Below are 72,089 nucleotides of genomic sequence, written 5' to 3'. Positions count from 1 at the left end.
TAGCTAAGGGTGTCAAATAGCTAGAAAACCAAAATTGGGGGTCTTTAAAGGGAAAATAAACCCTTGGATAAGTAATGGCCGGCCATAGGAGACAAAAGATAGAGAAAGTCAAAGTTAGATGGTTTAACCAAAATGAAATAAAATAAAGTGGAAAAGATATAATCTTTTTCTCGCACTTTTCACCACTGAAAATACCAGCAAAAATAGGGTTTGGAAGATTGAAAAATTGCAGCCACTCTTTACCACCACAAGTAAGTGATCTTGATGGTTTTTCTTGATGATTTTTATACTTTTAGAACCCTTATAGCATAAGCTTTCAAATAAGGGGACTATTTTGCAAAATGGTTGAAAGTCTAGGGTTTTACCATGAGAGTGTTCATGTAGTTTTCTGAAATTTTATGGAAGAAAATGAATCATGGTTGTGAAATAAACAACTTTTGTGAAGTAGTTAAACCCTAACTAAGAACCATTTTGCATAAGTTGTAAAATAGTTGATAAATGTGTGAAATAATGAGAATTATGGGCTGCTCTTAGTATAAAAAGTATTCAAGTAGGCTTGTTTAATGAGAAAATGTGATAAAAAAAATCGACTTTCGGGTCTAGGGGCAAAATGGTCATTTTGTGAACGTCTAAGGGCAAAATGGTCATTTTGCCCAATTATGAATTGTTGAGTACCTAGATCAATAAAATGATTAAATTTGTGAATTTTTATCATTATAAATCAAGAATTACAAAATTCAGGCCTAGACCAGGGAAAAGCAAAACAGGTGGACTAAGTCGAACTAGTGTCTACATTTTGTAATCTGAGATAAGTTGCATGTAAATAATACAATTACGTTGTTTTATATGTGTTCAAATTGATATAGCATAATTTTCTTGTTTGTGGAAATAATTATGTGTGATGAATATTGAGATAGTAGAATTCCTGTTTGAACCATAGAAAATAAATCGGATATTCATGCCATGACATTCGAGTTATTTGTGTGCTAGTGTAAGACATGTCTGGGACATGCATCGGCCACATTATGAGAGCCAGTGTAAGACCATGTCTACAACATGGCATCAGAATTGAGACGAGTCCTAATGTAAGACATGTCTGGGACATGCATCGGCCTCGAGATGTAAGCCAGTGTAAGATATATCTGGGACATGCATCGGGTACGAGATGTGTCAGTGTAGGACCATGTCTGGGACATGGCATCGACGCGTATAGATGTGTCAGTGTAAGACCATGTCTGGGAAATGACATCGGCACGGATATGTGAGAGCTAGTGTAAGACCACGTCTGGGACATGGCATCGGCCTTGGTTTCGATAGTCAATGTAAGACCATGTTAGGGACATGGTATCGACTTGATGGATGAGCCAGTGTAAGACTATGTCTGGGACATGACATTAGCATTATACCTTATGTTTGAGACTTGGTGAATATCTGATAGCATCCCAAATGGTTCAACTGTGAGAGTTACAGTTTAAGTTAAACGAGAAAAGTATAACCATGTTGTGAGTGGTACAAGTACCTATTTGAAATGTATGAGATGTGAGCTCAATATATGCTATGTGAATTGTGTTGGATAGTGATGAGTAAGTTTTTCTTATGCCTACTTTTGTATTATGAGCATGATGATGAGTGATAAAGTTTTTATTATATTTATTTGCACGCAACTTACTAAGCTTTATGCTTACTCCCTTTCCTTTCTATTTTCTTATAGTGCCGCCTAATTAGCTCGAGGATCATCAGATGTCGGAGGCATTGATCACACTATCAACCGAAGCACTTAGTATAGTTGGTTTCATTATTTTGAATATGGCATGTATAGGGCTCAGACTTTTGAGTTTTGTGTCAATGTTAATTTTGCCAAATGCGTTGGCTTGGGATGAATCCCTTCATTTTGTATAAAGCCTTGGATAATGGCTAATGTTCGTTATTGATATATGCAAATGATGATATTTTCATGGATGAATAAATTGTATGAATGAGATAATGCCTTGTGTGGCTAATTAGACCTTGCATTGTTGTGTGGATTTGTCATGTTAGATGTTATGTAGGTTAGTGCAAGTAAAAGTGGCAAAAAGGCTTGGTAAATAGCCTTATTTTGTCCACACAGGTAACATATGGGCGTGTGTCTAGGCTGTATGTGACATACGGTCAGCCCCATGGGCGTGTTATCCGGCCGTGTATCTGCTGAACATAAAATTTGCAAGTCAGTATGCATGGTAGTAAACACACGGGTAGAGGCACAACCGCTTGCCTCAGTTGTGTGGAGGACATGGCCTCTGTCCACGGGTGTGTGCCTTGGCCTGTACCCCTTATTGGATGCTGATGTTCGAAATAGAGTGTCAAGGTTTTTACACACGGGCTAGGACAAGAGCGTGTCAAGGCTATGTGAGGGACACAAGCCATAGGCACGGGTGTGTGACAGGGCGTGTGAAAACCCTTATAGGATCAAATTTAGAATTTAATTCACACGGGCATGGGACACGGGCGTGTCCCTAGATTCTTAGGCTTTGTGTGCCACACGGGCCATCAGCATGACCGTGCCATAGTGGCCGCACGGGCATGTTTCCCTTCTAGACGGGCGTGTGCCTTGTTCCAAGGGTCATTTTTATAAAGTCAATGTAAGGACCTGAGTTGGTTCTGAATGGCTTCCAATGGATGTTTGAGGCCTCGTAGGCCCATATTGAGGAGTTTGAACAAAGTTCAAAAAAGTTTTTAATTTGACCGAGTCTTAATGACATCGAAATGATTTTATGTATGTGATTAAGTGTGGTAATGCCTCGTATCCCATTTCGATGTAGGGCTCGGGTGTAGGGTTTTATACACACGGCCTAGGCACACACCTGTGTGTCTACCCATGTGGACAAATTTGAGGTTATTTTCCAAGCCCTTTGTCACCCTTAAATGCTCATTTATTCATTCATCTTAGATGGCATGCAACATAATATATTTAGTCACTCAAAAACTCATAGGCATGATTAATCCATGCCTTTGTAAAGTCAACATATCACACATCCAAATCATCATATTTTCACATGGCATTCCACACCAATTTCATATTCATTCACCATGCTAAACCTACTTTCAATTTACTCAATTATACCATATCTTTGGTTATCCTTATTAGCCATGATTCATTCTCTTAGCACATGTGCCATTCATCATACATCTCATCCACAAACAATCACATCAAGCATAAAACATTGCATGCATGCATAATTGATTAGGGTTACAACCCAAATGATCAATATGAACCATATCACATGGCCATATACAAAATGAATCAAATATTACCATAAGCCAATACATTTGGCTAAACCAATATGACATATAACAAAAAGACCAAGCCCCTATACATGGCATACTCAAAATATTCAGACTAACTATACCCAAATGTCTAGCTGATAGTGTGATCGAGCCTCCGACGTCCTTCAATCCCCGAGCTAGCTTGGCAATACTATAAGAAAATAAGAAAGAGAGCGGAGTAAGCATAAAGCTTAGTAAGGTCACATGAAAATGAATAACAACATAATCATATGTATAAATACCATTAACCTAACATAGTTTACTTATGTGTTGTCAAATTTCATAGGTATAGCTTAATTTGTAGACATCACTTACACAATTTCAATCTTACCAAAAGTTCATCACATATCAAGCTCATTCGTATGAGTTTATCATACATATTTGTACCAACTCGTAACAAATTGTCATGTTTCCACGTCATTGACCTACTTATTGAATAACTTACAGGTTTACCTGTTGAACACTCAGAATACTATCGGATACACGGAAAACTTGCACGTAGTGCTTCAAACGTAGCCACATGCTACCTCACATCATAATCACACATTGCTCACTCTCGAGCTAATGATGGGCCTGCTCACACAAGCTAATAGTCAGAACGTAACTACTCGGGTTGCTCACACAAGCTGACAGGTACCGACAACACATGCTGGGCTACCCAGCCACTGGTAAAACGTATAAGAATAGCACCCGCATTCACATAGTCACATATACACATAATCTCATGAGCTCATAATCACATAATTCCTAGTGACATGTCATATTGTATCCTAAATTATTCCTAAAGTTCAAACGGGATTTTCTCTATATTACATATTCGTCAAACTCGTCCACAATGTCATGCTCATAGACTATAACATTGTTCATACACTTGTTATAATAATTAATCATAGAGACTCATATATTAATAAAATAATAAAACATGATATATTATTGCATTATTTACACATGAACTTAACTCGATACAAAATATGGACAATTAATTCGATTTAGTCCAAAATCTTGTTCTTTCCCCAATTTAGGTCCGAACTTCGTTTTTCTTAATCTATAATAGCAAATTCGGTCCATAAATCATACTTTCACAAAATTACTCTTTTGCCCCTAAACTTTCACATAATTACAAATTAGCCCCTAGGCTTGTAAAATGAAATGTGTTCATTTTCTTTGATACCTAAGCCTAACCGAACTTATATCATACTCATATCAGCCCACATTTTCTTTCAAATCAGATTTTTAACCACTTGTTTCACAACTTTTGGAAAAAAGGTCCTTTTTAGGTGTTTTCATGAAAAACCACTTAGTTAAAGATGTTTATCATGCATCAAACTTTCATATTCCTCCATTAAACATCAAAATACAAACATGTCATAATGGGTCAAATTTCATACATGAACCCTAGCTCAAAATATGGCTAAAAATGGCATGTTTCAAGGACTTAAAAAATGTGAAGAACATAAAAAACGGGGCTAGGATTGACTTACTTTCAAGCTTGAAAAGTTGAAAAACCCTAGCTATGGAGAGCTTGAGAATTTTGGCTATGGCATGGAGAAGATAAACACAATTTTAACCTATTTTTCTCTTTTTATTCTTTTATTAACCAAATGACAAAAATGCCCTTAAGGCCTTTCTTTCAAATTTTTCCTATTCATGCCCATTTTTTTACATATTATAGAACTTGGGAAAATTACTATTTAAAGACCTCTAATCAATAATCTATGACAATTTCATGCCTAAAGCTTCTAGAACTTACATTTTTCAACTTTTGCTATTTAGTCCTAAATGTCAAATTGGATACTTTATCAATAGAATTTCTTCATGAAACCTTCACACAAGCATGAAATCATATCATATACCCCATGAGAATCATGAAATAATTATTTCTATTTCAGACTTATGGTCTTGAAATCACTATTCTTATTAGACCCTAATTCGGGATATTACAATTCTCCCCCCTCAGGGATTTTTGTCCCTGAAAATCTTACCATTTAAAAGGTTCAAGTATTGGTTTCTCATGTTTTCCTCGGCTTCCCATGTAGCCTATTCAATGCCATGCCTTTGCTATAAAACTTTCACAAGGGCAAAACTTTTGTTTCTCAATTGCTTGACTTCCCGGGCCAACATCTTAATCAGCTCTTCGCCATAAGTCATATCCGGTCGGATCTCAACCTCTGTCGGTGAAATCACGTGAGAAGGATTGGATCGGTATCGGTGAAACATAGACATGTGGAACACATCATGAATCTTTTCCAATTTAGATGGTAAGGCTAACCGATAGGCAACTGGCCCTACTCTCTCAGTAATCTTATACGGTCCAATAAAGCGTGGACTTAATTTGCCTTTCCTACCAAATCTCAAAACCTTTTTCCATGGAGACACTTTCAAAAATGCTTTATCACCGACCTAAAACTCAATCTCTTTCTATTTCAAATCCGCGTACGATTTCTATCTATCCGAAGTGACTTTCAGGCAATCTCAAATCACTTTTACCTTTTCTTCGGTTTCTTTAACCAAATCAACTCCATGAACTTGATTCTCTTGGAGTTTGGTCCAATACAAAGGCGTTCGACACTTACACCCATACAACACCTCATAAGGCGCCGTTTTCAAACTCGACTAAAAACTGTTGTTGTAGGAAAATTCTACCAACTGTAAATATTTTTCCCAATTACCTTAGAACTCAAGAACACAACATATCTTCCAGAATTTGAATTACTCACTCAGACTGACCGTTGGTCTGCGGATGGAAAGCGATACTAAAATTCAATTTTATACCTAAAGCCTCCTGTAACTTCTTCCAAAATTGCAAAGTGAACCTCAGATCTTTATTCGATATAATCGATAAAGGCACTTCATGTAACCTTACTATTTTAGGAATTTACAACTCGACTAGCTTGTCAAGTGAATAGTCGATATGTATGGGTATAAAATGGGCCGACTTTGTTAATCGATCAACCACAACCCATACAACATCTTTCTTTCTCGGTGTCAAAGGCACACCCGTTACGAAATCTATAGTAATACGATCCTATTTCCACTCAGGAACCATCATAGGCTAAAGTAAGCATGAAGGTACTTGGTGTTCAGCTTTCACTTGTTGAAAAATCAAGCATCTTGAAACAAACTCAGAAATATCTCTTTTCATACTCGGCTACCAATACAGTTTCTTCAAGTCATTGTACATTTTCGTACTACCCGAATGCATAGACAGACGACCACTATAGGCCTCAAGTAAAATCTTCTAAATCAACTCGGTATTCTTAGTAATACAAATGCTATTTTGGAATATTAAGCAACCATCGAAACTAATCCAAAAATATGATTTAATGCCTGATTCACATTGAACTCTTTTGGCTTACAAATCACTGTCACTTTGCTGAACTTCATAAATCTCTTGAAGAAACATCGGTCTAGCTCTCAACTCAGCTAGAATCGAACCATCATCTACTAAGGCCAATTGAGTGTTCATAGCCCTCAAAGCAAATAACGACTTCCTACTTAAGCATCGGCAACCACGTTTGCCTTTCCTGGGTGGTAGTCAATCACTAGCTCGTAGGTTCAAGACCTTTTGAGTCATCATGTACTTCAGACTTTAATGATCGATATACACACAACATTTCTCACCATACAAATGAAGTCTCCAAATATTCAATGCAAACACTATGGCAGCCAATTCCAAATCGTCTATTGGATAATTCTTCCAATGCAGTTTCAGTTGCCTCAAGGCATAAGCGATCACCTTGCCTTCCTGCATAAGCACACAACCCAATCCGTTCAAAAACGCACAGTTCAATGATTTTCCTTCCATAGTTTACTACTACATCATGCATGGTCAACCAATCCATACCAAGTATTATATCAAATTCATCAAACAACAAAAGCATGAGATTTGCCGGAAAACAATGACCTCTAATCATTAAAGGGCAGCTCTTACATACTTTGTCAACTATTACATGCTTGCCTAGAAGGTTTGACATTTTTATCATAAATTCTGTAGACTCAATGGGCATATTCTTGCTAGACACCAATTTCACACAAACATACGAATGGGTAGACCCTAGATAATTCAAAGCAACAACAGAAGTATCATAGAGAGAAAAAGTACCCGTAATCACATCAGGGAATGAAGCCTCTTAGCGAGCGCGAATGGCGCAAGTCCTTGTAGGTGCTCTACTCTCGAGTCTTACAGGTGGTTCCCTAGGTGCACTCTTATTACTCGTTCCATTTCCTGGATTCTTCTGTGGTCTTCCTCTAAAAGTAGCATTGCCCGACCTTGCGCTTTGAAATTTTTCCTTTTCAACCGTCTCAAGACAATTCTTGATAAAATGATTGTGTGAACCACACTTGAAACATGCCTGGCTATTCATCCAGCATTCACTGGGGTGACATCTGTCACAATATTGGCATTCAGGTCTATTAGGTCAAACGTTACCCACACTCGCTATCGAAGTAGTTTGAGCCTTATGACCTGAATACTGTTTCCCATGGTTCCTGATAAAAAACCCAGCTGAAGCACTCAATCGAGTATTAAACTCTCTCAATTTCTTAGTTGAGGACTAAAATGATTTACCCATTTGTCTCTTCTTTAAATCTTGAGACTCTAGCTCATATTTTCTCTTCTCTTTAGCCAATTCCTCGGCTTTACAAGCTCTCTCTACAACCACAACAAATTATCTCAGTTCAAGGACACCCACTAACAATCGAATGACTTCATTCAATCCATCTTCAAATCTTTTGCACATGATGGCTTCAGTCGATACATATTCTTGAGCATATTTTCTTAGTCTCACGAATTCACGCTTATATTCCATTACTGTCATTCGGCCTTGTTTTAGCTTGAGGAATTCCTTCCTTTTCTGATCGATAAATCTTTGGCTAATGTACTTCTTATGGAATTTTTCTTGGAAGAATTCCCAATTAACTCTCTCCCTTGGTATCGCCGACATAAGGGTGTTCCACTATTGATAGGCTGAGTCCCTCAGAAGAGACACAACACACTTCATGCATTCCTCCGGTGTGCATGATAACTCATCAAACACCCTAATAGTATTCTCAAGCCAAAACTCTGCCCTTTCAGGGTCATCGACTTTACTAGCTCGAAACTCTTCGGCCCCTTGTTTTTGAATCTTATCAACTGGAGGTCTATTCAGTCTCACAAAGTCCATACCCTAGGGTGCTATAGGGTTAGGTAGAGGAATAGGTGGGGATGGAATGGGTTGAGCGTTCGGATTTGTTCGGAGAACTCCGTGTACCCGGCATCCATTATATGAAGAAAGGCTTCCCTGCCTCATTCTCCTCGACTAACTACAAGGAGGCTACTATCAGACAGCGCTGCCCTTCAGCGGGTGCAGGCGTGTTACTTTGAACATCATCCGCCGCTACTCTGTCGGGATACATTTACTTTTTGAAAACACATTTAAAATCGTCAGGAGTCGTCACACTATCATAATATATTTATGGCATGTATAGCTAGACTCGTACACATGCTACGTTAGTCTGAGAATCAACTAAATCGTAGCTCTGATACCACTAAATGCAACACGCTTTACCTGTATCTGACACCGGGACAAGGTTCGAGGCATTACCAGACTTAAACGTAAACAAACACACAAAATCGAGCATAAAATTTCACCCAAATTTTAAAACCTTTCAATCACATGCAATTTGTCCCTTTAAAGAGCCTACGAGACCCAAAACATACACCGGAAGCAGTTTGGGACTAAATCGAGAACTTTCAAAACCTTTTTGACACTTAGATTATTTTCTTGTTTTGGAGAGTCACCAGTCCGCGTGGATAGGCCGTGTGGCCAAACACGCCTGTGTGGCTTGGGACCCGCCCGTGTCCTCAGTCCATGTAACTCTCTGACTATGATGTCATCAACCAAATTACGGTCAGACGGCCAAGTCGTACGCCCATGTGGTTAGGCCATGTGGCGAATTAAATTCCAAAAGTTAAGTACAGACTTTACATGGCCTGGGCACACGCCCATTTCTAAGGCCGTGCCCTTTACATGGCTGAGACACACTGTCGTATCTCTACCCATGTGTTTACCATTGGAAAATCTATTTTGCATTAATTATGGTGCCAGGAACACACAGCTAGATCATGTGCCCATGGGGAAGGTTGTGTGTCACACACGGCCTAGACACACGCCCGTGTGTCAACCCGTATGAACAAATTTGAGGCTATTTTCCAAGCCCTTTGTCACCCTTAAATGCTCATTTATTCATTCATCTTAGATGGCATGCAACATAATATATTTAGTCACTTAAAAACTCATAGGCATGATTAATCCATGCCTTTCTAAAGTCAACATATCACACATCAAAATCATCATATTTTCACATGGCATTCCACACTAATTTCATATTCATTCACCATGCTAAACCTACTTTCAATTTACTCAATTATACCATAGCTTTGGTCATCCTCATTAGCCATGATTCATTCTCTTAGCACGTGTGCCATTCATCACATCTCATCCACAAGCAATCTCATCAAGCATAAAACATTGCGTGCATTCATAATTGATTAGGGTTACAACACAAATGATCAATATGAACCATATCACATGGCCATATACAAAATGAATCAAATATTACCATAAGCCAATACATTGGCTAAACCAATATGACATATAACAAAAATACCAAGCCCCTATACATGCCATACTCAAAATATTGAGTCTAACTATACCCAAATGTCAAGCTGATAGTGTGATCGAGCATCTGACGTCCTTCGATTCCTGAGCTAGCTTGGCAATACTATAAGAAACTAAGAAAGAGAGTGGAGTAAGCATAAAGCTTAGTAAGTTCACACACAAATAAATTGCAACATAACCATATGTATAAATACCATTGACCTAACATAGTTTACTTATGTGTTATCAAATTTCATAGGTATAGCTTAATTTTTAGACATAACTTACACAATTTCAATCTTACCAAAAGCTCATCACATATCGAGCTCATTCGTATGAGTTTATTGTACATACATGTACCAACTTAAAACACATTGTTATGTTTCCACGTCATTGACTTACTTATTGAATAACTCATAGGTTTACTCGTAGAACACTCGGAATACTATCAGATACACAAAAAACTTGCACATAGTGCTTCAAACGTAGTCACATGCTACCTCACATCATAATCACACATTGCTCACTCTCAAGCTAATTACAGGCCTGCTCACACAACCTGACAGTCAGGATGTAACTACTTGGGCTGCTCACACAAGCTAACACGTACCCGCAACACATGCCGGGCTACCCAGCCACCGGTAGAACGTACAAGACTAGTACCCAGATTCACATAGTCACATATACACATAATCTCATGAGCTCATAATCACATAGTTCCTAGTGACATGTCATATTGTATCCCAAATTATTCCAAAGGTTCAAACGAGATTTTCTCGATATTACATATTTGTCGAACTCATCCACAATGTCATGCTCATAGACTATAACATTGTTCATACACTTGTCATAATAATTAAACATAGAGACTCATATATTAATAAAATATTAAAACATGATATATCATTGCATTATTTACACATGAACTTACCTCGGTACAAAATATGGACAATTAATTCGATTTAGTCCAAAATCTTATTCTTTCCCCGGTCTTGGTCCGGACTCTGTTTTTCTTGATCTATAATAGCAAATTCAGCTCATTTAATCATCACATTGTTCAAAATAGTCCATAAATCATACTTTAGAAAAAGTACACTTTTGCCCGTAAACTTTCACGTAATTACAACTTAGCCCTTAGGCTCGTAAAATGAAAAGTGTTCATTTTCTTTGATACCCAAGCCTAGCCGAACTTATATCATACTCATATCAGCCCACATTTTCTTTGAAATTAAAATTTTAACCACTTATTTCACAACTTTTACAAAAAGGTCCTTTTTAGGTGTTTTCATGAAAAACCACTTAGTAAAAGATGTTTATCATGCATCAAACTTTCATATTCCTCCATTGAACATCAAAATACAAACATGTCACATATGGGTCAAATTTCATACATGAACCCTAGTTCAAAAATATGGCTAATAATGGATAGATCATGTTTCAAGGACTTCAAGAATGCAAAGAACATAAAAAAAGGGACTAGGATTGACTTACTTTCAAGCTTGAAAAGTTGAAAAACCATAGATATGGAGAGCTTGAGAATTTCGGCTATGGCATGGAGAAGATGAACACAATTTTGACTTATTTTTCCATTTTTATTCTTTAAGTAACCAAATGACAAAAATGCCCTTAAGGGCCTTTCTTTCAAATTTTTCTTATTCATGCCCATTTTTGTCCATAATTATAAAAATTAGGAAAATTACTATTTAAAGACCTCTAATTAATAATCCATGGCAATTTCATGCCTAAAGCTTCTAGAACTCACATTTTACATTGCAATTTAGTCCTAAATGTCAAATTGGACACTTTATCAATAGAATTTCTTCATGAAACCTTTCCCAAGCATGCAATCATATCATAGACCCCATGAGAATCATGAAATAATTATTTCTATTTCAGATTTGTGATCTCAAAACCACTGTTCCAACTAGACCTTAAATCAGGATGTTACATTGCTTGAGATTGGTTTGAATGCCTATTGATGCTATGTTGTATGCCATTTGACTTGTTTAGGTTGATGAAAATTTGGGTGAGAAAGATGGCTTGGAAAATAGCCTATTTTTGTCCACAAAGGTAGAGACACAGGCGTATGTCTCAGCCGTGTGTGACACATGGTCAGGTAACACCACCGTGTGTCCCATGATGTTGATTAGAAACCATGTCAGTATGCTCTACAAGGCCCAGTACACAGGCGTGTGACTTGGCTGTGTGGCATAAGTTAGTATACCCTATAGTTTTGGCATGACCGAGCACACGGCTTGGCACACGGGTGTGTGAGGCCATTTCAAAAGGTACACGGACGTGTGATTGGTCGTGTGACCCAAGTCAGGGAGTTACATAGGGTAGGACACGGGCTGGGAAACGGCCATGTTATACTTTTTCGAATGTCCACACGGGCGTGTCTTTGGCCGTGTGAGACACATAGCCGGGCCACACGTACGTATGTCCTCGTATTTGAAAATTTTCTATGTTTTTACAAAAATTTTCCTGAGTTCTCGGTTTAGTCTCGAACCACTTTTAATGCATGATTTGATCCTCGAGGGTTCGTATTAGGGACAAAATGATTGAATGTGAATGATTTTTATTTGGATATGAAAAATGTATGAGAAATGTATGTTTGTTTATGTAATAAGTCCGGTAATGCTCTGTAACCCTATTCTGATGATGAATACAGGTTAGGGGTGTTACATTTATTTGTATCAAAGTTATGATTTAGTCGATTCTCGGACTAACGTAGTGTATGTGAGTCTAGCTATACATGCCATATATAACCTGCGATAGTGTGATATCTCCTAACAATTTTAAATTATGTTTTCATATAGTAATGAATCCAAATCGAGCAGTTGCTGATGATGTAAAAATAATACTCCAGCCTCCATTCACAGAGCAGTGCCGTCTGAATCGAGACCTGTCTCTTAGAGTTAAGGAGGAGAGGCCAAGGAAGCTTTATTCCAAATGATGAACAAATGGTTCACTTAGTTTGTCTGAACTAATTTGGCTACTCAGCAACCTCCACCCCCATCTCTTCCCTAACTAGTTCTCATAGCTGCTCCAGATTTGGAACCTTTACGTTTAAGTGAGCTTCCAATGGATAAAAGTAAAAAATACGGGGCTGAAGAGTTTAAAGCTACAATTGATGATGATCCTAAGAGAGTTGAGTTTTGGCTTGAGATACGATTTGGGTATTTGATGAATTGTCTTGCATGGCAACTGAATATGTTAAATGTGTTGTATCACTTCTAAGAGATACTGCATATTAGTGGTGGAACATTTTGATATCTGTGGGGCTGAGGGAAAGAGTCACATAGGAATTCTTTCAAACAGAATTCAGAAAGAAATACATGGGCCAGCAATTTATCGATCAAATGTGTAAAGAATTTTTGGAGTTAAAACAAGGTTATATAACTTTGATTGAGTACGAAAGGGAATTCGTAAGACTAAGTAAATACACTCGAGAATGTGTCTCCATGAGGAAATTATGTGTAATCGATTCGAAGACGGGTTGAACGAAGACATTAAGCTTCTAGCTAGGATTCTTGAATTGAAAGAATTTGTTGTGTTAGTCGATAGAGCTTGCAAAGCCGAGGAACTTGGTAAAGAAAAGAGAAAAGCTAATTTTGAGGCTAGAGATTCAATAAATAGGCCAATGAGTAAACCTTATCATTCTTCTTCAAAGAAATCATAGGATTAGTATAACCATTCAAATGCTTCAGTGGGGTATTCTAATAGAGATTGTGGGAAGCAATACACGAGTCCAAAAGCTCAAGCTACTTCAGTATCGGGTGTTGGTAGTGTTAGAACCAAAAAACTTGAGTGTCAAAAGTGTGGAAGATGACATTTTGTAGACTGCTGGATGAATAACAAAGCCTATTTTAGATGTGGCGCGCAATATCATTTTATTTAGGATTCTCCTGAGTTACCTGAGAAAGACATATTTCTGAATACAACACCGAGCAATATAGCTACCAGAGGGAGACCACATAAAAATATGGGAAATGTGACTAGTAGCAAAGGTGTGGGAAAGGATTCCACTGTGAGATCCGAGGCTCGAGCACCAACCATGCAACAATCCGATTTAGGGCCTAGTAAGAACAGTGGTTTCGGGACCACGAATTTGACATAGTAAAACTTGTTTTTATTACATTTTTATGGTCTACAGTTCTATGGAATGATTTCGTGAAAATTTCGTTCGAAAATTTTGACGTTTGAGCACTCAATTCAGCAAAAAGGATTAAATTGTAAAAAATGCAAAAGTTGAGTTCTACATGCTAGAGGTGTCTAACTGTTATGAAATTGTAAATTGAAGGTCCTTAGATGGTAAGACTATTTTTTAAGTTAGTAGAAAAAAATGGACATGAAGTAAGAGAAATTTTATATTTTAAGTTAGGGGCATTTTGGTCATTTAGCTAATAAATGAATTAAAATTCAAATTAAAAGCCAATTTTTGTCCATCTTCTTCCATGGCCAAAATTCTCAAGGGGGGACCATAGCTAGGGTTTGTTCATCTTCCAAGCTCGATTGTAAGTCCGTTCTAGCCTCGTTTTTAATGATTTTTATGTTTTTGAGATCCTTGTAACCTAATGTAGCTATTTCAAGGACTAATTTGAAAGAAAATCAAATTCTAAAATTTTACCCATGAAGAATATTTGTGCATTTTGATGTCTAATGGTAGAAAATGTATGTTAGATGTAAGATAAACAACTTTTGCTATGTGATTTTTGATGAAAATGTCAAAAGGACCAATTTGTAAAAAGGTTATAAAATGTGTGTAAAAGTGTGATTAAATGAAAAAGGTGGGCTTTTATAAGCATAAAAGAGGTTCATCTAGGCTTGGGAATCAAAGAAATTGAATCTATTTCAATTTACGAGCCTAGAGTCCAAAGTGTAAAAATGTTAAAGTTTAGGGGCAAAAATGTAATTTTTCCATAATATGATTTTTGAACTAATTTGAGTAATGTGAATAATAAGTCAGTTAAATTTACTATTATAGATCAATAGAAATGAGGTTCAAACCTAGATCGAGGGAAAAATAAGGTGTTTGACGAGTAGGTCCTATTTCTACTATTTTTGTTCCTAGGTAAGTTCTTATGTAAATAATGGATTGTTTTAATTATGTTTTAAATGGTTTTTTATTGTATGAATTGTGATTGACTCATGGACGTATTCGATAAAATTACGACAAGAGTGAAATTCCAGTTAAACCTTAGGAATAGATAGGATACAAATGTCATGACATTAGGGCTACTGAGACTATATGTAAGACCATATCTGGGATATGGCATCAATATGAGACTTCATGTAAGACCATATCTGGGATATGGCATTGATGTGAGATTTCGTGTAAGACCATAGCTAGGCTAATGGCATCAATACTAGATTACATGTATGACCATATTTGGGATATGGCATTGGTATGGTACCGTGTCTACAAAACTCCCGAGTATCCTTTAGTGTCCTGAGTGTTTCAACGGGTAATTTAATGAGTATGTCAAAGATGAATTGTGTGTAAATCCAATTCGAGATGACTCAAGTATGTACAAAAAACTCATACGTGATGAGCTCGTTATGTGATAAACCCTCGGTAAGGTTATGATTGAGTAAGCTACGATTATAAGATCATAATAATATTTATGCCAATTATCACCATGGTAATTGTATGTTAAATGTTGGTTTATGATACCTATTATTTGCATGGCAACTTACTAAGCTATATAGCTTACTCCCATTTCTTTCCCTTGTCTTATAGTGTCACTAAGCTAGTTCGGGGATCGGAGACTATCGGAGATCCATTCACACTATCAACTGATTATTTTGGGTACCAATGAATTTGACATTTTAAGTTATTGCATGTATAGCGACTTGGTTATTTTGTTATGTATCATAATTGAATTGGCCTAATGTATTGTAACACCCCGTACCTGAGACCGTTGCCGGAGTCGAACACGAGGTGTTAACAGACTTAATTCATTAATTAAACAGCTCATACAATTCATTTTAAAATTTCCAGACAAGCTGGCAAACTGCATCACAGTCGCTTTAAAAATCATATCTCGAGTTACGAAACTCGAAATCCAATTCGTAAATTTTTCCTGAAACTAGACTCATATATATATCTACTAATTTTTTCTAGAATTTTGGTTGGGCCAATTAGTACAGTTTATTAGTTAAAGTCTCCCTGTTTCAGGGTTCAACTACTCGACCTCGGTGTATTAAGAATCAGATATCTCCTGTACAGAGCTTCAATGACTATGCCGTTTATCTCTAATAAAACTATACTCAATAAGGAATCTGTAAATATAAAGCATGACTTCTAATTATCTTTGTAAAATTTATGGTGAATTTCCAAAGTCAGAACAGGGGATCCAGAAATCGATCTGGCCCTGTTTCACAAAAATTTAAACATCTCATAAAATATAGCTCATATACCTGTTTTGCTTATTCCATATGAAAATAGACTCATCAAACTTCGATTCCATAACTTATTCATTATTTAATTTCATTTCTACTATTTTTAGTAATTTTTCAAACTCACATCACTGCTGTTGTCTGAATCTATTTTATGGTAAATTTTACCTATTTCATGATTTCCATGGATTAGCTAGCAATTTGACATACATAATACCAAATATGATCATGATTAGCCATTCCAATGGCTAATCATTACCAAGCATTTCTATTTCCATACCACTCAATAACCATATCATAAGACCATATATACAAAATGATTATAATGCTATACATGCCATACTCAAAATATACAAGCCATTATGTCAAGATGGTATACGGATAGTGTGGCGTGCCTCCGACCGTTTCGATTTCGAGCTGGCTTGTCAACACTACAAGGAATGAAAAGGAGGAGTAAGCATAAATGCTTAGTAAGCTCACATGCAAATAGCAAGTAACATAACCATATAAGCAAACATAAAACATCATTTGCATAATCATCACCAAGACATTCATATCACCTTTTCATTTATCATCTTACCATATTGTTGTTATATCGAGTTTTCAACCCGAGGGTTAAGTACATACCTGTTCAAATTATCCATTTCACAACACTTACCAATACGTCCCTTTCATATTTAGTATTCCTCCATTTGAGTAGAACTTTACCCGTTGAACACATCGGAATATAATTCGGATACATGGAAAGTTTGCACATAAGTGCCACATATGTAGCCAAGCTACCATGTAACCCGCCCATAAGTGAACTCGGGCTCAACTCAACGAGCTCGGGCGTTCGCATCCATAAGTGAACTCGGACTCAACTCAACGAGTTCGGATGCCTAGTTACATCTCACGAACTCGGACTCAACTCAACGAGTTGGACGCTCGCATCCATAAGTGAACTCGGACTCAACTCAACGAGTTCGGATGCCCAAATATCCCAGTGACATGTCACTTGTATCCTAATCCATTCCTAAGGTTCAACGGACCTTTTCCCAATCATGTATCTCAACCATCTTCTACGGAATGCCGATATCGATACTCGGTAGTATTTCATATTTTCCAAGTATATCACATAATTTGACATATTATCAAACAATTATCACAAGTATAATATTTCATAATAATTATCATATCATTTAAAAACATTAAAACATTTAAAATAATAACTATGTTACCAACATTTACATATGAACTTACCTCGTATGCTTAAAATGGCTATTTTACCATTTCGTCCACAACTTGGTATTTTCCCCATTTTAGCCTCAATTTCAGTTTTCCTTGCTCTATCATTTAAAATATAGTCTAATTAGGACTCGAATTATTCAAATTGACCCAAAATCATATTTTGGAAAAATTACAATTTTGCCCCAAACTTTTGCATATTTACACTTTTGCCCCAAAGCTCGTAAATTAAAATTCAGCCTATTTTCTTATGTTTTATGACATGCTGATCATTTTTCCTTCTATGGCAACATCAAATTCTCACTCTAACATGTACTTATGACTATTAGGTATTTTTACCGATTAAGCCCTTTGCTCGTTTTCACTTAAAACCGAGTAGCACAAGTTGTCTAACATAATTTAAAACTTCATATTCTATCATAAAACACCAAAATACACAAATTTCACCTATGGGTATTTTTCCAAATATAAACCCTAGGTTAAATTATTGCTAGCATAAGCTAAATCGAGCTACCAGGGACTCCAAAACGTAAAAATCATTAAAACGAGGCTAGAACGAACTTAAAATCGAGCTTGGAAGCTTGAAAACCCTAGCCATGGTTTCTCCTTGCTATATTCGGCCATGGGGTTGAAGATGAGCAAAATTGGCTTTTAATTTTGTATTTTAATTCATTTTACCCCTAAATGACCAAAATGCCCTTACTACTAAACTTTCCAAAATTCCATCCATGTCCAATTTTTGTCCATAGACTTAGAAATTGGTAAAATTACTCTTTAAGGACCTCTAATTAATAATCTAATTCAATTTTATGCAAAATACTTCTAGAACACAAGTTTTGCAATTTATTCAATTTAGTCCCAAATTTCAAATTAAGCACTTTATGCATAAAATTTCTTCACGAAATTTTCACACAATCATGCAATCATATCATAGACCTTAAAATAATCATAAAATAATTATTTATATCTCGGATTTTGTGGTCACGAAACCACTATTCCGACTAGGCCCAAAATCGGGATATTACAACTCTTCCCCTTCGTGATTTTCGTCCCCAAAAATCTTACCGTAAAAGTGGTCTTCACTTTTAATCTCATATTTGGTGTCAAGAACTTGCACTTAGACTGCACCTCCAATACATCTCTTCAATTTCTCATATGATCTAAAAGCTTACGCCTCAACTCTCAACTGTTCTTAAATTTTCAACCCTTCTTAATTTCCCATGATATCATGACATAAAACCCGGATCTCAACTTGATTTAATGGAGACCGAATTCCAAGAAATCCAACAATCAAAGAGACCGAAATTCCATGAATCGATGAGTAGGAATTCATTCAATACTGATGTGATTTATAGATCTCGCCAAACATTTAACAATAGGATACATCCCATTTTCCTTTTTCCGCCATAGAAATAATTCTGATATGGCCTCAAGAATAATCCTTCTCATTTCCATCCCAATATCAACATTGACAAGGATAATTTTGATAGATCCCAATGCTCGGCTTTAACCCCTTTAACAACTCCGATTTTATGTAACATCGGATGCTCTAAACTATCACATTACCTCACTGTCTTGAAACACATCACAATTCATACAACAATACATTCTTGAAAGTCGAAGTCATTGCTCAATGTAGACTAGTCTAGTTCGGACGCTTGGTTACCAATATTCTCATCTATCCGAACTCTGTCAACATGTAATAAACTTTTCAGCTTTCACAAGATGGAAACCTTATCATTCGTAGTGACTTAAACTAATATTCAACTCTTTCTATTAAATATACACTTCTCGTTCAAACTATTTACTCTTTTATCCGTACAAAATGAAATTCTATTATCGACTTGGGAAAATAATCACGACATAATTGTCACATGAAATCTTTCAAATAAATAATTTACCATACCGACTAAAACTCGCTTTTATCACCTATGCCTTTACCGATGTCAAATCCTTACGTAAATTAGAAAAATCCCAATACTAAAATCACCACATTACCAAGATCAAATTAGAAGTATAGTCATATTTGACATGATTATCACGAGCTGAAGAACGTACTTCAAACATGAGTCATAATTGACAAATTATGGAACAAAGATAACAAGAAAACCGAATAAAGAAATCCAAGATAGAGAACCCGAATAAAGAAATCCGAATAAAGAGATCCAGGATAAAGAAACCCAAGATACGATACTATGCCGGAGAATCGAAAACCAAATTCATAGAGAAAATACGAATACCTCGATAATTCTTCAAAGAAAGAAAGTCCAAAAGAAAACATTATTTAATCCCACTGAAATCAAATATAACAAGATCAATATATCTTCCCATACATATATATCGATGAAGCATCAAGTAGAAGAAAGCAGAATCATAATATCATATGAATTCTCTCATCAATTCTTATCAGACGAAATGAAATAGAATACCCGATAAAATAGAGCAATATAAATTATAAACCAGTCAGACTACCAATGCTTTCATCCAACACCGAATTAGAAGACATTCCCATATAACAAGAATTTCTTCAAGATCAATAGCCATAGAAATATTTACGAGAACGGGTGAACACATAGAACATCTCAAAAGAGATCGCTAAATCTGTCGGTCATAATCACACACTCGGATAATTCACATTTGAAATATCATTTCCCCAACTAGTTCTGCCGTCACAAATTTCATATTAAATCATTCACTAAAGAATGTCGGTTCGAATAAATTTCGATTTACACTTTTCTCGACCTTGCACTTGAGTAATTCGATTTACCAAAGAGAATTCCTTCTCTAACTGGACAAGGCATAATTCCAATAATCTTTATATCAATCGATACTTTACGGCTCGACTTTACTTATCAGCTCATTTTCAATCTCGGATCATACTTATAATTATTCTATCATTTGAACTCTTTGGGTTTTCAACAGAAACTTATTCAATACAAATCTCATGAAATTCCATTATAAGTACCACTTTGGTAAGGGGAGGGTTGTAGGACCTCGACTCGACTTTCTTATACATACACATATGACACAACTTCCATCATCATAGTAACATCATCAAAATCATGTCATTCATTCATGTTGGCTTACACCAATTTTCCTATTGTCCCATTTAGACAATATACTTATGCATACATTCTATGTTTTCTAGATAGCTTTACTTATCCATTCATTTAATTAAATTAATTCATGCTCATGACATTATATAAGGCCAAACAAACATAGATATTTGCATCACAATCACAACTTTCATTTCGTGCATCATCATGTACATATCATTACAATCATACAATTCAGTCCAACAATTTAACATAGATAAGTTCATTTCATTATAATCCTTTATCTCATAAAAATTGTATATCATTAACATTCATCAACATTCAACGTCCAATCAAGACAAGGACATTTTCATCCGTATTATGATATTATGACCTTTATTCATACCTCTACTACTTTCTATTTATTCCGTTCATCTTATCAAGTAAGCCACATACACTACATCGTATGAGTATTAAGCAAATATGGATATTTATCACAACATGAACTTTCATCTCACATATTATCACATATTTATCATAAACTTTTATTCATACTTTTTTGAACCGAGACTTATCATAATCATAATTTTACTCAAATATCTCCACATAACATTGAACATGGTCGGCACAGCTCGGTTGGAGAGTACCCTGTCTAAATAAGACGGTACTTATACGCGTCGGAAGACATCACACTATCACGCATCGTGGCATGTATAGCTAAACTTTTACACATGCTAGGTTAGTCCGAGAACCGACTAAACCTGCTCGATACCACTAAATGTAACACCCGTGCCGAGACCGTTTCGAGTCGAACACGAGGTGTTAACGGACTTAATTCATTAATTAAACAGCTCATACAATTCATTTTAAAATTTCCAGACAAGCTGGCTAACTGCATCACAGTCGCTTTAAAAATCATATCTCGAGTTACGAAACTCGAAATCCAATTCCGTAAATTTTTCCTGAAACTAGACTCATATATATATCTACTAATTTTTTTCTAGAATTTTTGGTTGGGCCAATTAGTACAGTTTATTAGTTAAAGTCTCCACTGTTTCAGGGTTCAACTACTCTGACCTCAGTGTATTACGAATCAGATATCTCCCTATACAGAGCTTCAATGACTATGCCGTTTATCTCTAATAAAACTATACTCAATAAGGAATCTGTACATATAAAGCATGACTTCTAATTATCTTTGTAAAATTTATGGTGAATTTCCAAAGTCAGAACAGGGGATCCAGAAATCGATCTGGCCCTGTTTCACAAAAATTTAAACATCTCATAAAATATAGCTCATATACCTGTTTTGCTTATTCCATATGAAAATAGACTCATCAAACTTCGATTTCATAACTTATTCATTATTTAATTCCATTTCTACTATTTTTAGTGATTTTTCAAACTCACATCACTGCTGTTGTCTGAATCTATTTTATGGTAAATTTTACCTATTTCATGGTTTCCATGGATTAGCTAGCAATTTGACATACATAATACCAAATATGATCATGATTAGCCATTCCAATGGCTAATCATTACCAAGCATTTCTATTTCCATACCACTCAATAACCATATCATAAGACCATATATACAAAATGATTATAATGCTATACATGCCATACTCAAAATATACAAGCCATTATGTCAAGATGGTATACGGATAGTGTGAGCGTGCCTCCGACCGTTTCGATTTCGAGCTGGCTTGTCAACACTACAAGGAATGAAAAGGAGGAGTAAGCATAAATGCTTAGTAAGCTCACATGCAAATAGCAAGTAACATAACCATATAAGCAAACATAAAACATCATTTGCATAATCATCACCAAGACATTCATATCACCTTTTCATTTATCATCTTACCATATTGTTGTTATATCGAGTTTTCAACCCGAGGGTTAAGTACATACCTGTTCAAATTATCCATTTCACAACACTTACCAATATGTCCCTTTCATCTTGAGTATTCCTCCATTTGAGTAGAACTTTACCCGTTGAACACATCGGAATATAATTGGATACATGGAAAGTTTGCACATAAGTGCCACATATGTAGCCAAGCTACCATGTAACCCGCCCATAAGTGAACTCGGACTCAACTCAACGAGCTCGGGCGTTCGCATCCATAAGTGAACTCGGACTCAACTCAACGAGTTCGGATGCCTAGTTACATCTCACGAACTCGGACTCAACTCAACGAGTTCGGACGCTCGCATCCATAAGTGAACTCGGACTCAACTCAACGAGTTCGGATGCCCAAATATCCCAGTGACATGTCACTTGTATCCTAATCCATTCCTAAGGTTCAACGGACCTTTTCCCAATCATGTGTCCGAACCATCTTCTACGGAATGCCGATACGATACTCGGTAGTATTTCATATTTTCCAAGTATATCACATAATTTGACATATTATCAAACAATTATCACAAGTATAATATTTCATAATAATTATCATATCATTTAAAAACATTAAAACATTTAAAATAATAACTATGTTACCAACATTTACATATGAACTTACCTCGTATGCTGAAAATGGCTATTTTACCATTTAGTCCACAACTTGGTATTTTCCCCATTTTAGCCCGAATTTCAGTTTTCCTTGCTCTATCATTTAAAATATAGTCTAATTAGGACTCGCATTATTCAAATTGACCCAAAATCATATTTTGGAAAAATTACAATTTTGCCCCTAAACTTTTGCATATTTACACTTTTGCCCCAAAGCTCGTAAATTAAAATTCAGCCTATTTTCTTATGTTTTATGACATGCTGATCATTTTTCCTTCTATGGCAACATCAAATTCTCACTCTAACATGTACTTATGACTATTAGGTATTTTTACCGATTAAGCCCTTTTGCTCGTTTTCACTTAAAACCGAGTAGCACAAGTTGTCTAACATAATTTAAAACTTCATATTCTATCATAAAACACCAAAATACACAAATTTCACCTATTGGTATTTTTCCAAATATAAACCCTAGGTTAAATTATTGCTAGCATAAGCTAAATCGAGCTAGGGACTTCAAAACGTAAAATCATTAAAAACGAGGCTAGAACGAACTTACAATCGAGCTTGGAAGCTTGAAAAACCCTAGCCATGGTTTCTCCTTGCTATATTCGGCCATGGGGTTGAAGATGAGCAAAATTGGCTTTTAATTTTGTATTTTAATTCATTTTACCCCTAAATGACCAAAATGCCCTTACTACTAAACTTTCCAAAAATTCCATCCATGTCCAATTTTTGTCCATAGACTTAGAAATTGGTAAAATTACTATTTAAGGACCTCTAATTAATAATCTAATTCAATTTTATGCAAAATACTTCTAGAACACAAGTTTTGCAATTTATTCAATTTAGTCCCAAATTTCAAATTAAGCACTTTATGCATAAAATTTCTTCACGAAATTTTCACACAATCATGCAATCATATCATAGACCTTAAAATAATCATAAAATAATTATTTATATCTCGGATTTTGTGGTCACGAAACCACTATTCCGACTAGGCCCAAAATCAGGATATTACATGTATTAGCCTATATTGGTTGATAATTCATTTTGTAAATGACCATTGAAGTTGGCTAATATTGGTTTAAGTATGTATGCATATGATGAAGTCTTTCATGGATGTGGAAATTTGCATGGTTTAAGTTGATAATTATGTGATGTTTATATGTGGTAAATGGTAGCATGTATATAATGTGTGGATGTCTTTATTTTGGCTGAAATGGTTGAATGTAATCATTTAAATTAGTGTTATATGTTGTTGTGTAGGTATGTGCACGGAAGGGTGACAAAATGGCTTGGTAAATAGCCTTATTTTTGTCCATATGGATAGACACACGGGTGTGTGTCTAGGCCATGTGTGACACACAGCTTGCCCCATGGGCGTGTGTTCCAGCCGTGTGTCCCCTGCACTTTAATTGTTGCAAAATAGAATGCTCAAAATTAAGCAGACGGGCAGAGACAAGGGTGTGTGTCTTAGCTGTGTGGATGAAACAGCCTCAGGTACGGGCATGTGCCATGGGCATGTGAAGTCTGCACCTATTTTATGAAAAATTATGAAAATTAAATCAACCACACGGCCTAGCACACAGGCGTGTGACTTGGCCGTGTGACTTCAATTTGTTCTTGGGTGACAAACAGAGAGTTACACGGGTTAGGGACAAAGGCGTGTGCGACTACATGGCCTACCCACACGGACGTGTCCCTAGCCACACGGGCATGTGGCTCTTAAAACATGAAAATTTTCTAAGTGTTGTGAAATTTTCTAAAATTCTCAGTTTAGTCCCGAATCACTTCCAATGTATGTTTTGGACCTCGTAGGTTTGTTTTAGGGATGATATGAATGTACATGAAAAGTTTTAAATTCAGATGGAAATTTACGTCTTCGTTTTGTATGTTTGCTTGTGTGTAAGTCTGGTAATGCCTTATACCCTATTCCAATGTTGGATATGGGTAAAGGGTGTTACAAGCCAGAGCTTACGCTATTCGCACTCACGAAGATGCGTCATCACTAGATGTTATCACTGGTACATTTTCTCTCTATGACACTGATGTAATTGCTTTGATTGATTCTGGATCGACTTATTCATATGTTTGTAAGAATTTAGTGTCTAGTAAAAAATTACTTGTTGAGTATACCGAATTTGTGATTAAAATATCAAACCCCTTAGGCAAGTATGTCCTAGTTGATAAAGTTTGCAAGAAATGTCCTTTGATGACTTGGGCTGATTTGATGCTTTTACCGTTTGATGAATTAGATGTGATCTTCGATATGAATGGTTGACTCTGTATGATGCTGTTGTGAATTGTAGACGAAGGACTATTGAGTTAAAATGCCATAATAATGAAATTCTTCAAATTGAATCTGATGAGTTGAGTGGATTGCCTATAGTGATATCGACGATGTTAACTCAAAAATACTTGAGGAACGGTTTCGATGCTTACCTTGCGTATGTACTGGATATAAAAGTGTCTGAATCGAAGATTGAATCAATGCCAGTGGTTTGTGAATATCTGAATGTGTTTCCAGAAGAGTTACCTGGGTTGCCACTGATCAGAGAGGTTGAATTTGCTATCGAATTAGTATCGGGAACATCATCGATATTGATAGCTCCGTACGAAATGGCTCTAAAAGAGTTGAAAGAATTGAAAGCTCAGTAGCAAGAATTAACCGATAGAGGTTTTGCACAACCTAGTTTTTCAGCCATGGGTGCACCAGTGTTGTTTGTAAAGAAGAAAGATGGATCGATGAGATTGTATATCGACTATTGTCAACTTAACAAGGTTACAATTAAGAAGAAAGATGGATCGATGAGATTTGTTCGATTAGTTGAAAGGAGCAACAGTATTTTCAAAGATTGATCTGCGATCTGGTTATTATCAGTTGAGAGTTAAAGATTCGGATGTGCCGAAAATTGCATTCAGAATAAGGTCCGGGCATTATACATTTCTTGTTATGCCATTCGGATTAACAAATGCTCCTACAGTTTCTATGGACTTGATGAATAGAATTTTCAGACCATATTTGGATAGATTTGTTGTTGTATTCATTGATGATATTTTGATCTATTCTTGAGATGATTCTGAGCATGCAGAACATTTGAGGATTGTATTACAAACATTAAGAGATAAGCAACTGTTTGCTAAATTCAGTAAATGCGAGTTTTGGCTCTGAGAGGGTGGATTTTTGGGACATATTGTTTCAGCGAAAGGCATCCGAGTTGATCTGAGTAAGATTTCAGCAGTTGTTGACTAGAAACCACTAAGAAACGTAGCTAAAGTTAGAAGTTTTCTAGGATTAGTTGGGAAATATCGACGCTTTGTAAAAGGGTTCTCGATGATTGCTACACCAATGACTCGATTGTTACAAAAATATGTGAAATTTGAGTGGTTTGAGAAATGCCAACAGAGTTTTGAATAATTGAAAGCACTATTAGTTGAAGCACCAGTTTTAATTCAGCCTGAGTCGGGTAAAGAGTTTGTAATTTTTAGTGATGCATCATTGAACGGTTTGGGATGTGTATTAATGTAAGAAGGTAAAGTGATAGCTTATGCTTCCGGACAATTGAAGCCACATGAAAAGAATTTTCCGACGCATGACTTAGAGTTGGCTGTTATTGTTTTCGCATTGAAAATTTGGCAACGTCATTTGTTCAGTGAAAAATGTCATATTTTTACCGACCTTAAGAGTTTGAAATATTTAACATCTCAGAAAGATTTGAATTTTTGACAACGAGGATGGCTCGAGTTGTTGAAAGATTATGAGCTAGTGATTGATTAACATCCAGGGAAAATGAATATAGTCACAGAAGCTCTGAATAGAAAATCTTTATTTGTTTTACGGGCGATGAACACACAATTAACCTTATCTAATGATGGTTTGATTTTAGTTGAGTTAAAAGCTAACATGGTGTTTCTTCAGCAAATTTGTGATGCTCAGATATGTGATAATGAATTACAAGCTAAAAGATTACAATGTGAGTTGACTACTGATTCAGAATACCAGATCAGATCTTATGATTGTTTACTGTTCCGAGGTAGAAATTGTGTATTGAAGAATTCCGAGCTTATTCAGAAAATTCTACACGAAGCACACAATGATTATTTATCTATTCATCCGAGGAGTACTAAGATGTACAATGGTTTGAAACAATTGTACTGGTGGTTGGGCATGAAACGAGACATTTTAGAATTTGTATCAAGATGCTTGGTTTGTCAACAAGTTAAAGTTAAACATCAAGTGCCTTCGAGACTACTACAACTAGTGATGATACCAGAGTGGAAATGGGATAAAGTTAAGATAGATTTCATATCGGGATTACCCCTATCTTCGAAAAGGAAAGATGCTATTTGGGTTATTATTGATCGACTGATGAAATTTTCACATTTCATTCCAGTACATACAGACTTTTCACTCGATAAATTAGCTGAATTGTACATTTCTGATATTGTTAGATTACACGGGGTGCCAGTCTCAATTATTTCGAATAGAGATCCGAGGTTTATGTCGTGATTTTAGAAGAACTTGCAAGAAGCTTTGGGCATGCAGCTGCACTTTAGTACTGCATTTCATCCCCAAACTGATGGTCAGTCTGAGAGAATTATACCGATTCTCGAAGATATGCTTCGTTGCTGTGTTTTAGAGTTTGAAGGCAACTGGGAAAAAGATTTACCATTGGTTGAATTCGCGTATAACAATAGTTTTCAATCAAGCATAAAGATGCCACCATATGAAGCTTTATATGGTCCTAAATGTCAAAATCCATTGTATTGGACCAAGCTTGGTGAGAAAAAGATTCACGGGGTTGATTTGATTAGAGAGACCGAAGAAAAAGTGAAAGTAATTCGCGACAGTTTGAAAGCAACTTCATATCGATAGAAATCGTATGCAGATTTGAAACGTACATCGAACTTCAAATTGGCAACAGAGTGTTTCTAAAATTATCACCGTGGAAGAATATTCTTCAATTTGGTTGTAACAGAAAGTTGAGTCCACGATTTATCGGGTCGTATGAGGTTATCGAAAGAATAGGGCCGATGGCATATCGACTAGCTTTACCATCAAAATTAGAAAAGATCCATAATGTGTTTCATGTGTCGATGTAACGCTGATATAGATCAGATCCGTCACACGTAATTTCTCCAACAGAAGTTGAAATTCAGCCTGATATGTCATTTAGTGAAGAACCGATCAGAATACTGGCTCGAGAGATTAAAGAGTTGAGGAATAAAAGCTTAGCTTTAGTGAAAGTAATTTGGAAATGTCACGGTGTTAAAGAGGCTACGTAGGAACCCGAAGAAGCTATGAGAAAATAGTACCCTAACCTATTTTCTGGTAAGATTTTCGGGGACGAAAATTACTAAGGGGGAAAGTTGTAACAGCCCATTTTTAGTCAAATCGGAACACTGGTTTCAGAACCATAAGTCTGGGGTCAAAATATCTATTTTATTACTATTATTTTGAGGTCTACAGCATGATAGTATGATTGGATGAAAATTTCGTTAAGAAATTTTATCGTTTGAGTGCTTAATTTGATAAAAAAAGACCAAATCGCGTAAAGTATAAAAATTGAGTTCTATTAGCTAAAGGAGTCTAATAGCTATAAAAATTTAAATTCGAGGTCCTTAAGTGGTAATTAGACCATTAGTATGTTAGTGGATGATAATGGTTTGGCAATTTTGTAAATTGAATTAATTTTTAAGGTTAATTAAGTAAATAGATAAATAATGATAAAAACTAATGAAATAAATTATGCTATCATCTTTTATTCATTATCATCAACCGAAAATTAGGTTTTGGGAAGCCATTTTTATGCTTAAACTTTTGGTAACTCCATCTTGCTATTAGGTAAGTGATTTTTGTCCCCTTTTTAATGATTTCTATGTTTTTGGAGTTGTTGTAATTTAATATAGCTAGCCTGAGGACTAATTTGCAAAACTGTTAAAGGTTTAGACTTTTACCATTGATGAATATGTGTTTACTTTGATGTTTGATGATAGAAAATGGATGGTTGCTGTTAGATAAACAACATTTGTTAAGTGATTTTTGATAAAATTGTCAGTTAGGGATTATATTGAAAAATGTGATGAATTGTGTGGTAAATGTGTGAAATAATGAAAAATAAGGGCTGCTATGAGTATAGGTGATATTCGGCTAGCATGCATGTGGACTTAATTGCTTGAATTTGCATTTTTATGAGTTAGGGACTAAATTGTAAAGAATTTAAAATTTAAGGGGCAAAAGTGTAATTTTTCTATAATATTGTTTTTGGGTTAAATTGAATAGAATGATAATTAAATAAGCATGAATGTAGTTGTGTTTCAAATGCTTTATAATTGTATTGTTGATGAATACGACATTACGGAAATGTTCGACGAAGATTCGATAATGTGTAAATCCCGGTTGAACCTTAGGAATAGATTAGGATACAAATGACATGTCATTAGGGGTTATTGTGTTTGGGTGTTGGTCCATACGTTCTACCAGTGGCTGAGTTTTCTGGCATCCGTTGTGGATTCTCGTCAGCTTGTGTGAGCGGCACCTTGTAGTTACATCTTGACCGTCAGCTTGTGTGAGTAGACCTGTTGATAGCTTGAAAGTGAGCATTATATGAGATATGAGATTGAGATGGATTCGACCATGTATTGGCACTTAGGGTGCGAGATTCCCGAGTATTTGATATTATTCCAAATGGTTCAATGGGTATATCGATGAATTGGAAGAGTATGAAACTGATACAAATTAGTATAGGTATGTACATGAACTACACAATTATTGAATTGAAGAAATTGATTAAATTCATGTCTAACCTTTGGATTGAACATGTGTTAGGTTTTTGGATTTAAATTGAATTTCATTATGTGATGTTTAAGTACTTGAATTGTAGTTGAATGGTAAGTTTTACTTATTAAGCATACGAGCTTACTAAGCTTTATAGCTTACTCTGTTTACTTTTCCATGTTTTATAATGGTTTCGAAGCCTGCTCAGATTGGGATTCATCGGAGATCTCATCACACTATCCAACTGTCATTTTGGAACTTTTGAACTTCTATACTTGGTTTTATGGCATGTATAGGTGTTGTGGTTAATATGGCCTATATGTTGGTAATGTATTTAACCAATTGATTTGGCTTGTAACTGAAGTATGTTTTGGTTATGTGTATAGCCATGCGATTTGGCTTATTTTGGTATATTGGGTTATGTATATATATGTGCAAATAGCCTTTTGTTACGTGGTTAGAAAGTGTTATGTGAATGCTTGTTGTGGATTGGTATTTTGAGTACTAAATGGTTGAATTTTGAGATATGGTATGCTTGTGGTTTTAGGAAAGATAATGCATATATGAAGTTAACCATTTAGGTGATTTGTGAATGTGAAATTGGCTATTTTGAATTGGAAAAACATGATCTTATGAGCATTATAGTTGTTGATATTTGTATAGCATGATTTAGGCTTGGTTGAGATTGGTTTGAATGCCTATTGATGCTATGTTATATGCCATTTGACTTATTTAGGTTGATGCAAATTTGGGTGAGAAAGATGGCTTGGAAAATAGCCTATTTTTGTCCACACGAGCAGAGACACGGGCGTGTGTCTGAACCATGTGTGACACATGGTCAGGTGACACGACCGTGTGTCCCCTGATGTTTATTAGAAACCAAGTCAGTATGCTCCACACGCCTTAGCACACGGGCGTATGACTTGGCCGTGTGGCATAAGTCAGTATACCCTACAGTTTTGGCACGGCCTAGAACACGGCCTGGCACACGGACCTGTGAAGCCATTTCAAAAGGTACATGGGCTAGTAACATGGGTGTGTGGTTGGCCGTGTGACCCAAGTCAGGGAGTTACATAGGGTAGGACATGGGCTGGGACACGGCCATGTGATCCCATTTCGGTCTGTGACACAGTTGTGTTATTGGCGGTGTGAGACACACAGTCGAGCAACACGGATGTGTGTCTCTTGTATTTGAAAATTCTCTATGTTTTCACAAAAATTTTCTTGAGTTCTCAGTTTAGTGCCTAACCACTTTTAATGCATGATTTGATCCTCGAGGGTTCGTATTAGGGACAAAATGATTGAATGTGAATGAATTTTATTTGGATATGAAAAATGTATAAGAAATGTATGTTTGTTTATGTAATAAGTCCGGTAATACTCCGTAACCCTATTTCGGTGTCGAATACGGGTTAGGTGTGTTACATAACACATGCAATCTGACAATCTCAGAAACATATAATTCAGTCAATCTATCGAAGTAGAAATCCATATGTACCGAAATAAAATGTGTAGACTTTATTAGACGGTCGACTATTACCCAAACTATTACCCAAATGGCATCTTTCTTTTTCGGGGCTAAGAGTAACCCGATACAAAATCTATAGTAACTCTTTCTCATTTCCACTCTGATATAGAAACTGATTGTAATAATCCCAAAGGCACCTAATGTTCAGCTTTTACTTGTTTACATATGAAACATTTAGATACAAATTCAGAAATAACTTGTTTCATTCCCGACAACTAGTATATCTTTTTCAAATCATTGTACATTTTGTTACTACCAAGATGAGTAGACATAGTTCATTATGAGCTTAATACAAAATCCTCTGTACAAGTTCTGAATTCTTCGATACACATATTCTGCCTCTAAACAGTAAGCAGTCATCAGACCCATTCCGAAATTTTGAATCAGAATTTGACTCACATTGTACCTGTTTGGCTTGTAATTCATCATCACTCTTTTGAGCTTCACAAATTTGTTGTAGGAATATTGGTTTAGCTTTTAACTCAGCTATGATTGAACCATCATCAGGCAAAGATAACTGGATATTCATTGCTCGCAAAGCAAACAAAGACTTTCTACTTAAAGCATCAGCAACCATATTATCCTAGAAGATAGTCAATAACCAGATCATAATCTTTTAAGAACTCAAGCCATCTACGATGTCTCAGATTCAAGTCTTCTTGCGACATCAGATACTTCAAACTCTTATGATTAGTGAATATGTGACATTTTTCACCAAACAAGTAAAGTTGCCAAATTTTCAATGCAAACACTATAGCTACCAATTCTAGATCATGAATTGGATAGTTCTTTTCATATGGTTTTAACTGTCTAGAAGCATCAAAACACAACCCAAACCATTTAATGATGTATCTGTAACACCCTTATGCCCGTAATAGTTGCCAGAGTAGGGTCACGAGGCATTATGAAAACAACTCAACTCTAGAACATTTCACATACATATAAATCAGAAATTGGAATTATAAATTTAATTAATTCAGTCCTAATATAATCGAATATTCATATCTAACAACCAAAATCCAATAAGCCATATATTAGAGTATGCGCATATATATAAATATATAAAGTCAAGATCTCATAGAATAGCATCATGCAAATATAAATTTTACTATTCATTTGGTATAAACCTTACCCTTAGCCGAATCCAATTGAGCATAAGATTCATTCATTCACAATAAGTACTTCAACTAATAAAACATTTGTAAGTCTTATTATTATAGAACTTAATTAACCAAGCTTACCACGTATAAAATCATTACACATTTAAACTTAAAAACCAACATTCAAACCATTATACTAACCTTAAGGAAGCACTTTCAATTTCTAATATGATTTACTAAACATATAAAGGTACTTTGCTTATATAAATATCATATATCATCCATATCATAAATACGCATGCTAGTTAACAAGATTTTAACATTATAAGATCACAAAACTATTCATGCCATCCGTTCAATAATACATTATCTATTCGACATTTCTCCACATATAGAATTTACATTTCATGAGCTATGTGTACTCTAGGCATACATAGTAATCTAAGTCTTAATTGCTTAGAACTTACCTTATTGTCGAACAAACAGCTCTGATCGACTACTCAACAACCTTCGCTTTCCCCTTATCCGAACTTGGCTCTCTTTGATCTTGAGCTTAATTAAACAACTAAACTAATTTAATCATCTTATCAATTCATCATAACCCAAATTCTATTAATTTCAAACACATATATCATACGTCACTTTCATCATTGATGAATTAAACACATAACATGACTAACTGCACATAGTTCTTAAATTTGACCAGCTTGTCATAACATTTTCATATTAACATCATACCAAACCTAAATTGGACATTCATTTAATTATAGTCAAGCAAATTCAATTTCTCTTCCCACTATCACATACACGGCAACTTAATTCCTTTCATGTCAAATGCATTTAACTAAACCATGTCTTAATATCAAGTGCATTCGGCAATGACACAAACCAACTTACCTCAACATTCTATCTCCCATACCTTAACTGAATACTCCCTAGAGTATTTCAATCCTCCCAATTCAATCCAAGAGCTTAAAATTTACCTAGTTGAGTTTGTCCATGTCTATCTTATTATTCAACTAAAATAATAATTAAATTCATCTCAAATCCTCCATGACCAAATGTATGTATATATATATATATATATATGTATGTATATATAACTCAATAAACAACAAATTATTAACCTCCCAATTCAAGTCCACATTCGGCATCCATAAAAAAAACACTTACTAACAATTAAATTATTAATTTCCAAAATTAAGCATAATTTCACCTTACTCCATAATAGCCGATTGAGATTTTTGTCCATATTAACCATTCATAGAAATTTTTACTTAGTTCATACTCACCTATAACAATTTCTAATCACATAACTTCAAGACATCAATAATTTAACAGATAGGAAACATAACCGAATGCTTCATGTATCACAAATTCAAAAATTAGCACATGGGTCATCCTATGAGCTTCAAAACCAACTCAATTCCACAAAAATCCAAAAGAATCACATGAAATCATACCTTAATCTATACATTCACTATAGCCGAATGCCTTAGCTTCATTTTCTTTTCTTTTCTTTATGGTTTCGGCAAAAATGGAAGAAAGGATGGGTGGAACTTTGTTTTTATCACCATTTTCTATTATAAATTCATTATTTCACAATATAAAACCATTATAATAAAATGTTTATTTCTTTATTTAACATATAATTTCCACCAACTAAAATAAAGATATGAAAACACATGATTGCATGCATGTGTTGACTGGTCATTTACATTCAAAATGGTCCATTTGACATGCAAGTCCTCCATAATACTAAACCATATAATATTTGGCCACTGTACATTTGCCTATCACATTTTCAAGGTTTCTCAAACAAGTCCTTTTTAACTAATTCCACATCCAAATGACAGAAATCAAAACACAATATTTTCACACATGAAATTTCACATATAATAAACATAAAATATAACATTCAATTATTTTCGCAACTCAATTTTGTGGTCCCGAAACCACTTTCCAACTAGGGTTGAAATAGGGCTGTTATAGTATCACTGTAAATTATAAATTATTTACCCGACTCAAGCTGAATTAGCATAGGTGCTTCAGTAAACAAGGCTTTTAATCTATCAAAACTCTGTTGACATTTATCAGACCACTCGAATTTTACATCTTTTTGCAACAATTGAGTCATCAGAGAAGCTATCATTGAAAATCCTTTTACAAACCTTCAATAATAACTGACTAATCCCAGAAAACTTCATACTTCAGACACATTTTTTCTGTGGTTTCCAATTAACAATAGCTGAAATTTTATTCGGGTTTACTTTAATGCCTTCAACAGATACTATATATCCAAGGAAACCAACTTCTCGAAGCCAAAATTCATATGTACTAAATTTGGCATATAAATGTTTCTCACGCAGAGTTTGCAACACAATTCTCAAATGATCAGCATGTTCCTTTTCATCTCAGGAGTATACTAGAATATCATCAATAAACACCACTACAAATCTGTCTAAATACTGTTTAAAAATTATATTCATGAAATCCATAAATACCGTAGCTACATTCGTTAAACCAAATGGCATCAGAAGGAACTCATATTGTCCATACCTGATTCTGAAAGTTGTCTTTGATAATTCTAAGTCTTTCGCTCACAACTGATAGTATCCAGAAAAGAGATCTATTTTAGAGAACACAATGGCACCTTTCAACTAATTAAACAGGTCATCAATTCGAGGCAATGGATACTTGTTCTTGATTGTAACCTTGTTGAGCTGCCTGTAATCAATATACAACCTCAATGATCCATCTTTCTTCTTTACAAATAGAACTGGTGCACCTAAAGGTGAATGACTAGGTTGAGCAAATCCTCTATCAGTAAGTTCTTGCAACTGTGCTTTCAACTCTTTTAATTCCATTAGGGCCATTCTATAAGGTGCTATTGATATTGGAGTTGTTCTAAAAATAAGATCTATAGAAAATTCCACCTCTCTAACTAGCGAAAATCCAGGTAATTCCTCTGGAAACACATCAGGAAACTCACAAACAACTGGCACTGATTTAATCTTTGATTCCAATACTTTAGTATCCAACACATACGCAAAATAAGCATCATACCCTTTTTGGACACATTTCTATGTTGATATTGCTGAAATCACATTAGACAACCCATCAAGTTTATCATATTCAACATGGAGTAATTTACCATTCTGACATTTTAACACAATGTATTTATGTTTACAATTTACAACTTGGTCATGCTGAGTTAACCAGTCTATTTCCAAAATTACATCAAATTCATTAGAAGGCAATAACATCAAATCAGCCGAGAAACAATAACCCTTTACCATCAACGGTCAGTTTTCACAAACTTTATCCACCATAACATATTGGCCCAAGGGGTTTGAAACTTTAACCACAAATTCAGTTAACTCAACAGGTAAATTTTTAACTGAGACTAATTTGTGCATATGTATGAATGTGTTGAACTAGGATCAATCAAAGTAGTAATATCAGTATCAAGATGAGAAAATGTATCAATAATGACGTCTGGTGAAGAGGCATCCTCTCTTGCACGTATTAGTGGGACTCTTGCTTCAGATTTAACTGTTGAATCTTTTGTAGCACTTCAGCTACCACCAAAATTGCCAGGGTGTCGGGGTGGTCTACCTCTTGAGGCAGGGTTACTCAGCTTCGAAGTTTGATCAGTATCTTTTTCAATCATCTCTAGACACTCTTTGAGGAAATGGTCAAGAGAACCATATTTATATCAGGCTCCACTTCTCATATGGCACTCCCCAAAATGATATTTATTACAATGTTTACACCTCGGTTTGGGAGAGGTTGTTGTACAACAGGATTTGTTCTCAAAAATTGTATGAACCACTTATTCATCATTTGAAAGAAGGCTTCTTTTCCCTCCTCACCTCTGCCCTTAGATACGGGCATTCTACTACTACTAGATGCAGCTTTTTTTACTAAAGCTGGAGCAGTGCTCTTAGCTTCCTCGAATTCAGTTCTAGCTTGGTTGAATGACATTACTATATAAAAAAACATGTTTAAAATGGTCAAGAGATATCACACTATCACAAAGTATATAATGGCATGTACAGCTAAATTAGTACTTGCTACGTTAGTTCGAGAATCGACTAAACTGTAGCTCTGACACCAATAAATGTAACACCCCTAACCCATATCCGTCGCCAGAACAGGGTTATAGAGCATTATCAGAGTTTACAGTTTATTTTTAGTTAATTCATGTCATTTACTATTCATTTTCGAATATCAATCACAAACAATCATAATGTCCCTCATATGGATCCTCGAGACCCAAAACACATATTAGATTTAGTTGGGACTAAACCAGGATCATAAAATTTTTTTCTCAAAATCTCAAAATTTTTCTTAGGTGTATAGGACACACGCCCTTGTCTCAGGCCGTGTGGGCATTCGATGTGAGGCACACGGTCATGTCCTAGCTCGTGTCCTTTCCCATATAACTCTCTGACTTAGGTCACATGGCTAGCCACACGACCATGTACTAGGTCGTGTGGTCAATTTAATTTTCAAAAATTAGGTGCAGGATTCACACGGCCAAGACACATGCCCGTGTTCAAGGTCATGTGTCTCACACAGCTAAGATACAGGCCCGTGCCTCTGCCCGTGTGATCAATTCTAAGCATTCTGTTTCTAAATTTTAAAAATGCAGGGGACACACGGCCAAACCACACGCTCATGTGCTAGGCCGTGTGTCACACACAGTCAAGACACACGCCCGTGTGTCTACCTGTGTAGACAAAATAAAGTCATTTCCTAGCCTTATTTATCACCCAAATTTGCCTTCAACCTATATCAACATTTATATATTTACCAACCAATCCAAAACATATAAATCAAGTTGTTATTCAAGTTTTATACATGACATATTTGCTCATCTTACTCTTTTCTAATCATATGCTTACCCAAGTGTGATTATATCTAAGTTACTAATCCTTGCATACTCACATACCAAACATAATATAACTTCATGCATAAATATATTAACTATGCTATTACTAGCCATTCCAATGGCTAATTACAACCAAAACATTTATATACTCTTACTTTTTACCGTTAGCCTATACATGCCATTATACCAAAGTAAGTTTCCTATTTATACCAAAAATGAGCTGGAGAATAGTGTGATGGTGCTCAAACTGATTCCAACCTTTACGAGCTTCCGAGCACTATAAAACAAAGAAAAGAAAACCGAGTAAGCATTTCAAATGCTTAGTAAGTTCGTATAACAATAATTTAACTTACCAATAATGTACATTCAAAATAAGTATACAAACATTCGTCCATTTCATTATGGCCATTTGCCTAAACACATATGATCTTAAAAAAAACTTGTTAGTCAGGTATATCATGTAAACATCAAAAATCAAAGATGAGCTCATCATGTAATATCTTTCACAAACATGTGCTTTTCATATCATATTTCCATAATCAATCATCTTGATCTCATGTTTTCTTTTAACAGAAGTTTTTTCTGTTGAATTATTGAAATGTCAACATTTCAGGATGCTCATGTGAGCCATGTAATAGGAAGCTTACCCGGAATAAACAAGAAACCCATAAGAGTTTTAATCAGGAAGATCATTGAGCTTAACAGGTAACTCCGAAGAGTTATTATCAGGGAGCTCCTGGTAGCATAGTAGGGATTTCAAGCGAGCCATGTCAGGAAGCTCATAAGAGCCTATATCAGGATGCTCACGAAGAGCTGTGGTAGTGTGCAACACATGCAAGATCACTACCGATTAGGATGCTCGTAGGAACTATATAACAGGATGCTCGAAAGGGCTTATAACAAGATTGCTCGTCCGAGCTATCATGTCCGCAATAAATGCAGAACTATAATCGATACAGGAAAATATTGTATCCATCGCATTTCATTATTCACACGAAACTTATCATTTATCGAGCAATACTAGGAATGTGATTAATTTCATACAATAAATATTTATGCAATTCACACAAATACAACATTTGATTCAAACATATTAATATACATAATTAAGTTACACAAACTTACTTCAACACTTTTTCGTATATGATAATCTACTAATCGGTCACCTTTTCTTTTCCTCGTTATAACTTTTTATTTGGTCTTTCCAGATCTAAATAAATAAATCTAACATCATTTAATCTATTTCATACTCATTTGAATTCAATTCATTTCCAAGACAAAATTACCATTTCAACCAAAACTTTTAATTAATTTGAATTTTGTCCCTAGGCTCGGAAATTGAAATTCATACAATTTAATCCTTATTTCAAGCCTAATCAACTTATATATATATATATATATATATATATATAACAGTTGCAACCCATGTCTTTCTCAAAAATCAGAATTTTTTATGGGTTTTACCTTTTTTTCAATTTAGTCCCTAAATCATAATTTCATCAAAAATCTCTTTGTAAAAGTTATTTATCTATCAACAACCTTTCATTTTCTATCAAAAATTTCAAAATTTCAGCATTTACATCTATGGAAAAATTTCTATATTTTGATATCTTTACAGATTAATCCGAAAAATAGATAGATTAAACTATTCCGATCTCAAAAATATAAAAATTACTTAAAACGGTACAAGAATGCTTACCCAATTGAGTCAATTAAGGTTGCTTGGACACTTTTCTCTTTCCTAGGGTTTTCCATGTCTTAATTTGGGGAAGATGATATAAAATGATGATATTTTTCTATTTAATTAAAATATCATCTTTTATTATTCTATCTTTCCAATTTAGTCCTTTTCTTTTTCTAATTTTCCATGGATGATTCACCAAAAATATCTACTAACTTTTCTTAATGGTCTAATTACCATATAAGGACTTAAATTTTGAATTCCATAGCTATTTGATACTTATAGCTACTAGAATTCAACTTTTGCACTTTATGCAATTTGGTCCTTTCCATAATTAAACATGAAATCGATAAAATTTTCTTCTCAAAATTTTCATACGTCTTTCTTATTATAATGCAGACCATGCAATAATATTAAAATAAATTTTATTTCTGACTCGAATTTGTGGTCCCAAAACTACTATTCCGATTTCACTAAAAATGGGTTGTTACAACCCTACTTCCCATTTACTATTCTTTTTGTTATTTTATAGGGATAGGATATTTTTGGTGCCCTCAATGACGCATCAAATTTTGGCACTGTTGTCAGGGACTAGTAATTTACTAATCTTGTTTCTTTTGTTTCTTATGACCAAATTTACTCTAGGTATTCTTGCGTTTGATTCAGAAGTAGAGAAGACTGCAAGAGCCAATCGCAAGGAAACGAAGTTACAAAAAAAGCAGTCACGAGTGGTAGGGACTCAGAGTAACCCACCACTGAAAATAGAAGCAGACAACGAGGTTGAGTCTAGGGTTAACGAAAACCCTACTCAAACACTAAAAAGTGAAATAATAGGAATCGATCCACTAGAAGAAGTGTTTAACGCTAGGGTTAATGATTGCGTGATATTCGTAACAGGTTTTAAAGATTTATAAATGAAACGTTCTTGAGACTAACTTATTATCACAATTAAGGCAAGTGTACCTATCGAACAGTAGTATAGTTCAACAAGACCGGATTGTCGAACCCAAAGGAACTACGAGTACTAGTATTTACTTCCTTTTTATTATCTAGCCTAAAAATTAAGAGGTTTGGTTATCTAAACTAATTACTAACTAAGAATGCACAGAAAGAAAACTTGGGAAAATACTTTTGGGAAAATTCGATTGATTGAGACAATACCAAAGGAAAAATCCACCTAGACTTCACTTATTATTTGACTCTGAATCAGACGATTTATTCATTTGACTCGATCCGTAGAAATCCCTAAGTTATATTATTATCTCTCTCGAGACTGATAACGTCTAACCCTAAGTTGAATAATTGAAATCTCTTTCTACTTAACACCCTAGAATTGCATTAACTCGATCTATGGATTCCCTTATTAGGTTTCACCCTAATCCGGTAAAATCATGTCACCTTATCTCCAGGCATGTAATCATCTCCAATTAATTATGACAAATTTACTCTTAGACAGAGTCTATTCCTCCTCTGAATAAGAGCTTAACTTGAATCAATATCTTGGAATATCAAAACAAGAATTAAGAACACATAGTTAAGAACATGTCAAATATTTATCATACAATTCAGATAATAATAACAAGATCTGTTTTAGGTTTTATTCCACTTAGGTATTTAGGGGGTTTAGTTCATACTTATGAAAGAAAACATCTCAAAAGCATAAAGATAACAAAACATAAGAAAACCCAAAACTCCTGAAGGAACTTGAAGGGAGATCTTCAGTCTTGATGATGAATCCAGCTTTTGAGATGGATCAATCGGCTTTCCTTGAGTGTTTCCTTGCTTCCTACTCTGCGTCACTTTTCTAAGTGCCTCCTCAGGTGTTTAAATAGGCTTTAGAATGCCTAAGATCCCTCAAAATTGGCCTTTTTCGAATAGGGTTATACTCGGGCTCGGCAGGGACACGCCCGTGTACGATTACTCCAGCACGTGGTCAAGGCTGTTGAACAGGCACGGGTGTGTAGTCTAACCGTGTAAGTCGTGCTTCGATCTTGCCAAAGGGACACAGCCGTGTGACACACCCGTGTGAGAAAGTCCAGGCAATGTTGATTTCCCACGTAGGTCTATTTTATCCGTTTTCGGCCCATTTGTCGTTCTTGTTGCTCTTCTATGCTCACCTAAGTATAAAACATGAAATTAAAGGATTAGGAGCATCAAATTCACCAAATCTAAGGAGAAATCATCCATAAATGTGCTAAGCATGAGATAAAAATATGCATAATTTACGGTTTATCAAATACCCCCACACTTAAGCATTTGCTTGTCCTCAAGCAAAATCCTCAACTCACAATCAAAATAAATTTTTCTTAATTTATAATCCCTATCAATAATTTCTCAAAATAATCCATAAGTATTCATGTGACAGCCCTAAATTGACCCTAGTCGGGAAGTGGTTTCGGGACCGCTAAACCGAGTCACTGAAGTATTTGAATGTGATAATTATTGTCTAGAATATGTGAATATGAATGTGTGAAAGTTTTAAGCTTCGATTTAGTCGATTGCATGTGAATTTAGTTAATAGGACTTATGTGTGACACTTTTGAAATGTGATAGGTTAATCTATAAGGACCTATTAAAGCATGTAGTGAAAATAATGGTTTTGCATGTCAAATACTCCTTTTTTTATACATAGTGGCCGGCCATGATGGAGCATATATTAGAATATGTGGTAAATTTCCATGAAGTGGTTATTATTTTATGTAAAAGAAAGGAAATAATAAAAGAAAAAAAGAAAAGAATGAAAATGTGATGAAGACAAAAGAAGAAATCGGTTCTTCTTGGCCGAATGAAGAGATGAAGAAATAAGGGGAACTTGCATAAAGAAATTCAGCATTCTTCTTTAGCTAGTAAGAGGTAAGTTTTGAATTGTTGATTTAGTTTTATGATAGGTTAAGTTAGTAATTGGATGCACTCTTAGTAATGTTAAGAAAGTTGGAGCTTTTATGGTGGTTTGGGCATCATGCCGTGAATCTAAGTGTTAACATTGGAGGTCATTTTCATGTTGTATGGGATAAAAGGGGGATGATAGTATGGAATGAAGATTTTTGAATAAGTAGGTTAGTAGCACTTGGTACATTCGGTTACATTGAGTCTAATTAGAATGTTAATTTCTTTCTCTATGATTATTTTCCTTGTATGTTTAAGGGTCCTTTGATGGGGCGAATGAATTATGAAAGTCAAAAAAAAAATGTATGAAGTTAAGGTGCGAATTTTAGTTCGGGTGATAGGGATAATTCGGTTGAAATGTTGAGTATGGGAGTTGTCATTTTAGGTTAAGATCAAAAGAATGGTTAATAGGCATTAAAAGGTTAAATGTATGAAATTTGATGTATAATAACTTATAGGTAATTACATAAGTAAGGTTAAATTTAATTTGGTATATTCAGCCATATAGGTGTATATGTTTGTGATAATATTTTTTGTTAACTCTCGATAATCGATTGAAGGAGTAATATTGGCTTATAAGGTTGAGTTGATTCATGATGTTGTATATTAGAATTAAAAATACTTGAGACTAGGTTACCTTAATAGTGATAATACATTTGGCCTTGAAGCATTAATCGAATATTGGTTAAGGTTTTGATATTTTGAACAAGGATAGTTGTGAAATGGAGTGAAAACCGTTAAATTATACACATAAGTATCCAGCAAGAAAATTAAACTACTAAATGTGTTTATTCTAGATCAATACATCAAAGGGGGAGAATCAAACAAAGGCAAAGCAAAGATAATCGAGTAGTCGATTGGGAATTATTTCATCCAATATAAGGTAAGTCCTTAAGCACTCCTGTGAGGTTGATTAGCTTGTATATAAATAATATTAGTGAATCATAAAAGGGATTCCTTTCGTTAGGAGTTCTCTTGGAATAATTTTCCTATTTATTAATATGACCATAAGTGCTATTTAAATTAAGTAAATTTCCTTATCAAAATGAGTTAACTTGTGGCACTATGTGTGCGGAATTAAGTAGCACTATGTGTGCCGATTTGGGTGTTGAAGTATAAGAGAAAATCCAATGCACTGAGTGTGCGGTGTGCTATGGCACTATGTGTGCGAGTGTGACGAGCACTATGTGTGCAAATTCGATTAATAATATAAAATGAGCGTGAAAGAACGAAGTGGTAGAACTAGTAACTAAAGTATCGAACTTGAGGCATGTACTGAGTAGGTACAAATTTGTCTAGTGCATCAAAATTCCATGCTTTGAGGGATCGGGTCTAAATCAATTGGGTTGTTTTGGTGTTTGATTTGATTGTAGGACTTGGCATGAGATTGAATCGAAATTCTAAGAAATGATAACGTAGCTCGGTATAGTTGGAGTAACTGATTTTTTTTTGCATTATTTGCTTCTCTTATGATCTCTTATAATTATACGGTATGTAATGCTTATGACTTACTGAGTTATATACTCATTGGTGTGTTTATTTGTCACTTATTTAGGTTCCTTTGATCCATTTTTGTGTGCTCGGGATCACCGTCGAAGTCATCGCACCAGCTTGCAACTTTTTGGTATCTTCTTCCTAGTTGGTCTAAGAGAACATTTCGGCATGTATAGGCTATTATGTTTTGTTTGAACTTTGGTATGTATACTTTTAGCCATGCGAAAATGGCATAAATGTTAAGTTGAATTGGGTCTTATGATACTTAGTTATAAGTAACAGTTAAAGTCTATTTAATTATTATGCCGTTTGTCATGGCTAATCATTTCCGGTGTTACACTCATGATATGGTTATTGAGTAGTAAGGAAATGCTTGGTAATGATTAGCCTTGGGTGTGGCTAGTCATGATCATACTTGGTGATATGCATGCTAAATTACTCTAATAGAAAAAAAAAATTTACTCTAATAATAGAGGCAGACAGCAGTAGTGTGGTGAAATTGAAAAATCACTAAAAATAGTAGAAATGGAATTAAATAATGGATAAATAATGGAATCGAAGCTCGATGAGTCTATTTTTACATGGAAGAAGTAAAACAAGTATATGAGCTATACTGTATGAGATATTTAAAATCTTGTGAAACAGGACCAGAACAATTTCTGGATCCCCTGTCCCGAATTTAGAAATTCACCATAAATTCTACAAAGATAATTAGAAGTCATACTTTATATGTACAGATTCCATATTGAGTCTACTTTTATTAGGGACAAACGGAATAGTCATTGAATCTCTGTACAGAGAGATATCTGGTTTGTAATACACAGAGGTCAGAGTAGTCGAACCCTGAAACAGGGGAGACTTTAACTAATAAACTGTACTAATTGGATTGACCAAAAATTCTAGAAAAAAAATTTTAGATGTACACATGAGTCTAGTTTCAGGAAAAATTTATGGAACTGGTTTTCGAGTTTTGTAACTCGAGATATGATTTTTAAGGTGGCAGTGATGCAGTTAGCCAGCTTGTCTGGAAATGGTAAAATGAACTGTATAAATAAATGAGTTAAGTTCGTTCACACTTCGTGTCCGACTCCGGAAACGGTCTCGGGTACGGGGTGTTACAATTCATACATTGAAAATTCAACTAAAAGTACATCAGAGTTTCAAACATTCCAAGTTGAGCATTTTATCATGAAAACAAAGGTGTCTCCCCTTATTTAAGTGATTACCTTTAATCAAAATATCGCAGAGTTTAACATCCTCACTAAAGATTCACTCAAATCACTCAAGGTGTAACACCCGCACCGAGTCCGTTCGAGTCGAACACAAAATCTTGCATGACTTAACTTAATTATTTTCACAGTCCATTAAAAAAATTTCCAGACAAGCTGGTTACTGCATCACTGTCACCTTAAAAATCATATCTTGAGTTTCAAAGCTCGAAAATCAGTTTCGTAATTTTTCCCTGAAACTAGACTCATATGTCCATCTACATATTTTTTTCTAGAATTTTTGGTCAAGCCAATTAGTACAGTTTATTAGTTAAAATCTCCCCTGTTATAGGGATCGACTACACTGACCTTCGCGCATTATGACTTGGATATCTCCCTGTACAGGGCTTCAATACTGATGTAATTTGTTTCTATAGAAACTACATTCAAATAGGAATCTATACATATATGGCATGACTCCTAATTATCTCTTGTTAATTTATAATGAATTTTCAAAGTCGGAACAGGGATTCCAAAAACCGTTCTGGCCCTGTTCCATGAAAACCTAAATATCTCTTAACATATAACTCATATGACCGTTTTGTTTCTTCCATATGAAAGTAGATTCATCAAGGTTCATTTACATAATTTTTTCACTATTTAATTCCATCCCTACTATTTTTAGTGATTTTTTACATCCACATCACTGCTGCTGTCAGCATCTGCCTTTGAGGTAGACTTTACCTATTTCATAATTTCCATGATTCAATTAGCCCTTTTTGCATACATGGCACAAAGTATGATCATGATTAACCATTCCAATGGCTAATCATTTCCAAACATTTCCATACTTCTTAATGATCAACATACAAAACGATTATGGTACTATGCTAAAACGTATATAAGCCATTTTCGCATGGCTATCCAAATTTACACAAAATCCATGGGTACATGACCAACAACAAAAAGGGTAGTCCTATACATGCCATTTCAAAGTTCAACCAAAATTGTACCAAAAAGGGGGGGCTTTGATAGTGTGGGAGACTTCGACTTCCAAAAATCCCGAGTCCGATAGCTGACGAGCCAAAATCTATAAAACAGAGAACAAAGAAACGGAGTAAGCAATTTATGCTTAGTAAGTTTTGAGCAAGGGATTCCAGCACGACAAAAGCATAGCATTCATATAGCTAAACGGATAATTTCATATGCACACATTCTCAATATCATACTTACTTCACATTACCAACCCTTATGTTCATACACAAAAGATCAACTTAGCCAAAGGCCGATAGCTCGTTTATCAACTGAGCGAATACTTATTTGTAAGGGCTCAACTAATTCAAAGCACATACGAACATACCTCATTGCTGGAATTTTTTTTTTGCAAGCGTATTAGCTGAAATTTTTACAGCAAGATTGCTCATTCCCGGATCACGTACCTTCAGAATTTAACCGGATATAGCGACTCGCTCGATTGTCTTCGGGACATAGCCCGGTTATAGTAATTCGCACAATTGCCTTCGGGAATTAGCCCGGATTTAGTAACTCGCACAAATGCCTTCGGGACTTAACCCGGTTTTGGTAACTCGCACAAATGCCTTCGGGACTTAACCCGATTTTGGTAACTCGCACAAATGCCTTCGGGACTTAACCCGGTTTTGGTAACTCGCACAAATGCCTTCGGGACTTAACCCGGTTTTAGTCACTTAGCACAAAAGCCTTCGGGACTTAGCCCGGATACGATTCGAATAACCAAGCACATATATCAACAAATCATAACACATCCTTATTACATTCTCATTACCAAAGCTCAAACACAAAACACTTATCATATTTACAATTTCGCATGATTTTGATTTGTTTATTACATAATCTAATTAGATCATAATCTAAGTTCCATTACTCGAAAACTTACCTCGGATGTTGTCGAACGATTTCGATGGCTATTCGACCACTTTTTCCTTCCCTTTATCGGATTTAGATCCCCTTTGCTTTTGAGCTTAATTAAATAAATAAATCGATTTAATCATTTGAGCATCGAAAAGAGGAACACAAGGCACTTAGCCCACATTTATACATTAGACATTAAAGTCACATACATGTGAAATCATGCATCAACTCAAGATATTAACCCACACTCCCTTTTTAGCCGATTGTCCTAACCAAGATAAAGGCATCAATATGCTTGCCTCTAACCGAATGCATGCACACCAATCCATCTCATGTGGCCGAATATGCATGTTGATGTTGAGGCCAATTACATATTTAATACCACACATAAATGGCATACATTTTACTAACGAATGCATTACATATTGTAGCTCAATACGCATCTATCATTTACTTCATAACCGAAACATCATCATAAGTAAATATATACCTTGAGATAGTATATATGTCATACCAATACATCATGTGCAAACATATATACATATAGGTGCAAGGGCCGAATCTCAAGTTGATTATAACTAAACATGAACATAACTCCAAAACACAAATCTTACCTACCATGCAATAAGCATAAATCATACTTATGGGTATACCATGGCCGAATACATCACAACACCATACCATTTCAATTTTGGTCATGGTTAAACAAAGAACTTAATGTCTCACTCAAAAAAAATGCTAAAAAGAAAATCCAAGAGTCCTTAATCCACCATCACATGTATCATTATCAAGCTTCATATTTAGCATGCAATGGCATTAACACAAAATCCACCTTGGCCGAATATCATCCCCATGACATAGCAAAGATTTGAACCATGGGCTAATTAGAACTCAAGCTAGCAACTAAAATCATGCATGAATCTCATGGCACAACCTCAAACATACCTTAATCTAGACACAAGTATGGCCAAACCTCCTCCTAATCCTCTTCCAAACCAAGAATGAAGCAAGAACTCCTTCCTTCTTCCTTAGAATTTTCGGCTCAAAGAAATGAAAAAGGATGAACAACAATTTTTTTTTCTTTTTTTTCTTCAACTCACGGCAAAATGGGGGGTAACACTCACACATCCTTTCTTTTTTTTTTCTTTTCCATTTCTTTATTACCCATACTCATTAATTTATTTTTTTCCTCCCATGATGCACCAACATAACATGTCTATGACATGTTTTGCCCATAATCCTTTGTCATGGCCGACCACTACCAATTAAGGGGGGAATTTGACATGCAAGTCCCCCCCTTTTGATTACATGCACTATTAGGTCCTTATAGATTAGCCTATCACATTTCAAAAGTGTCACACAAGTCCTACTAACTGAATTCACATGCAATCGACTAAATCGAAGCTTGAAATTTTCACACATTCATAATTACATATTCTAGACAATAAATATTACGTTCAAACATTTCGGTGACTCGGTTTAGCGGTCCCAAACCACTTCCGACTAGGGTCAATTTTGGGCATCACAACTCTCCCCACTTAAGAAATTTTCGTCCCGAAAATCTTACCGTAAATAGGTTTGGGTAACGCTCTTTCATAGAGTTCTCGGGTTCCCAAGTAGCTTCTTCCATCCCGTGTTTGAGCCAGAACACTTTTACTAACGAAACCCTTTTGTTTCGCAACTCCTTCACTTCACGAGCTAGAATACGAATCGGTTCTTCTTCATAACTCATATCGACTTGAATTTCGACCTCTGATGGACTAATTATGTGCGATGGATCAGATCTATAGCGTCGAAGCATCGAAACATGAAAGACGTCGTGAATCTTCTCAAGTTCAGGAGGCAAAATCAATCGATATGCAACTGGACCAACTCGTTCGGATACTTCATATGGCCCGATGAACCTCAGACTCAATTTGCCTTTACGGCCAAATCTGAGTATCTTTTTCCAAGGCGAAACTTTAAGAAACACTTTTTCTCCCACCTGATACTCAATGTCTTTTCTTTTCAAATCCGCGTACGATTTCTGACGATCTGCGGCTGTCTTTAGACTTTCACGGATTACTTTTACTTTCTGTTCAGCATCTTTAATCAAGTCCAGTCCGAAAATTTTACTTTCACCGAGTTCGGTCCAAAACAATGGTGTATGGCATTTTCGACCGTACAAAGCCTCGTAAGGTGCCATCTTAATACTTGACTGAAAACTATTGTTGTAAGCGAATTCAATCAAAGGTAAATATCGTTCCCATGAACCATTAAACTCAAGGACGCAACATCTCAACATATCCTCAAGTATCTGAATTACCCGCTCAGATTGACCATCGGTTTGTGGATGAAAAGCGGTGCTAAAATGCAGCTTGGTACCCAAAGCTTCTTGCAATTTCTTCCAAAATCGCGAGGTGAATCTCGGATCTCTATCGACACAATGTAAATCGGTACCCGTGTAATCTCACAACTGAGAAACGTACAATTCAGCTAGTTTATCCAATGAAAAATCCGTGACGCACGGGATAAAGTGAGCCGACTTAGTCGGTCTATCAACAACAACCCAAATCGCATCCTTCTTACTTGCGGACAATGGCAGTCCGGACACAAAGTCCATTGTGACTCGATCCCATTTCCACTCGGGTATCTTGATCGGCTGAAATAATCCTGAAGGCACTTGATGTTCCGCTTTCACTTGTCGACATATTAAATATCTCGAAACAAAGTCGGAGATGTCTCGTTTCATACCATGCCACCAAAATCGACGTTTCAATTGTACATCTTCGTACTCCCCGGGTGAATTGACATTCGGCTACAATGGGCTTCGTTCAGAATCATCGAAATGAGTTCCGAATTCCTTGGAACACACAAAAGACTTCTGAACCTCAAACAATCATCATCATCAATTTGAAACTCCGATTCCTTGTTCGGAACACACTCAGCCAGTTTTGCAACCAATTCATCATCGACTTTCTGAGCTTCACGAATTTGATGAATCAATAATGGTTTGGCTTTTAATTCACTACTAACACATTGTCGGGTAGAAACGCACAAGTGTACATTCATCGCTTCATAGCAAACAAGTGATTTCGGCTTAAGGCGTCCGCAACCACATTAGCCTTTCCCGGTGATAATCAATGACCAGCTCATAATCTTTCAACAACTCAAGCCAACGCCTTTGTCGAGATTCAAGTCTCTTTGAGTCATCAAATATTTGAGACTTTTGTGATCCGAAAATACATGGCACTTCTCACCAAATAAGTAATGTCGCCATATTTTCAAGGCGAATACGATGGCGACTAATTCGAGATCATGGGTCGGATAATTCTTCTCATGTGGCTTTAATTGTCTCGACGCATAGACCACAACTCGACCTTCTTGCATCAATACGCAACCTAACCCAAGTAGGGAGGCATCACTATAGATGACAAACTCTTTGCCCGATTCGGCCGCACTAAAATTGAGCTTCCACAAATAAGTTTTCAGTTGATCAAAACTTTTCGACATTTTTCCGTCCATTCGAACTTAACATCTTTTGAAGTAGCTTCGTCATGGGTGTGGCTATCATCGAGAAACCTTTACAAACCGTCGGTAGTAACCTAGCAAGCCCCAAAAGCTCGAACCTCGAGAATATTTCTGAGGCTTCCAGCTAAGTATGGTTGAAATTTTGCTCGATTAACTCGAATACCGATCTGAGATACCACATGACCCAAGAAGCTAACCTCTCTAACCGAACTCACACTTGCTGAACTTAGCATATAACTACTTATCCCGTAGTATTTGCAACACTAATCTCGGTGTTCAAAGATGTTCGGTCTCATCTCTTGAATAGACCAAGATGTCATCAATGAACACAACTACGAACCGGTCAAAATCTCGTCGAAGATCCGATTCATCAAATCCATAAATACCGCAGGGCATTAGTGAGCCGAATGGCATTACTAAGAACTCAGTAGTGACCGTACCTCGTTCTAAAAGTAGTTTTGGGTACATCCGAATCTCGAATCCAAGAATCGATAATAACCCGATCTCAAATCTATCTTTGAAAACACTGAGGCTCCCTTTAGTTGATCAAACAAATCATCAATACGCGGTAACGGATATTTATTCTTTATCGTCACTTTATTCAGCTGACGATAGTCAATGCACAACCTCATGGTTCCGTCCTTCTTTTTCACAAACAATACTGGTGCACCCCAAGGTGAGAAGCTTGGTCGAGCGAAACCTCTATCCTTCAATTCTTGCAACTGAGCTTTCAACTCTTTTAACTCGGTTGGTGCCATGTGATACAGAGCTATCGAAATCGGCGTAGTCCCAGGTACAAGCTCAATACCAAACTCTATCTCCCAAACAGGTGGCAAACCCGGTAATTCTTCAGGAAAAACATCCGGGTATTCACAAACTATCGGCATAGATTCGGGTTTTATCTCTAACTCCTTATCATCAAATACATACACAAGGTATGCTTCGCACCCCTTTCTTACATATTTCTGGGCCAACATTGATGATATTACAGCTGCAACCCCTTTAAGTTCGTAGACTCAACTCGGATCATCTCGTTATTTGCGCACCTCAAATCAATAGTCTTGCTTTTGCAATTCACAACCGCATCATGCACGGTCAACCAATCCAAACCAAGAATAACATCAAATTCATCAAACGGCGAAGCATCAAGTCCACGGGAAAACAGAACATCGAATTACTAGGGACATTTCTTACACACTTTGTCGACAAGCACGTAACGACCCAAGGATTTGACACCGAATTATGAACTCGATAGACTCAATAGGTAAAGTCTTCTTTGGATGCTAAGGTTTCGCATATATAAGAATGAGTAGAACCGGGGTCAATCAAAGCAATCACATTAGTATCAAAGAGAGTGAAAGTACCGTAATAACATCCGGCAAGGAAGCATCCTCGCGTGCGGCGTATTGCATAAGCCCTAGCAGAGCGCGAGCCTCGGATCTGGTCGTAGCATCTCTAGATCCTCTCGACCACCACTAGCATTGCCCATATTTCTAGATGGTCTACCTTGAGCGATGGTAGCACCGGTTTCCTACTCGATTTACATTCTGCTCGTGCAACCTCGGGCAATCTTTAATGAAGTGGTCAACTGATCCGCACTTGTAACAGAGCGGTCATGGAATCTACAACTTCGAATGCCATTTGCCACAATGTCGACACTCGCTTACGTCTCGGCGTTCATTCCCAACACCGGGCGATCAAGTGCCTCGTGTACCCACAGAGGGTCGATCACGATCTCGTCTAAAAAGGCCCGGTGCCTCTAGACCGCCCACATCATCACGAAATTTCTTCGATGCTGTTGAAGAGACTTTCCGAGGATCTTTTAGGAAACTCTCCGTTCCCACATCAACTTTTGTTTTTTTTTCTAAGCTCTTGACTTTACAAGCTCGCTCGACAAGTACTATGAACTCTCGTATTTCAAGAATGCCAATGAACATTTTATATCTTCATTCAGCCCATCCTCGAAGCGTTTACACATGATAGCCTCGGACGAAATACATTCCCGGCGTATCTACTAAGTCTAACAAATTTTCGCTCGTCGAATCGATGGCGACATAGAACCTTGCTTAAGCTCAAGAAATTCCTTCCGTTTTGATCAACAAATCTCGATGATATACTTTTTCCAAACTCGGTTTGGAAAAACTCCCAAGTTACTTGCTCTCGGGGCACAATGTGAAGTCGAGTACTCCACCAATAGTAGGCGAATCGCATAGCAAGGAGATAGTACACTTTAGGCATTCATCGGTGTACAAGATAGCTCATCGAAAATGCGGGATAGTGTTGTCCAATTAAAATTCAGCTTGCTCGGCATCATCGCTATCCGTAGCTTTAAATTCAGTAGCCCCATGTTTTCGGATTCATCAACTGGGGCTTATTTGACCTTATTTGGTCGATTCTGGAGGCATTGTAGGTGCGGGGTTGTGTTTGTTGGGAATGGAGGTTGTGAACAACAGTATTAGTTCGAATGTATTGGTTGAACCAATCATTCATCACGCTATAGAAAGCTTGTCTAGCTTCATCATTTGGATTACTAGCATTAGGTTGAGAGTCCGCCATTGTCCCTTGTCGAGAGCAGCGCTACACTCTCAAGATCATCACTACCGCTCGGTCGGGATCGGGATCCATTACTATAAATAAACACATTTGCAATTGTCAGAAATCACCACACTATCAAATAATCACATAAAATGGCATGTATAGCTAGACCCAAACGTATTACTTTAGTCCTAGAATCGACTAAACCGTAGCTCTGATACCAATAAAATTGTAACACCCCATACCCGAGTCCGTTACCGGAGTCGAACACAAGGTGCGCACAGACTTAACTTAATTATTCTCACAATCCATTAAAAAATTTCCGCACAAGTTTGGTTCTTTGCGTCACTGTCGCCTTAAAAATCATATCTTGAGTTTCAAAGCTCAAAAATCAGTTTCGTAATTTTTTCCTGAAACTAGACTCATATGTCCATCTACATATTTTTTCTAGAAATTTTAGTCGGGCCAATTAGTACAGTTTATTAGTTAAAGTCTCCCCTGTTACAGGGATCGACTACACTGACCTTCGCGCAATACGACTTGGATATCTCCCTGTACAGGGATGCAATACTGATGCCGTTTGTTTCTATAGAAACTAGACTCAAAGAGGAATCTATAAATATATGGCATGACTCCTAATTTTCACTAGTTAATTAATAATGAATTTCCAAATTCGGAACAGGGATTCCAGAAATCGTTCTGGCCCTGTTCCACGAAAACCTAAATATCTCTTAACATATAACTCATATGACCGTTTCGTTTCTTCCATATGAAAGTAGATTCATCAAGGTTCATTTACATAATTTTTTCACTATTTAATTCCATCCCTACTATTTTTAGTGATTTTCACATCCACATCACTCTTGCTGTCAGCATCGCCTTTGAGGTAGACTTTACCTATTTCATAATTTCCATGATTCAATTAGCCCTTTTTGCATACATGGCACAAAGTATGATCATGATTAACCATTCCAATGGCTAATCGTTTCCAAACATTTCCATACTTCTTAATGATCAACATACAAAACGATTATGGTACTATGCTAAAACGTATATAAGCCATTTTCGCATGGCTATCCAAATTTACACAAAATCCATGGGTACATGACCAACAACAAAAGGGTAGTCCTATACATGCCATTTCAAAGTTCAACCAAAATTGTACCAAAAGGGGGGCTTTGATAGTGTGGAGACTTCGACTTCCAAAATCCCGAGTCCGATAGGTGACGAGCCAAAATCTATAAAACAGAGAACAAAGAAACGGGTAAGCAATTTATGCTTAGTAAGTTTTGAGCAAGGATTCCAAGACAACAAAAGCATAGCATTCATATAGCTAAACGGATAATTTCATATGCACACATTCTCAATATCATACTTCACATTACCAACCCTTATGTTCATACACAAAAGATAAACTTAGCCAAAGGCCGATAGCTCGTTTATCAACTGAGCGAATACTTATTTGTAAGGGCTCAACTAATTCAAAGCACATACGAACATACCTCATTGCTGGAATTTTTTTTTTGCAAGCGTATTAGCTGAAATTTTTACAGCAAGATTGCTCATTCCCGGATCACGTACCTTCGGAATTTAACCGGATATAGCGACTCGCTCGATTGTCTTCGGGACATAGCCCGGTTATAGTAATTCGCACAATTGCCTTCGGGAATTAGCCCGGATTTAGTAACTCGCACAAATGCCTTCGGGACTTAACCCGGTTTTGGTAACTCGTACAAATGCCTTCGGGACTTAACCCGGTTTTGGTAACTCGCACAAATGCCTTCGGGACTTAACCCGGTTTTGGTAACTCGCACAAATGCCTTCGGGACTTAACCCGGTTTTAGTCACTTAGCACAAAAGCCTTCGGGACTTAGCCAGGATACCATTCGAATAACCAAGCACATATATCAACAAATCATAACACATCCTTATTACATTCTCATTACCAAAGCTCAAACACAAGACACTTATCATATTTACAATTTCGGCTCAATAGCCACATACAAGGGCATGATTTTGATTTGTTTATTACATAATCTAATTAGATCATAATCTAAGTTCCATTACTCGAAAACTTACCTCGGATGTTGTCGAACGATTTCGATGGCTATTCGACCACTTTTTCCTTCCCTTTATCGGATTTAGATCCCCTTTGCTTTTGAGCTTAATTAAATAAATAAATCGATTTAATCATTTGAGCATCGAAAAGAGGAACACAAGGCACTTAGCCCACATTTATACATTAGACATTAAAGTCACATACATGTGAAATCATGCATCAACTCAAGATATTAACCCACACTCCTTTTTAGCCGATTGTCCTAACCAAGATAAAGGCATCAATATGCTTGCCTCTAACCGAATGCATGCACACCAATCCATCTCATGTGGCGAATATGCATGTTGATGTTGAGGCCAATTACATATTTAATACCACACATAAATGGCATACATTTTACTAACGAATGCATTACATATTGTAGCTCAATACGCATCTATCATTTACTTCATAACCAAACATCATCATAAGTAAATATATACCTTGAGATAGTATATATGTCATACCAATACATCATGTGCAAACATATATACATATAGGTGCAAGGGCGAATCTCAAGTTGATTATAACTAAACATGAACATAACTCCAAAACACAAATCTTACCTACCATGCAATAAGCATAAATCATACTTATGGGTATACCATGGCGAATACATCACAACACCATACCATTTCAATTTTGGTCATGGTTAAACAAAGAACTTAATGTCTCACTCAAAAAAATGCTAAAAAGAAAATCCAAGAGTCCTTAATCCACCATCACATGTATCATTATCAAGCTTCATATTTAGCATGCAATGGCATTAACACAAAATCCACCTTGGCGAATATCATCCCCATGACATAGCAAAGATTTGAACCATGGGCTAATTAGAACTCAAGCTAGCAACTAAAATCATGCATGAATCTCATGGCACAACCTCAAACATACCTTAATCTAGACACAAGTATGGCCAAACCTCCTCCTAATCCTCTTCCAAACCAAGAATGAAGCAAGAACTCCTTCCTTCTTCCTTAGAATTTTCGGCTCAAAGAAATGAAAAAGGATGAACAACAATTTTTTTTCTTTTTTTCTTCAACTCACGGCAAAATGGGGGGTAACACTCACACATCCTTTCTTTTTTTTTCTTTTCCATTTCTTTATTACCCATACTCATTAATTTATTTTTTCCTCCCATGATGCACCAACATAACATGTCTATGACATGTTTTGCCCATAATCCTTTGTCATGGCCGGCCACTACCAATTAGGGGGGGAAATTTGACATGCAAGTCCCCCCTTTTGATTACATGCACTATTAGGTCCTTATAGATTAGCCTATCACATTTCAAAAGTGTCACACAAGTCCTACTAACTGAATTCACATGCAATCGACTAAATCGAAGCTTGAAATTTTCACACATTCATAATTACATATTCTAGACAATAAATATTACGTTCAAACATTTCGGTGACTCGGTTTAGCGGTCCCGAAACCACTTCCCGACTAGGGTCAATTTTGGGCTGTCACACAAGGTGTTTAAGGAAATCAACAAAGGCACTCATTAGTCAATATGAAAAGTTATTACCATAGGCTTGCTTGAAAATCAAATCTCTACCACTATACATTGAGCTGATACATCAATCAAAAAGGTCCTTTTAGAGGGTTGTAACGTGGCTTTGGTTAGGGGGTGTGGTCACAAGCTGAAAGAAAAGGTTAAAATCGAGATTAAATTAAAAATTTACCTAGCTAGAAAAATGACTAGTCATTAGTTGAATACAAGTGAGCTTCTTCTCAGAATATGGAATTGACACTTAAGCTCAAAAATGACGAATTACAACTAATATGTATTGAAGTACACTTTTTTTTAAAAAAAAAAGACAAATACATAGAAGAACAAAACATAACTAAGCAATTTGTTCAAATCAAATCTCGACAAAAATAGGGATGAAATTAGGGGATTTCAACAATAATGGGTTATGGGTTAATATTGAGGATAAATCAATTAATGGCTTGTTAGGCTTAAAAGGGGTTCACTAAGGGTTAATTATGGAGGTAGGCTTTTTTAGAGTGAGTGGGTTAAACCTAAGTGCCTTTATCATCTTGACATATCAAATCAAATGGTGTGGTCTTGACATGCATAATCAAGCAAGTTCTAGAATAACAAATCAAAACTGATGCACTCATAATGAAAGTGAGCATGAAAGGAATAAAATATGCTTTAAATGCTAAAGATCTCACAAAAATTATGACTTTTTAATGTTTAGACTTGTGAATTTCAACTAAAGATAATACCTAAACTTAGGGAAACAACCTAAAAGTTTTTAATTCTTCAAAAATTAATTCATCATGCTTGATTCCCTAATGTTTTAAAGTTTAAACAATCAATGCATAATTTCCTATATTTTAATTCAAGACATATCAATAAAAAGCATAAATTAATTAAAATTCATTCTAATAGTGATATAAGTACACGTGGGAATAAGACAAAATTCTGGGATTTCTGATGATGATATGAAATACCCCTCACACTTAAGATATACATTGCCCTCAATGTACAAAGATAGATATATTGAAAAGTATAGATATATAATCATAAGAGAGGGAGAGAGGTGAAACTTCCTGAATGATGAATGGACCCCTTCAATTGGAGTTATGGAGAATAATCGGCCAAGGTAATGATGAGAGTGGAGGAGGATACTCCGGTGGTGGTAGAGGTTCATTAGTCCATAAGTCCTGCACCATTGGAGTTTTTAGTTCCTGTTTGATGCTAAGCTTTGGGGCTCTTTATGACTATGATAAAATCAGGAACTCTTTAGGAAATATAATGAAGCATATTTACTCGTAATTAAATAGCTGAAAGTAAAAATTGTAAAAACTCAAGATAAAATAGTATTAACAGGAAATAAAAAATAATTTCAAAATTTAAAGATAAGCTAAAATAGATAATAGGTGTTTATAGAAAAATTGGGGCACACGGCCGTGGAGCACGCCTGTGTACCTTCGTTTTAGCTCATGTGTTTCGTGGTTTTTGAAGTTGGGCTCATTAGTGTACACAGCCCTGTTGCATGGCCGTGTCAATCTTCGTTCGCTTCTCCCACGCTCGTGTATACATGTCTACGCCTGTGTTTATTTTGACAGTGTCGACCACGGGTGGATGGCACGGGCGTGTCGCACGCCCGTGTTACATTCTCAGTTTCAACCAAAGTTTCAAGGCACGGGCGTGTCTCACACCCGTGTTGTTTTGGCAGTTTCGCCCATGACCATGTCGCACGGCCGTGGCAACTTATCGCATCCCGTGTTGGATAAAAAAATCTTACCATGTTTTCACACGGCCTAATGCATGCCCGTGTGCCTAGCTGTGTGGTCTTTAGAAAGCCTGCGTTCCATGATTCGGTTAGTATGTTGGATGTTAAAAACTAAAATTTAAAGAAATTAACACTGTTAGTGCTCGGATTGCCTCCCAAGAAGCACTTATTTGTAGTCTAAGCTCAACTTACCTCTCTTCTGCATGATCAAGGTGGTGCAAAGAGTTTACACTCCTCATCCCTACTATAAACTTTATCAACATAAGGTTTCAGACAAGTATTGTTTACCTTAAATGTGCCGAATTTAGGATGATTTACCTCGACTGTACCATATGGGACAATACTGAGTACCGTAAGAGGAATTTCTTCATTAGGTTCAGAAGTGGTAATGCGAGGATCTGCTGCATCTAGTAGTAGTTTGTCTCCAACCTTAAGGTAATTTGGTGAGGTATTGAGTCCTGACTCGATTTCAGTTTATCGGGTGTTCTCGATTTCTGTGTCTACCATTCATTTAGCTCCTCAATTTGTAGCCTTCATTCTTCATAGATAGGTCCTTTGTTGTTGTTTGAACACAGCTCATATGTGTTCTTCGTAATTGTTTCCTGCACAGAAAGTTTCACCACATGATCAGTACTAGTAGAATGATTTATACAACCACTTTCAATTTTCAATGTGTTACTCGAATTACGAGCTTGAAGGGTGATTGTTTCGTCTCCCACACGAAGTGTGAGTTCACCTATGCCAACATCAATAATGGTTCTAGCAGTCGCTAAAAAGGTTCGTCCTAAAATTAAATGTGCGTTACTATCCTCTTCTATGCCTAGAACAACAAAGTCTACTGGGTATATAAATTTATCGATCTTAACAAGAACATCTTCAATGATACCCCTAGGAAACCTAATGGTTTTATCAGCCAATTGAATACTCATCCTAGTTTATTTGGGTTTCCCAAGACCTAGCTGTTTAAACATTTTATAAGGCATAACATTAATGCTTGCCCCTAAGTCATCCAATTCATTATGAACATCTAAACTACAAATTAAACAAGGAATCGTAAAACTCCCTGGATCTTTTAATTTGTTGGGTATTTTATTCTGTAATATGGTTGAGCAAACTGCATTCAATTCCACATGCGACGCCTCATCCAACTTTCGTTTATTCGTTAAAAAGTCCTTTAAAAACTTGACTGCATTTGGCATCTATGAAAGGACTTCAATAAACAGTAAGTTAATATGTAGTTTCTTTAAAAGTTGAAGGAATTTACCAAATTATTCGTCTGATCGGTCTATCCTTGTCGCATTGGGCTATGGCACACGAGGTTTATATTCTGTACTCACCGGCTTTGGGTCATTTTGGCTTACCTCATTCTTCCTTTTGCTTACCACTGTTTCTGGCCTTGGTTTTGAAACTAACCCTTCCTCATCTTGAATGGCAATCATGTTGAGTTACTCCCTTGGGTTAGATTCAGTGTTGCTTGGCAGGCTACCTTATGGTCATTCAGAAATTAACTTGGCAACCTGTCCAATCTGAGTTTCGAGCCCCTAGATTGATGCTTGTTGATTTTTTAGTATTGTCTCAGTATTCTGAAAATGAGTTTCTGACACCGAGATGAATTTGATTAGCATCTCCTCAAGGTTCGACTTTTTCTCCTGATGGTACGGTGGTTGCTGAAAGCTTGGAGGGGGTGGTGGTCTCTGATTTTCTTGGCCTCCCAATGAAAATTTTGGGTGGTTCCTCCAACCTGCATTGTAAGTACTGGTATAAGGATTTTTTTGAGATCGAGGATTGTTACCCATGTAATTTAACTACTCGTTCTCCATGTTGTGGCTATAAGGTAGGTATTCTGAACTGGTTGATCCACCTCCACTTACTTCGCACTACATTACTGGTTGAACTTGTGAAGAACTAAGAAAACCATCAATTTTCTTATTCAAGAGTTCTACCTAATTAGAGAGCATGGTGACCGAATCGATGTTATAAACGCCGGCTGTTTTCATTGGCTTTATCCTCATAACTTGCCACTAATAGTTATTCAGTGACATCTCCTCTATAAATTCATAGGCATCTTCAGGTGTCTTATTATTGATGGTTCCGCTAGCAGCTGCGTCAACCATTTATCGAGTCGAAGGATTTAGGCCATTATGAAAGGTTTGAACATGTAGCCAGAGTGGTAACCCATGGTGAGGGCATATTCTCAAGAGGTCCTTGTATCTCTCCCATGCATCGTAGAGTGTTTCTAAATCCATCTGCACAAAAGAAGAGATATCATTACGTAATTTAGTCATTTTAGCCGGCGAAAAATATTTTAATAAAAAATTTTCAGTCATTTTTTCCCAAGTAGTGATTGACACCCATAGAAACGAGTTCAACCACTATTTAGCTTTGTTTCTCAATGAAAAAGGGAATAACCGAAGGTGAATGGCGTCATCAGAAACGCCATTAATTTTAAATGTATCACATAGTTCCAAAAAGTTTGCCAACTGAGCGTTGGGATCCTCGTCCTGCAAACCATCAAACTAAACAAATTATTGTATCATTAGAATTGTGTTAGGTTTCAGTTCAAAAGTATTTGCAGCTACAGCAAGTCTAACTATGCTCAATTCAGTTCCTGTTAAAGAAGGTTTAGCATAATCATACATAGTGCGTGGAGTAGGATTCTAATTAACAAAAATCATAGGAGGTAGCAGATTTTCTTAGTTTTTAGCTATCTCCTCTGTTGTGGTTGAAGTATTGTCCTCTTGCTCTTCCTCTGTGTATCATAAGCTTCACCTTATTTCTCTTCGGTTTCTATGAACTGTGCGATAGATCTCACCATCAAAAAGTAGTGGTCTTGACGGGTTTCTTCTGGTCATAAACTATAAAAACCTGTCAGAAGAAAATAAATAAAGAATTTGAAAAGAAAATAAAAATTTAAATTCTAATAAAAGTAAAATGGCTAAAGTAATAAAAATCGAGTGTTCCTAATATCCTAGTTCCCCAGCAACGGTGCCAAAAACTTAATTATGTGATATTCGTAACAGGTTTTAAAGATTTATAAATGAAACGTTCTTGAGACTAACTTATTATCAGAATTAAGGCAAGTGTACCTATCGAACAGTAGTATAGTTCAGCAAGACTGGATTGTCGAACCCAAAGGAACTAGTACTAGTATTTACTTCCTTTTTATTATCTAGCCTAAAAATTAAGAGGTTTGGTTATCTAAACTAATTACTAACTAAGAATGCATAGAAAGAAAACTTGGGAAAATACTTTTGGGAAAATTCGATTGATTGAGACAATACCAAAGGAAAAATCCACCTAGACTTCACTTGTTATTTGACTCTGAATCAGAAGATTTATTCATTTGACTCGATCCGTAGAAATCCCTAAGTTATATTATTATCTCTCTCGAGACTGATAACGTCTAACCCTAGGTTGAATAATTGAAATCTCTTTCTAATTAACACCCTAGAATTGCATTAACTTGATCTATGGATTCCTTTATTAGGTTTCACCTTAATCCGGCAAAATCTAGTCACCCCATCTCTAGGCGCACAATCAACTCCGCTTAATTATGACAAATTTACTCTTAGACAAGGTCTATTCCTCCTCTGAATAAGAGCTTAACTTGAATCAATATCCTGGAATATCAAAACAAGAATTAAGAACACATAATTAAGAACAAGTCAAATATTTATCATACAATTCAGATAATAATAACAAGATCTGTTTTAAGTTTCATTCCCTTTAGGTATTTAGGGGATTTAGTTCATACTTATGAAAGAAAACATCTCAAAAGCATAAAGATAACAAAACATAAGAAAACCCAAAACTCCTGAAGGAACTTGAAGGGAAATCTTCAGTCTTGATGATGAATCCGGCTTCTGAGATGGATCAATCGACTTTCCTTGAGTGATTCCTTACTTCCTACTCTGTGTCCCTTTTCTAAGTGCCTCCTCAGGTGTTTAAATAGGCTTTAGAATGCTTAAGAGCCCCCAAAATTGGCCTTTTTCGAATAGGGTTATACTTGGGCTCGGTAGGGACACGCCCGTGTGACACGCCCAGGTGCGATTACTCCAGCCCTTGGTCAAGGCTGTTGAATAGGCACGGGCGTGTAGTCTACCCGTGTAAGTCGTGCTTCGATCCTGCTAAAGGGACACGACCGTGTGACACACCTGTGTGAGAAAGTCCAGGCCGTGTTGATTTCCCACATGGGTTCATTTTCTCCGTTTCTTGCTCTTTTTACACTCCTATGCTCACCTAAGTATAAAACATGAAATTAAAGGATTAGGAGCATCGAATTCACCAAATCTAAGGAGAAATCATCCATAAATATGCTAAGCATGAGACAAAAATAGGTATAATTTACGATTTATCAGTTAACGAAAACCCGAATCTATCACATCAACTTATGGCTCAAAAAATCTGGTAAATGGCTAAAGCTCCAATAGAACAACAACCATTATGCATTGCGTATCCTACTATGGATACTAATTTTGAACTGAAGTCGGGATTAATCCAATTACTGCCGACTTTTCATGGGCTGCAAAATGAAAATCCCTACAAACATCTGAAAGAGTTTCATATGGCTTTTCTTAGTATGAAACCTCATGGCGTAACTGTGGATCAAATCAAATTGCATGCTTTCTCTTTTTCCCTAGCAGTTTCTGCTAGGGAATGGTTATTTTATCTACCCCTTGGGATCTATTACAACTTGGAGCAATTTAAGAAATTTGGTGCAAGTTACCCCCAATATGGTATAACGGAATAGTCTCTACTCCAATACTTTTAAGAAGGCTTGAAACCTATATAAATGAATATGGTAGATGCTACTAGTGGAGGAGTATTGGTCAACATGACTCCCCAACAAGCAAGGGACTTGATATCCACGATGGCTGTAAATGCTCAGCAATTCCGAGCGAATCCTGAGCCCACTAAAAGGGTTCACTAGCTAAGTAATTCAATCTTAGAAGATAAAGTTGATAGACTTACTAATATTGTGAATTCTCTTGTTGTAGAAAAAGCAAAACCAGCTCGACTATGTGGAATTAGTGCAACACCTGAACATACAACTGATGCATGTCCTAGTTTGTATGATAATACTATGGCTCATTTGGATGCTGTGGGAAACTTTCCTGGGCCACCACAAAGGCGATATGACCCCTACGCTAACCTATAACCCAGGATAGAAAGACCATCCTAACTTGAGTTATGGGGTCAACCCACGGTATAACCAGCCATATCAAAATCGGTTTCCACAAAAGCTGCGAGATTCAGGTAGTTCTCTAGAAACCATGGTCAATAAATTAGCAGCTAATATGCTTGATTTTCAATAAAAAAACTAAGGCGTCTATAAGAGAGTTGACCACATCAATTGAGAAAATGAGCTCTCAAGGGAAGTTGCCGTCACGAATAGAGCCTAACCTAAGATACAACGCAAACACAGTGACGTTGTGAAATGGAAGAGAGCTAAAACCAATTCCTGGTAGAAATCTTGGCCAAGATTTTGCCCAAGAGAAGCGCAAGAACAATGAACAAGTCCAAACGAAACCTCCATTGCCCAAAATTCAACCTTCATTTTGAGGACGGTTGAACCAACATCGAAAAGGAAAGGAGGACAAAAATATCCTCAAAACATTCAAAAATTCGAGATCAACATACCTAATAAACATGTTAATTTGCATATTTTTTATGTTTAATTTGGTTTATTATTTAATTGACCTCTACTAATTAAGTGCTTTTATGATTTAATATTGTCAGGGATGCAATTAGTCAAAAATAAGCTAAAAATGGCCAATTTGAAAGACAATCATTGAAATGGGGCCAAATAAAAAAGGTGGAGAAAGCTAAGGACACATCAAATATTTTGACTTTGTAAAAGCCAAAAATAAGAAAATCTTATTTTATTTTATTTTTTATATTAAATTAGTTTAGGCTAAATTTAGTAAACCCTATGTATATAAATAAGGTCTTTATGTTCTTAGAAATTCATCCCTTCATTTGGTATTCCTACTCCAATTTGGAATAGAATTACTTTTCTTTTTCTTTCACTTTGACGTTCACATTCTGTAGCTTTGTTTCAAAATTTTGCTTCTTTTATAAAATTGGGCTAATTGCCTTCCAAGTACTTTTCCTTCCCAATTTCCATCACCTTTCATACAAATCCCATCATCTTCCACAACTTTCTAGCATGAATAATTTCATGCTTATCTAGATTTTATCTTAGCTTTAGGCTGGTGTTCTTTCCGGCCAAGAATCATGAGATATGAATTCGTGTTAAAAATTCGTCCTATCGGTATTCATTTTTTCTTAAGTATCGGGATAGACCAATCATCCTTTAAAGTTAAATTCGATTTTCAAGTCAAAGTGCACGTTGGGTTGGAGTCGTGTTTGCTTACAGTTGGAGATTCGAGTCAGTTGTGCTGTATTCGAATTTTCAAGAACAAATCAAGGAAAAAGTGATCGAGTTTAAACAACTAACGTGGTTGAGGCTGTTAATTCGAGTTGGGTTCTTCAGAACGCAAGGTTGCCAGAATCTTGAATCGAGAACAAGTGTATCTCAATTAGATAATCAGTAAGGGTTGGTTTGCAGGTCGTATCAGAACCAACTACTAGAGGAAGAATTGGTGGTTAGGACGTTCTTAACTGCTATAACTAGCTTATCGATTGGAAGAGACGATTAATTTTCGAGCATCAATTCTTGATACGAAATTTACCGAGTCTAAGGCTAAGGCTTATTTTATCTGTTTACACAAATCTGAATTTATTTCCAGTTTACATTTATTTTCAATAGTATTCAATTGTTTATTTAAGCTGATTAGATTATTTTACTTTCTTAAGAATTCTCAAACTTTCCCCAATTTACTTGTTTATTTTTGTTACAGGTACGTTTGAAGTCATGGGCACAACTCTTGCTACGACCCTTGACACGACGAATACTCTGTTCATAAGTGAACATGGAATTTGATTACGACATCCAATCCCTGTGGACTCGACCCTACTACCACTCTTTACTACAATTTAGAGTTATTTTAGTAATAATTATTTTTTGTGGTTTCGACGCCCATCAATGCCACTGTTGGATGCCATCAAACAAATTCCGCGATATGCTAAGTTTTTTAAAGAACTTTGCACCAACAAGCAAAAATTAATTGGTAATCAAAGGGTAAGTGTTGGTAAGAATGTATCCGCAGTGCTACACTGGAAGATGCCAGCGAAATGCAATGATAGGGGCATGTTCGCAATACCATGCAAAATAGGCCACTTAGGAATTAAAAAAGCTATGTGTGATTTAGGTGCCTCCATAAATGTAATGCCTTTTTCTATTTATGAATCACTTAACGCAGGTTTTTTGACGAAAACAGGTGTTATCATTCAATTAACAGACAGCTCTATTGTGCATCCTGAAAGAGTCCACAAGGATGTATTAGTGCAAGTCAGCGGGCTTATCTTCCCTGCAGAATTTTATGTGATAAATATGGAAGAAGATAACACTCCTAGATCTTTAGACATCTTGCTGGGCCAATATTTCCTTAGTACCGCTAGCACTAATATCGACATGCGTAGTGGAGCTCTCACGATGGAATTTGACGGGGAGATCGTGAAGTTTGATGTTTATGACGCTATTAGTCACCCAAGTGAAATCTTGAATGTAAATCGTGTCGCCATAATTGACTCATTAGTAGAAGAAAATTCTGAGTCGACTTATGATGACAAACCTGAAATGATATTTAATGATTTTGAATCTGTTAATAAATTATTGTCTCCAACGAACACTAAACTTCTACCTTCTGTTGTGCAGGCACCAAATTTGGAGTTGAAATCGCTTCCCGAGCATCTTAAGTATGCATTTTTTGGGAGAAGATAATACATTACCGATCATAGTCTCAAATAGACTCTCCAAGCTCAAAGTGGAAAGTTTGATCTAAGTACTAAAAAATCATAAGGAGGCGATTGACTGGACCATTGCCGACTTAAAAGGGATAAGCCCTTTAATATGCACACACAAGATCTACTTGGAGTAAAACACAAAACTGAAGCGAAAGGCATAAAGACAGTTGAACCCGAATATGATAGATGTGGTAAAAAAAGGAAATAATTAAACTTCTGGATGCTGATGTAATCTACCCTATTTCTGACAGCAGATGGGTAAGCCCGGTGCAGGTCGTGCCCAAGAAAACGGGCATAATAGTAAAGAAAAATGCTGAGCGTGACTTGGTACCAACCTGAGTGCAAAATGGATGTCGTGCTTGCATTGATTACAGGAAGTTGAATTCTTATACTAGAAAAGGACCATTTCTCTCTTTCTTTTATAGATCAAATGCTTGAACGTTTAGCTGGTAAAACTTACTTTTGCTGTATTGATGGATACTCAAGTTTCTTCCAAATCCCAATTGCACCAGTAGACCAAGAAATTACCATTTTTACATGCCCATTTGCCATATTTGTGTACAGAAGGATGCCATTAAGCATATTTAAGTACGAAGGATGCCATTCGGACTTTGTAATGCACCGGCCACCTTCTAGAGATGCATGATGAGTATATTTTCTAAATATGTGGAAAATATTATTAAAGTTTTTATGGATGATTTTACTCTGTATGGGAACTATTTTGATGAATGCCTTAAAAACTTCATGATAGTTTTAAGTAGATGCATAGAATTTAATCTTGTCTTGAATTATGAAAAGTGTCATTTTATGGTAGACAAAGGTTTGATTATAGGACATATAGTTTCAGCTAAGGGAATTGAGGTTGATAAGGCCAAAATTAACATTATAAATTCTTTGCCATATCCCTCTACTATAAGGGAAATGCATTCTTTCCTTGGCGATGCAGGGTTTTACAGGTGCTTTATAAAGAACTTCTCAAAAGTAGCTAAACCATTGTGCGGATTATTGCACAATGATAAGAAATTTAAGTTCGGGCCAAAATATAAAGAGGCTTTTGACACACTCAAACAGAAGTTGGTTTCCACTCCTATAGTACAAACACCAAATTGGAACTATCCCTTTGAAATTATGTGAGATGCAAGCGAGCACAGTTGGGGGCGTGTTGGGGAAATAGATAGACAAAGAGCCCCATGTCTTTTGTTATACCTTAAAAACCCTAGATGCTGCACAAAACAACTACACCACCAAAGAAAAAAAACTCTTAGCTATTGTATTTGATTTGGATAAATTTTGGTCTTATTATTGAGATCTAAAGTGATTTTATTTTCTGATCATACAGCTTTTAGGTACTTGATCTCAAAGAAGGAAGCAAAACCAAGGCTCATTAGATGGATTTTACTGCTCCAAGAGTTTAACATCGAGATTTGAGACAAAAAGGGATGCAAAAACTTGGTGGCTGAGCACTTGAGTAGGTTAAAAACAGCTTATGATGACATTCCTATAAAAGATGAGCTCTCTAATGAGAGCCTATTTTCGACTGAGGCACATTTCCCATAGTATGCGAAAATGGTAAATCTCCTAGCCACAGGTTCATTGCCCACTAAGTTAGCACGTTTCGTGAAGGACAAGCTTAGACGGGAAGCTCAATATTACATTTGGGATGACCCATACTTGTGGAAACACTATTCAGACCAGATAATAAGACAATGTGTTCTAGAAACCGAGGTAGCTTCTATCCTTACTTTTTGTCATACAAAAGCTTGTGGAGGTCACATTTACCCTAAACGGACTACTCATAAGGTATCAGAGTATAGCCTATACAGGCCCACAATTTTTTGAGTCCATATAATTTCTATAAGTCTTGCAATAAATACCAACATATAGGTAACATAACTAAACGAAATCAAATGTCCTTATCCCCGATTCATGTATGTGAGATTTTTGATGTCTGGGGCATCGATAAATTCGTAATGATGCCTACGAGAATGTTTGTATTTATAAAGATAAGTCAATTATTCCATGACAAGAAAATATCTTGGAAGCATTTCTCGATAGGACAAAAAGTGTAACTTTACAACTCCGTGTTAAAATTATTCCCAAGTAAGCTTTGGTCTCGGTGGCAAGGACCTTTTATTGTAACCGAATTATTCCCAGGTCAGATTTGCATGGCTAATGATAAGGAGTTGACGCAGTTGATCCTACAGAAGGCGTATAGTAGTCCATATGTGTAACACCTCCTACCCGTACTCAATGCCGGAATATGGTACGAGGCATTATTGTACTCGAACATAATCAAATGCACAAAAATCAGACCATAAAATTTCATTTCGATTAAGGTAATTCAAACATATACTTAACATCCCTTATACGAGCCTACAAGGCCCTAAACATGCATCGGATAAGATTTGGGACTAAATCAAAAACTTCAGGAACTTTTACAACACTTAGGAAATTTTCATGTTTTGGAGAATCACACGCCTGTGTGGGCAAGCCGTGTGGTCACACACACCCGTGTGGCTTGGGACATGTAACACCCCGTACCCGAGACCGCTGCCGGAGTCGGACACGAGGGGTTAACGGCTTAAACCATTCATTTTCACAGTCCATTTGAAAAATTTTCCAGGCAGTTGGCTAACTGCGTCACTGTCACTTTAAAAATCATATCTTGAGTTCCAAAACTCGAAAATCAGTTTCGTAATTTTTCCCTGAAACTAGACTCATATATGCATCTACAAATTGTTTTCTATAATTTTTGGTTGGGCCAATTAATACAGTTTATTAGTTAAAGTCTCCCCTGTTACAGGGTGTAACTACACTGACCTTCATGCATTACGACCTGGATATCTCCCTGTACAGGGCTTCAATACTGACTCCGTTTGTTTCTATAGAAACTAGACTCATAGAGGAATCTATACATATATGGAATGACTCCTAATTATCTCTGGTTAATTTATAATGAATTTCCAAAGTTGGAACAGGGAATCCAGAAACCGTTCTGGCCCTGTTTCACGAAAACCTAAATATCTCTTAACATACAACTCATATACTGTTTCGTTTCTTCCATATGAAAGTAGATTCATCAAGGTTCATTTACATAATTTATTCACTATTTAATTCCATTCCTACTATTTTTAGTGATTTTTCACATCCACATCGCTGCTGCTGTCAGCATCTGCCTTTAAGGTAGACTTTAGCTATTTCATAGTTTCCATGATTCAATTAGCCCTTTTTGCATACATAGCACAAAGTATAATCATGATTAACCATTCCAATGGCTAATCGTTTCTATACATTTCCATACCTCTTAGTGATCAACATACAAAACGATTATAGTACTATGCTAAAAGCATTATATAAGCCATTTTCGAATGGCTATCCAAATTACACAAAATCCATGGGTACATGACCAACAACAAAAGGGTAGTCCTATACATGCCATTTCAAAGTTCAACCAAAATTGTACCAAAAGGGGCTTTGATAGTGTGGGAGACTTCGACTTCCAAATATCCCGAGTCGATAGGTGACGAGCCAAAATCTATAAAACAGAGAAACAAAGAAACGGAGTAAGCAATTTATGCTTAGTAAGTTTTGAGCAAGGATTCCAAGACAACAAAAGCATAGCATTCAGATAGCTAAACGGATAATTTCATATGCACAATTTCTCAATATCATACTTACTTCACATTACCAACCCTTATGTTCATACACAAAGGATCAACTTAGCCAAAGGCCGGTAGCTCATTTATCAACTGAGCGAATACTTATTTGTAAAGGCTCGACTAATTCAAAGCACATACGAAACATACCTCATTGTCGGGATTTCACAAGCGTATTAACTGAAATTTTTACAGCAAGTTCATTCATTCCCGAATCACGTACCTTCGGAGTTTAACCGGATATAGCTACTCGTTCAAATACCTTCGGGACATAGCCCGGTTATAGTAGCTCGCACAAATGCCTTCGGACTTATCCGGATTTAGTAACTCGCACAAATGCCTTCGGATCTTAGTCCGGATTTAGTAACTCGCACAAATGCCTTCGGATCTTAGTCCAGATTTAGTAACTCGCACAATTGCCTTCGGATCTTAGTCCGGATTTAGTAACTTAGCACAAAGCCTTCGGGACTTAGCCCGGACATCATTCGAAGAACCATGCACACATATATCAATAAATCATGACACATCCATATTTCATTTTCATTACCAAAGCTCAACACAAGACACTTATCATATTTACAATTTCGGCTCAATAGCCACATACAAAGGGCATGATTTTGATTTACTTAAGACATAATCTAATCAAATCATAATTTAAGTTCCATTACTCGAAAACTTACCTCGGATGTTGTCGAACGGCTTCAACGACTATTCGATCACTTTTTCCTTTCCTTATCCAACTGTGGTCCCTAAGCTCTTGAGCTAATTCAAACAAATTTAACTTATCAAAATCTCATTTTGCTAGCTTATGGCGAATATGACAAGGAGTTTGATAGGTCATATGGCCAACTTTTAGCTCAAATACACAATGATCATACGCATTTTTAATCACATCAACAATTTAATACAATTTATTCAACATCAAAAGAGAAGCTCAAGGTACTTAGCCCATATATATACATTAGACATTAGAGTCACATATGTACGAAATCACGAATCGAATTCAACATACTAGCTAATATTTCCCTTAGCGAATTTTCTAAGTCGAGCTAAAGCCATCAATAGGCTACCAATGGCCGAACATACACATCTATGCTAAGGCCGATTGCAACACTTAATACATTCTACAAGTATGGTCACTTGTGTTGACTAAACACCATTTGTTTCAAGTTCAAAACTTGGCTAATACACATATATACACTATTAAAGCATCCTCTCCTTTACACTAATTCAACACATGCATTACCCATAATATACCAAATTACATTCGCCTTAGCACACAACTTGCTAGCCGATTCTTCTCCATCTAGCAACCAATGCACATACGAGCTCATTTGTTAGACTCTACTTCATCTAACAACAACCTTATTTCTCTTCTATATCCTACCATGGCGAATGCATCACAACACCTTACCATTTCAATTTTTGGTCATGGTTGAACAAGGAACTTAATGTCTCACTCAAGGATGCTAAAAGGAGATTCAAGAGTTATCAATCCACCATCACATGCATCATTAACAAGCTTCACATTTAGCATGCAATGACATCAACACAAAATCCACCTTGGCGAATACCATCCCCATGACATAGCAAAGATTTGAACCATGGGCTAATAAGAACATCAAGCTAGCAACTAAAAACATGCATGAATCTCATGGCACAACATCAAACATGCCTTAATCTTGATACAAGTATGGCGAAACCTCCTCCTAATCCTCTTCTAAACCAAACATGGAGCAAGAATTCCTTCCTTCTTCTTTAGAATTTTCGCCAAAAGAAAATGAAAAGGATGAACAAAATTTTTTTTCTCTTTTCTTCAACTCACGGCAATGGGGGATCACACACTTCTTTCCTTTTTTTTCATTTCTTTATTACCCATACACCTTATTTTATTTATTCCAACATAAACCACTTACACAACATATTTTATGACATGTTTTGCCCATCCCCTTTGTCATGGCCGCCACTAGGCTTTAATCTAGGGAAATTTGACATGCAAGCCCATCATTTTCACATCATGCATTAATAGGCCACTTTACATTTGCCTAGCACATTTCTAAATTTTCTCACATAAGTCCTATTTGATAAAATTCACTTACAATTAACAAAATTCAAACATGAATTTTTCACACATGCATATGTACATATAATGAGCATCAACTATGACGGCTAATTATTTTTATGACTCGGTTTAGTGGTCCCGAGACCACTTTCCAACTAGGGTCAATTAAGGGCTGTCACAACTCTCCCCCACTTAAGAAATTTTCGTCCCCGAAAATCTTACCGGTAAATAGGTTTGGGTATCGCTCTTTCATAGAGTTCTCGGGTTCCCAAGTAGCTTCTTCTATCCCGTGTTTGAGCCATAACACTTTCACTAGCGGAACCCTTTTGTTTCGCAACTCTTTCACTTCACGTGCTAGGATACGAATCGGTTCTTCTTCATAACTCATATTGGCTTGAATTTCAACCTCTGATGGACTAATTACGTGCGACGGATCAGATCTATAACGTCGAAGCATCGAAACATGAAAGACGTCGTGAATCTTTTCAAGTTCAAGGGGCAAAATCAAACAATACGCAACTG

At 36.2% G+C, this 72,089-nt stretch overlaps 1 non-coding gene across 1 annotated transcript; it reads left to right on the top strand.

Annotated features, from left to right (window-relative positions):
- The first annotated feature begins 60,152 nt into the window (after positions 1-60,152).
- On the top strand, positions 60,153-60,259 carry LOC128283063 (small nucleolar RNA R71). The gene has a single exon (XR_008273405.1). It is a non-coding gene; the product is annotated as a small nucleolar RNA R71 (small nucleolar RNA).
- Positions 60,260-72,089: the final 11,830 nt, after the last annotated feature.

Source organism: Gossypium arboreum, chromosome 10 (genome assembly GCF_025698485.1).
Source record: "Gossypium arboreum isolate Shixiya-1 chromosome 10, ASM2569848v2, whole genome shotgun sequence".
NCBI classification, from domain to species: Eukaryota; Viridiplantae; Streptophyta; class Magnoliopsida; order Malvales; family Malvaceae; genus Gossypium; species Gossypium arboreum.
Note: the sequence above shows the minus strand (reverse complement) of the source record. Positions and strands in the feature narration are given on the sequence as shown.